Genomic DNA, 72089 nt, shown 5'->3' with positions numbered 1-72089 from the left:
AGCAGAATGCACATCTCAGGAAGCAGAAGGAAGAAATAGCCTTTATTTTTCTAATTCTGAGAAATATGAACTTAGATCCCACATGTTTGTTTAACTTTTTAGAACTGCCAGGTGCAGAGCTACACCAATATGTTAGGCAGTAATGCATTTCATTACTTTTTTCAGTAACAAGTAGTGTAATTCAGAGATTACAATACAGTTACTTATCCAAGTAACACTCCATTACTTTGACAGTGTGGGGGTCCGGTTGTTTACCAGTAGTTTGATGGAGGATTAATATCAATTTGGTCTCTGTGCGTTCAGTGGACAGACTCGACGGTGCGTGCTTGCTTGGTACAAGGGCTGGAGGTGCAGGGACGCTGTTGGCCACCACCAAAAGAGGATATTTTCGGCTGGCTAATGTTAGCCACTGGTAAGGCTACATTCATGAATCAGATGGGCGGGATTTCATGCAGTCACTGTTGCTAACATTAAGCTAGCTGTTGATGGTCAGTAAATACCTCCAAACTGTCAGCTGACTGCTTGTTAAACTACGTCTCCTTTTTCCTCTTCTACACGTGTTAAACACAGAAGATGGAACATGTGGGTGTGGAAGCTTTGAAGTTTTTTAAAGGCACTTATGACAGCTGAGTAACAAAAGTGAAGTAAGGAGTAATGTCAGTCCCGCGTTATGGGCCCAATGAAGTGAAAGGGCCAATGGCTCAGGGGAAAAATTTATTTTTTTTAATTTTTTTTTTCTTAAATGCCTGTCCAGTTACTTTCCTCTGGCACTGGGACAGAGTAATGTAAATAATTACTTTTGCTGTCGAGTAAGTGTAAGTAATTACATTTTTCAAGTAACTTACTTAACTAATTAACACTTCTTACTTTGCACTACATTATTTTATTTACATGTACACATTCCTACAACCCACAGTAAAATTTAGATACTGTACAATATTGACAGCTGCCAAGTTTCTGTCAACAGTGCAAGTGAGTCAACACCTGACTTTCATTAAAATCTTATCGGAATTAACCTCCTAAAAGCAGGATTCTGTATTTAAATCTTTTATTCAAATACATACAGTGCCGACTATTGTTTGTGCCTCTATTTTTTGGCTGTCCTGTTCTAAAAATCTTAACTCCATTGCCAGACAAGAACATCGATAATGGACAATTCTGCAAAAGGATCAAATCAATAACCTTTTTTTAACATCCGTTGCCAACTTTTTAAAGGCGTACTATGCAAGATTTTCCTAAAAAAAAAACAATGTATAGACTCATACAAAAATAATCCCTCTCAATCATCACTTATGACCCACTAGAAGTGTGTGGCGAGGTATTTATCTACAGAGACTCTGCCCTCTGTCTGTATTTTCTTATTACAGTGAAAACCGCTTACAGTGATCAACTGTTTATATAAATCAAAAAACTTGGGACAGAATCATTCCTATACAAATGCTGTTTAAATAATTTGCTTATAGTAATCAAGTAGTCCGCTTACAGTGTTCATTTTGGGTCTTTTCATACATGACAACATATAGAAAAACATTTTAAAACTACAGTAATTCTATTTTTTTTTTTATCTTACTCCCATGATACACGTATGATATGTACTTAGCAGCTGCAGCACCATTATCAGGCATTGCAGCACACCTCCACAGGTTTGTGTGGAGGTGCGGGGTGTGGTTGTGGACATGTTTATTTGTAACTGCTGTGAAGCAATCACAAAATAACGTTGTATTCCTCTCATTCACCAGCTTTCTCACTACCACTGCTCGCTCTTCTCATCCACTCTCTAGCCCTCTCGACCACTGCTTCTCTCTCTCTCTTGCTCACCTATTTTAAAACGAGTCAGGAAGCCGACATCAAAGCCTAACTTTACTTTTAACATAATCAAACGGAGACAATAGTCCTCCCCTCTTTCTAGTAATGTTTTTGTCCTCCCTGATGGCAGGGTTACAGCTCTAATCAGTCTGATTGCCAGCAGTAATATACAAATGTCAATCAGATATTAATCTGCATGAGAAATAAAGAAAAAGAAAACAATTGGTTATAATAATCATCTGCTTCTAGTGACCAATTTGACCCGGACAGACATTATCACTATAAGCAGTTTCCACTGTATTGTGCTGTGTTCAGGATGCTTCTGGGCTGCAACCTTTGGGCTGTGGGTGTGTAGCTCCCAGCCAATAACAACACGCAGGGTGTGAGTGTATAAAAAGGCAGTGACCAGGTACCAGATCGCATACAAGAGTAAGCTACGAAAATGGCAGACACAGCGCTGATGTTCTGCTTGTTCAACAGTTGTTTAATAAAGTGCTTGTACTGTCTCCCTTACTGTCGTAGTTGACTTGAGTAAAGTCTGTTTCATTCTGTCCGCTGTGGACTCTGTGCTCTGCAGCAGACTGTTGTCCGCTGTGTGTATGTATGTGTATGTGTGTGTGTGTGTGTGTGTGTGTGTGTGTGTGTGTGTGCTCAGCCTCGCCCTCGTGCATAAAGGCACAGAGAGCAGAGGACAGACGTTGAGCTAGGGAGGAGGGGCCAACTTTGAATGTTGTGTTTACAAACAGTGACCAACAAATCCTGCATAGTATGCCTTTAATTAATTCTATGCATAGAAACTACGTTATGGTTGAGATTAGGGAAAGATCATGGTTGTGACAAACTATGGTTAGGTTTTGGCTACAAAAACACTTATCAATTGCAGGTCTGTGACAGGATACAAACTCCACTCACCTGTATGAAAGTCAGGCACACTATACACCCATCCACTACCCCCTCCACACTTATTTTCCCACTCACTACATAAAGGACACACGATGGCCTGCGCTGCTAAACATTGACTGTATATAAATATGGATGTCATGACAGCCCCCCAAAAGTGAAGCCAAAACATCCCCCCAGTGGCTGGCTGCAGTATAGGTCATAAGTCCCGCCCTCACCATGTTGATGGGACATGAGCCAAACTAAAATATCAAAGTGCACATCAAATACATTTTTACTAAAGACGGTTTCTGTCATTTTAAGTTGTTCTTATCACGCTGACATTTGCTCAAGTGCTCATTTTTGTGATATGTTTGTTTTTAATTAGTTATTTGACAATATCATGTTTGACAGCTGTGACAGCCGCTCTCAAACCTCCGTCAGGTGGCGGGACGGCTGAGGGGGCGTGTCCCACAGGCTGTCACAGGCTGCCCGACTCTGCTCCAAATAACATCACACAAGCAAAATGGTAGCTCCCGGAAGGAGATATTTTGGCTTCACTTTTGCATAGCATTAGGAGGTGGAGACATGTCGTCCATATTTATACACAGTCTGTAGTTGTAAACTGTGAGGTACAGAATTGTCGGACAAGGACATCATTCCCAGGGATACTGGGCTGAAAAATCCAGTTGGTGGGTTAAATAGTAAAAGCTTCCTGCTCCCCTTAAAAGATTTATGTAATTGCTCTTTAAACAATTACAAACAGTACACCCACCATACCTGTCAACATTGGGCTTTGAAAAGAAGGCAGATTTCCCAGGTCCCCATCTGACCATAGTTTTTACATTATAAAGGGTTTCCTCTCTCAGCTCCAGAGATCTAATCACCAGGTGCCTTTACTGCCTGCCCTGCTGTAATCGGATGGACGGTTGATGTGTTCTTTGTGGCTTCTTGGGCACACTTATGTTTAACAGTCCTAGCGTGCCGGCTAACATTGTTTTTCCCACCATGACAAACACTAAAGTCCACCTACACACCTTGCAAAACGCGTGGTTGATTCCTAACATGCATTTGTCAGGAATGAGAAAATAGTCTCCCAGGTATGTAAATATTTACACAGAAATTTTATTATTGTTATTTTTTGTTGGCTAGAGTTGTTGTGTAGTGTTAGTACTTGTATTAAAAGCTCTGCAAATCCTTTTATAGCAGGTTTCAATCTTGTGCTTTGGCTTTTGTTAGTGGGGATGCCCTTTAGTTTACATTTGGATAAGAGATTGTGCTTTCAAAAATATTTACCAGAACAGTAATTTATCTAGATACAGGTGTAAGTTCCTTACAGTTTTCCTGCTTTGAATGTGTTCATGTCTCTCCATCACCTGATACCTGGGCTGCTTCTATACATTTCTTTTTCCTCCTTAAACTTTTTCTTTCAATCAATCTTTTCAATCAAAAACAAAAAGAGTGCTCCTAGAAAAGAGGGAAGCCGGTCTGAGTCACTAATAGCTGTAGAGTGCTGCAAGTTTGCATAAGTGCTGTTTCAGAATTTGAGAGGTGGTTAAGTGGTGTTTACATGCGTTTAGTCTCCACTATGGCCCTGTGTATAACTGTAAAAATAAAAAAGGGAAATACAGGATATTTACAGGAAAATTACGAAACAGGAGCACAGTGGGAGAGGGGGAAAATACGGGAGAAACCCGGGAAAAACAGAAGAGTTGACAGGTCTGCATCCCACCAGCACTAGTTGCAGGTTTCAAGGACAGAGGCCCACAAGGGAATCTCTTTCAGCCTGAAAAAAGTTGCAGAGTATAATTGCATTACAGATCTTCAGAGGGTTTTGATGTCTGTCTCCCTTTTTACCGCTGCCAGACTTTGTCTGAACATCAGAGGCTGCAGAAAGATGAAAGGTCACCAAACCCACAGGTACAGTAGTGTTGTCGCTATTGTCTTCCCTACAGTATCATTACCCTGACAGCTGACATGCAATCTGGCTTTTAATATGTCACACGGACCAACACAAGAACTGCACAATGTTCACAGACAACTAGTAGTCAGGGCTGCCTCGACTTTCAAAGCATGACATTTGGCACAGAAGTGAGCTGATGTCTTTTTTTCCTTTTAGAATCCATGTCTTGTCGCTTGTTGAAACTTGTCGTTTTAAAGCAACACAACAGAGAGCTCCAAGTTCACTGATCAAATCCTGGGCTAATGTTGCCAGCGCGAATGACTAAGCCTTGCAGTCATCATTATTGTGCTAATCTCCTAGTTTCTAAAGTTTATAAGGCTGTGCCATTGTAGTGACCTTATGGTGAACCTCAAAACTGACAAATCAAAAGACTTTTTATGCAGAGCAGGTTCTGAATGTGAAAAAAAGATTGCTTCAGCATTCAATATCAGGGCAGAAAAAAACTTCCTTCCACAGTGATTAAGAGCTCTATCACAGAGGCTGTTGAAGCATGCAGTTTTGGTGCAAACTCCAGAGTCATGCACATTTACAATATGAGCGTGCCTTATCTCAGTAATTCCTCATGAAGCTCATAAAGATATGTGCTTGATGAATGTGAGCAGAATAGTTTCCTAACTGAAGCAATGCATACGTGAAAACAGACAGGTGATTGGACGTAAAGATAACATGCGGCGAGGTCCTGCGCAGGTAGTGTAAGCACACCCAGAACTCAGAGAGGAAAACAAAGCTCAGGTTTCCTGTCTGCTGCTGATTCTCAGGAGTGTGTAGCAGACGTAACAGAGGTGACAAAAAGTCCACTGAGGCCTTGCAGGTTTTTCAAAACGTGATCTGCCATACAGTATGTGACTGAGTCTGGTCTGGTGTCTGTGGCTGTGAAAGGAAAGCCTTGCTTCTGGGGTGAACCACCACTGTCAAAATTGATCACCAGTAACATTGGGAATCTGCAAGATTTTTAAAACAAAATTGGCAGCATATTTTAAGCAAAGTCAAATCAAATGTACTTATTTTGCCCAAAATCAGTGGATCATTTCACAATCTGAACAAGATATGAAACCTTTGACCCTTAAACAGAAACTCCCTCACACACACCAAAGAAACTTAAACTGCAGTGACCTAATAAAGAATTATGTGGTTTGGTTTGGCCACTCGGGGGCAGCGCAACAATGTGTAAACACAACTCTGACATATTTTCACCTTATAAAGTGAATATGTCAGCAACTGTTGCGTATTTACACATTCAGCAAACACAGAGCAACATTTGCATTCATTTTCATTTGTGTTTTTGTTAATCCAAAAAATATAAATCCAATATTCCCTCTCCTTTTATCTCTGTTTTGGTCTCCACCAGCTCCAGAGGGAAAGAAGCTCTTACGCTTCTAAGTGCTCCAATGTGTTCATCAGCTAGTTGCTTAGTCTGCCATCTCATACTGTGCAGGTAGTGTACAGTGAGTTTATCAGAGCTTTTCCAGTGAATACAGCCCCCCGCTGCTGCTGGGAACAAGGTTGATTAGAGCGGTGAGAGTGAACTAAACAGTAAAGTTTTAAAACCAAAACAATGAGCTAAAAGACACTAAAATGCTCCTCACCACCCAATTTCAGAGTTGGGTGGTGAGTCTGTTATTACAAGTGCCATCTTTTAGATGACATGTTGTCATTTTTTCCATTGTTAATGTAAAAACAGTAAAATATTGTATAGTGCAGCTTTAAGTAAATATAGCAAGTATAATTTAAAACACATTCATTTTACAAATAGAGCAGAGCAACATGGAGATGGATTGACAGAAGATATAATCAATTATCGCTTTAATGTAAGCTCTGTGATTGTGTATTAGAAGTTGCTTCTCATTCATCATGCTAAGCATTTGAAGAGGGCACAATTGTTTTGGATATATTGATATAGTATTTGTCTGTCACCATGCTGTTCATTACTCAAACTTATTTTAGCTTGACTGTCACAACTGTTTTCAGGTTCCTCCAGCTGCCCCCTCTGCTGCGGGATGATCCACCACATTCCTCGGCCTAAATCAAGTGTGAATGGTGCAAGGTGATGAAACCGTTGAGAACCAGTAACTTCTACATAGGAATTTATGTGTCACTTAAAGCGTACTTGCTATCTCTATAAATAATGATCTCTGCTATGATTAGTCAGAGTTGTTTAGGCAGTAAACTGAAACAGGATACAGGATTTGTATTAGTTGTTGATTCAACCTCTCCACCCACGCTCTGCTTCAGGCCCTAGACATCAGAGTTTTCTCATCATTTAATGGCCCAATATGCTTCAAGAACTTTTTACATCCCTTTATTTAGGGAAAAATTATAGCTTGCTGGGCGTGAAGCAGGAAGTCGTTTGTGTAGCTGATGCTTGCTTATTTGGTTTTCATGTCAGCATGGCCACAGGGACATACCTCCCATGTGCTGTCAGTACAGTGGTTCATACGGTGCACACCATGTGTCATTATTGCATTCTTCACACATTTTTACAGTCAAAGGAGCATAGGGTGTAGCGTCTGATGTAAACCTTTGTAGGGACAACTCATAATTTAGTTCCCCCCGTGCTGTAAGCTCTAATAACAGCATGATACTCTTCTATATACTCCACAAATTGGTATGAACTGCAAGCTAACACAAGCATGAGAATCATTTCTAATCCTTTTCATACGTGGAATGTAATTTCAGATACACGCCACACATGTGGTAGAAAGGCCTGCAGGAGAAAAAAAGTGTAATTAAGTGCATCTTGATGTTATTTCCTTTGGCTTCACTGGGATTAAGCCGACTGTCAATCACTGCAGGAAACAAAGGGGGCCAGGGACCTCCTGCATGGCTTCATGTCTCAGTACGTAACCACAGCACAACTACATGACGCCTCAGTGCCGATGGCAGGAGATCTCTACCTGCTCCACACATTGATCTCTGTTTGGACTGAGATGGAAAAAGCAGGTTGTTGGCATGACTGCAACATTGGAAACCTGTATAATCCTTTAAATATAGAGTTGCGTGTACTATTTACAAAAAGTGTTTTTGTCACGAATATCATGAGAACATTGTGTCCACATTGTGACACCTTCACTCAGGTAAGATTAACTGTAAAATAAAAAAAAGTGAATGACAGCAGAGTTAGAGGATAGGTTCAGATCTTTTCCAGTCTGTCTTTAACACAATACTTATAACACAAAGAGTTATTGGTGACTGTAATAATTCCTCCTGTCCATGCTTGTTGAATCAAAGCTGATATGAGGCTTCACCAGTATTAGTCAGCCAAATCAAGTGGGTATCTTTCAAGGTTACAGTTTACACCAAAATTCCCTGTTTGTGTTTCGCCAGTGTTTCCTTGCTGGAGCGCAGCAGAGGGACACTGTCGAGCTGTAGTGAAACATAGATGTGTTGCTGGAATTACCCTATTCTGTGTGCTCTAACTGAACTTTTCCCTGGCTCTATTCTAGGGATGCGTATGAGTAGTAGATTAATCGATTACAACACATACCTGAGCAATGTTTTTTCCCCCAGTTTGATCTTTTTTTTCTTTCATATCCATGGATTGTGAGCATGTGTGCATGTATGAAAAAAACGTGGTGCTGCATGACCTCATTCTAAAAATACCATATTGACCTGAATATAATAATATGTAATGATAATAATAATTTGGGGGGATATTACATTTGACAAAGAGGCCATTTACAGTTTTCAATACACAGTTAAATGTGCCAAAATTTGAGTGAGTATTCCAAAGGAAGCCTGGCATTCTTGTTAAATTAGGTTTGACCTATCACTATTACCATTGTAATGGTGGGTGTCAGGCTGTGCCGTCATAAATCTCATGACAGGCAACACCATTCTCTATCCCTGACCTAACTTATCTTTAAGCTGCCTATACATCTCACTCTCATCCAAGCAAGGAGCAGATACTCAGAGGCTTGACCCAGCCTTATATCTATTAAACTACTGTGGCTGGCCCTACTGGCTTGACAGGCAATATCATCATAATGCCACGGCCTGCTCAGTAGTTTACTATATATATACTGCATTGCAATGTCAAGCATGTGTATAGTTCATAGTAGGGACAGTGGAGATATGTCCCTACCACTTTTCTGATTACCTAAAATTGTCCCCACCACTAATATGATATTAATTGCATATGCATTTAAATCAAGTATAATTTCCATCGGCTCTATAAAGGGTTAACTCCCTCATGTTCCCCCTGGATGAGAAATAGTTTCTATTGGTGTTTGTTCACTTTGTTCCCGCCTCCCTTACACGCAGCGATGTGATTGCTGGAGTGCCTTTTGGATGAATCAGAAACAGCACTGCGCTTAGTCAGAGGGGAGAGCTTGAGGGTAGAACACAAAATAATCTAGGCTGTCTTTGCTTTCTGTGATCATAATGTTATGGTACTGGTATCAAATTAAACATGCTGATTGTTCAGTGATATGAAAGACACAGCTGTCCTGGGCTGGCTAACTCACTACAGACCAGGAATTGTAATAGTCTTGCTAGGGTTAGCACTGTACAAACAAAAATAGTTAGACATATTAACGTAGTACTAGTAGCTGGTATACTTAGCTAACATTAACAGATAACGTAGTTAGCTAGCAAACTAAATGTTGTTACTATTACTTTTGACTTGGCTAACATTAACTGTTCTTGTTCTTCTCATGTTCTCATGTTGTTGGCCAAACAAGAGGAGCATTAGTAATTTTTCCAGGACTACTACTTTGCTATTCTGTCTTCCCCAGAGTGCCCTTTTTTCAGTTAAGGTGTATCACTTAGTGGTTGTCAATACAGATAAGAGAGAGAGACCGACCTGTGTGCTGTAATGTTATCTCAATGAGCACATCCTTCTGATGTAATTGTTAAAAAAACAATTTATCCCATGTGCAAGACCAAAACTAGACAAATATAGCTGTCAGTGACAGTGTATTACATAGTGGTTGTCCATACATGCATCAGAGAGCGATAGAGACAGACAGAGAGAGAGGAGAAAGAGGTGACCAGATAAGCATTTCAACTGTGATCTTTAGTGTTGTCTGAGAGTGTATTTCTCCCTCTGATATTTATAAAACATTAAAAACATGATTAATAAATCATAATAGGTTCTTGTAGTTAATGTCATGACATATTTAAATGTTTATAGAGCACATTTATGATTTACTATATATATGTGCATCATAAAAAGTATTGTGATTTTTTTGTTGATGTATTTTAGGATCATTGGCTGATATTGTATGATATACCAAGGAAACGGGCATTGGCTTTTCATATGGTACACATCAGATGGTTGTTTTGTCAGGTTGATGTGGGAACACCACCAAGTACAAGCACCTCAGACACAATAAAGGCAGACCAACGCACAGGGTTGAAGGTTAGGACTTAAAAGGGCTTAGTAAGACATACTCAGAGTCTCCGTATTGTGGTCAAATTCCTGCTTGGTTAGTACAACTAAACATGCTGCATTACATCTTTGTTTGTAGGAGATTGGCCCACATAGAGAAGATGTTGTTAGCGACGGGACCAGAGACAGTGAGAGCAATGGTGTCAGGGAGCATGAGGGCAAAGAAAGTGTTATGGTAACAAACCAAACCAACCAGACCCAAAACACATAGGGCCTCAGGTACTGTCAAATAGAGTGCGACATTTTCAAGCAAAGTGGTACCAGCTCTATCCCTTTCTTCACTACTGCTCATCTTTGCTTTGCTTTGATTGTGTTAAAGCATATGTGGTCAAAAACAGCAAATTGGCAAAGAGTGTAGACCCAGCATTTTCCACAAGTTCACAACTTCAATAAAATCTCAATCAGTTCTGCAGTACAGCATAATCACTGACAGCATCCAAGACATAACTGGGAAAGAACAGGTGTCCGTATGCGTTAGATATGTAGACCATGATTTGGTTCCCCATGAAGTTCTTGTGGTAGTATATGAGGTCTCAGGAACCACAGGGGAAGACATAATTATTGCATGGTCAGACTTATGATGGTGTAGTGAATATGGCTGCTAAGTTTCCTGGAGCACAGGCCGGGTGAAGAGATGCCAACCATTGGCGCTCTATGTGCACTGTGGGGCACACTGTTCACATCTCATTGCACAGTCTGCTTGTAATGCTTCACCCATAATCCATGAGTCTTTGTTTTGGATCAATGAGCTAGGATGTCTAAGCATCAGTCTGGAAAGTTCAAGGCAATGTCAAAGGCAAATGCAGGACCACAACCTAACACAGCCCTAAAACCACTGTGTCCTACCCGATGGACAGTTTGTGACAAGGCAATCTGTGCTGTACTCAGGCAGTATGAAAATGTGTTGACAACTTTAGAAGAAGTAGCATCTTCTAATAGATCGGATAGTGGCACAAGGGCTTATGGTCTGCTAGAGAGATTTAACAAAGGGAAGACTATCATTTGGTTTACATTAGCTTCTGAGGTAATAGGTGAACCGGTTTGTCTAAATAAGTCACTTCAAAAACAGACAGAAACTGTTTCTGGAATACGAGAAGCTATTGAGTATGTCAGAGCTTCTCTCCAATCCAAAAGGAACGAGGAAAGCTTCTGCAGACTATTTGACGGCACTGAGGCAATGGTCAACTCATTTGGCATTGAGACAATCCAAATGCCACATCAAAGAAAGCCACTAAAGAGATACTTCAGTGGAGCAGAGTATTACAGACCTTGCACCAAAGTGCTAGACACTGAATCAGCAGTTTAAAGAGCATTTTAGCCTGGTGGGAACTCTCCACAAACAAGAGACTGTCCTCCTCACAGGCAATGTGACAGAAGTCATGGAGCCATACCCTGAGCTGGATGGGGATGGTTTAAGGGTCCAACTCCAAATTTTACTCTCGAAACATATGGTCCAATCCAGTAGCGATGCAGCTGTTATTCTAAGAGGGATGTCGGTAGAGGTGAGGGGGTTATTTGACCAGGTAGAGGCCTTGGTCAGGCTGCTGCTAGTAGTACCAGTGTCATCCACAGAAGCAGAAAGGAGCTTTAATGCTTTGAGAAGGCTAAAAACATGGTTGAGATCGACTGTGTCACAAGAGTGTCTAAACCATGCTGCAGTGTGCCATGTACATAGGAACATGATAGACAAACTAGATCTCAAGGCAATATGTAGACAATGTGTGTCTATCACTGAAAGGCGAAGACATGTATTTGAGTCATACACATGAACTTGTGGGTGCATGTAATAATATAGGAGGGGAAAGAAGACAGAGACATGGGGCCTTGTTAAGGTAGACAAAGAAATGTGTGTTGATTTAAAGCTGCTGTATAGAGTAAAACTTCATGGTGCTGTTGCTTTTCCATCTGGTAGAAAAAATAAAATGGTCATGACACAAATTTATCAAAGCTATGTGATGTGCATGTTTGCATCAACGGCAGTTATATTATGAATTTAACTGTTTAAAAGTTAAAATGCTGTGATTATAGTGATAATTTCTCACCTTTTATTGTGTTCAAGAAAGTACTATATACTCATAGTATATTGTGTAAAATTGCAGGAAATGCAATGAAAAAATGTTTCCTTTCCCTAAGTTTTCCATTGTTAAATTTATGTCCCCACCACTTTCCAAAACAAACCTACACCCTTGATGACAAGACAATTACGCACATTTACAACATCAAATATTCTTTTTGAATGGAAAGAGTGTTTCCTACAAAGAGTGTTGCATTATGGGTTGTTTATCCTTAGTGCTGCTTGGCTTATGGATCGTTATGGATTGCAGGCTTCCATGGACCATGGCTGCGGGAATCCCTACGGCCCTGCTAGCAAGTTACATCAAGTCCGTTCATAGTGTGTCAGGAAGCCCAGTTCAACCTACGGGAGTTTCTGAAAGCTCATGTTTTATCATTAAGGAAGAAATAAAATAAAACAACTTAAGCTTTTTTTAGTCCATGTTTATTCGATAAAACTTGGCCATAGCAGCTAACAGTAGAGTCACCAGGTCTATCTAGCCAACAACAAATGCCAGTTCTTTGTGTGTGTGCCAGGAACCCAGCTGTTTCTCCTAAGGCAGAGGAATACTCCAAAACAACCACTTCATCATGTGATATGTTGTCCAACCACATGAGATGTCAAAAGTGGTTATAGCTGTTAAAAGCCTGCCATAGAGAGGGGAGAGACATGAGCATCATTTAAATATGGTGATAACATGGCACACTTTCATACAGTCTCTCCTGGAAAACATTCATTGTTGTATGTACACACGAAAGTGACTGAAATAGCATGAAAGATAAGTTCAAATCCTACTTACTTTCTCACCTGCTGCAAATTCTCACCTGCAAATTGTCAGACCCCCCCCCCCCCCCCCCCCCCCATACATTCTACACAACAAATTCTGAAAAGAGTTTTTTGGGGTTTTTTTATGTTGTTTTCAAAAGTTGTGAGAACCACAAGCAAAATTACATTCATCTCTGTTGTTTTGGGGTGGAGACAGGAATCTCAGAGATAGATATCTCAAAACCTGATCAAATTAAAAACTAAATTATCTGCACTATTCAATAACCACTAGAGATAATTTTGTAATTTGATGAGCATACCCTTGAAATCAAAGGATCAAGATGAATGCAATAAACTCTAAAATTCCATAATCTGTGGGAGAATTTGATAGACTATTGATGCAAAGCACTGATACAGTTTAACAGTTTAATTGCCTGTGCTTTAACAGTGAGTCCATTTCAACACTGAAAACATTTTACAACCAGCCACCAGAAGTGTAGCTTAGGGCTATAGATTTATCATTATCTGGCATGCTCCAACCTCAACCTGTTTTAACCAACAAATAACACATCATCCATTATTCAGTCACTTGTATGCCAAATTATGATTTATTGTAGATGCAGTGTTTAAAGAATGTGATATGAAATGTTTGATTTATGCATCCTTCAATTAAAATCTTCATAACACCCTTTGGTGTTCCAAAGTATGTGTACCTTGTTTTTGGCTCATTCTTCAGCTACGACGTCATTGTTGGCAGAGGAGATTTCTGTTTGGACCCTGATTGGCCCTCGCTCTGAAGGTACTGCCATAATGATAGTTATTAAACAGCCCCTGTCTTAAATAATCAGCGTTCTGAGAATCTCTCCTGCACAAAAGAATCTCTCCTGCACAAAAGAATCTCTCCTGCACAAGCTAGTGCCATTTGCAGTGCAGCACCAACCTGTCAGTTTTTCATGATCTGAAAAAAACAAAGGTCAATATTAAAGAATTAAGCTCTGCACAAATGAAATATCCACTTTGGATGACAACATGGAGTATCTGGAAGGCAACTCGCATGAGCAGCTCCAGGAACAGATGCGGAGATGAAGTAGTCGCAGCAATAACAGCCAGCTCAGGCAGCAGACTGGCAGTCATAAATCTTGGACTAGCACCTCAATGCAGGTGTTCACAGGTGCAATGCATGCAGAAAGACACACAGAGGCTGGCCTGGCACCAGCAGTTCCAGACCCCTTGAACAAGCAGAGGCATTGAACACCTTGGCCTTGGCAGTGACGCACTAGTGTTTATATAACTCAGTCTAACAATCTGCGTACAAATAACATGACTTTACACTTTCAAACTGCATGCAGTGCATACGCCAAAGTCCAATTTTGTGTGCAGGTGATACGTCAATCTTACGCTGCATTTGTAACTTTTTCGCATCTCATTTAATGCCATTGGTTAGATTTAGGCACAAAAACACTTGGTTAGGGAAAGATCATAGTTTGGGTTAAAACAGTAAAATGCGGTAAAAATGTCCTGACATGACACTAAGAATCTCTGGTTAAAATGACCAAGGTGATGCTAAAAATCTCGAGCTAAAATGCTTGACATGACGTTTAAAATCTCTGGTTAAATCGCTCGACATGACGTTGAAGATGTCTGGTTGGTGGTCTTGAACAATGCTTTCCTGCTGCTTCATCCCCCTGCCTCCTTCTAATAATCCAAAAATCACCTTATAAAATAAAAGAAAGTCACATTATATTGATATCACTTCCCTTGGAAGGATTGGCCTATCATCTGCACGCATTGTGCACAGATTGAAGATCGGGTTGGTTTATAGGGAAAATATCATGAAGTAGTTCATTAGTGCTTCAATGATGCCCACCTGGCATGTGGTTTTTGACAGAGGGAGCCCTGGGGAGGATGAGTCAGTCTGTTGCTTTGACTTATAACTGCAGTGCTCCTTTTCAGTCAGTTACAGCCAATTTTACAAAGTGCATGGTTTAATTCAATATACAAATCAGGTGCATGAACAACCATTTATTCCCACTGTCCAATCAGAACAAGTGGAGCTAACAATCATGGAGGACAAACTAGTAGTGGCTGTTGCTGGATACCTGCAGATATATGACTTTACCAAAGTAAAAGGTACATATCTGTGAGATTACTCCACAACAAAATAATGGTTAGGCTAAGGACACTCAATTCGGTTGCCTAGCACTGCCAGTTATACATGAGTATTCATGGGCCATCAGCAAAGGTAAGTAAGTAAGCGAACTACACTTATAACAACTTGGGGTTTTTGGGTTCTTACCAGATTTAGTGAATAATGTATTCTCAAATTCATCTGTAGGTATCTCACTGAATAGATTATCAGCCACGAAGAAGAAGATAAGTAACACTGTTTAAGAACACTTATTTTTAGTCATATATCATCATGTTCCCAGATCTCAGCCATTACTTCAATGGGTACATATCATAACTATCGTAACCCATAGAACTGATGGCCAGAGCTACAAAATAAAATCCAAGTTGTAATTAACTGTAGCTTAATGAGTTATTAATGAAGGTTCTTCACAACAATCCATCACGTCTGCAATTGTAAATGTTAATAAGTTGTTAATGAATGAATTGTTGTCCAGATGCTCTGTAGGTCTTTTCCTGGAGGTAAGTGATGCTGTTGATGGCAAATAATCAATTGAAGTGGTCTTCCTGATAAGTTAAGTGACTGACGAAAATTGAGAACAAGTTTCATGCTGTCCCAGATAGCAAAATTGCTGTGGCCCAGATCCGGCCCACACCCAACACTTTTGGCACTTTTACCCACATATCGCATGGAAAGATGGCACCTGGGCAGTCCGCTCCTGTTTCCCAGATCTGGGCCACAAGCAAGCTGTATGTCACCAAAGAACAAACCAGATAAACTAGAACTGGCCCACATCCAGAATACACATAACTGAGAGCATCACATCTTTACCAAAATAGACCCACATTTGATTTGGGATATTTGGGCCATATTTGCTATTTTACATGTGGGCCATTTCAGGCTCACATCCATTTTATCTGGGCCAGAAGAAGGCCAGCTGTGCCGCATCATTGCAGTGATTTTTAAAACCCAGCAACCAAAAAATGAAATGAAATTAATTAAGTTTTTATGAAGTGTGCCTTATTAGAAAGTGGAACTACAGTTGGATGCATAAAGCGTATATTTAAAGAGGTTTATAAGTGAGTGAGCAGAAGGAAAGATAAGATTGATAATGATAGATTGATAGAATGAAGGATAAGATAATAGGTAATAAGTATGTTTAGATATCATTTCTCTGTCTGTGACTGTGTCTTATTTCATGTTGACAGAGTAAGTTGGAAGCCACATCATTGGAGATGTGAATAGGGAAGTGCACTCTGTGAGACTCAGATAATGTTGTTGAGTTCTCAGTGACAGAGCCTTGGTGTTACTCTAACCGAGGCTGTTTGGCCAGCTGCCTTTTGAAAGCGTCACTCTATTGAGGCAAAGTTTAGCCGAGGAATGTTTTGTGCCGATTATTCCGGGAGTTAAGACCTTTTCTATTGCTCAGATTGAAATCCTTCTTGACATCCTCCCCTTCCAATTGTAAAGGCCCCTCCCCGCTTTCTTCCCATTTGCCATTTCCACAAAATAAATAGCATCCAAATTTTATCTGGGTTTTGCATGGTTACCATTTTGTTAATGGGCAGTCTGGCCTCTCGATGAGACGAGGAGAATTTTTGGGGGGCACAGTGTGGTTGTTGTAGCAACGTTAGTGAGGAGTGAATGAAGCAGATGTCAGAGTAATCCATCAGCCGGCAGCTCCAGACTCCCACTGTTCACTGAGGAACACACACTGCTGTGACACACTCTGCACCACGACCCTCAATCACGCCTATTTGACTGTGATGTGTCCTCATATTACAACCAAACTACAAAAATGTGTATTAAACAAAAAACAATCTGTCAATTCAGAGGCAACATTTATTAACCAAAAAAGAATGAAAAGACAATGTGGTTTTACATGAAACAAGTCAACAATGACCTCTGATTTAAGAGCACTACAGCAGTTGGGTGATATAAGTTCAGTCACATACAAGAACAACCTTTAATGAGGACTGAGTAAGTACTGACTGGCACTTCACTAGAAACTCTTTATAATAACAAAACTGTGAAAAAACGCATGGCCTCTGCAACAATAGCCATGTAATTCACCCTCCTTCTATCTATTATCAACCTTTCATGATACTGTACTATCAAGACTGGTCTCTAGTGTCCCTTTTAAGGTACCTCTGATTGTTTTACATTTAAGCATTAGGGCTGGGTATCAAACCTTAGTACTTATTGAGTACCGAAAGAAATGTTTTTTAAAAACAAAGTGTAGAAACTTGTCAAATACTGAAATTTGGGATTGAATGCTTAGTCAGATTCTTAATCTTTTCTACTTATGCTTAGATCAGATATCTTCAAAACTTTAATTTAATTCATTATTTATTTTTGTTTTTGTATTAGTAACAAAACTCAGGTATGATATTTTCAGCATATCAGAAAACGTGAAATATGATACCCAGCTTGGTGTTCTGGTGACTTAGGAGTTAAGGTGCCGACCATAAACTGTCCCTGGTTTGTGTCCACTCAGGACCTGTTGCATGTCATTCCCTGGGATGTATTGTAGGAACTGGATACCAGACTCAAAGAAGGCATCTATTCAATCGAATGAAAATTGCTCACCTGGCACATAAGACTAAAATATTTCTAGCTTCAGGGTTTGTTTCCGTATTGTGCAGCCCACTGAATGTGCGCAGTAGTGTTTCTCCAACTGGCCCCACCTACACGTTCCTGTCCGGCCCATAGACTTTACATTAAGATGACGTCACAAAAGGCTTGAAAAGAGTTTTACAATTATAAAACCTTCATGGATTAAAAATTCATAATACAAGGCATCATAATTGACCTTATTTGCAGTTTGAGGTGTCCTACCAACAGTTTTATAGACGTCTATAGGTGGTATATGGGGAAAATGCTTTTCAGGCCGCGGAGGATATTTTTGCTGCAATACTGTGAGTGACCACTTGGAAAATTTGGCAGCAAGGCTGAGTGGCGGCAACATATCCAGTTCTCTTTATACATCCAGGTTCATTCCTCATCTATCTTGCCCCTCATTTCCTGTCATCTTTGGACTGTCTATTAGGCATAAAATATTTATATCTTATGATACCCAGCCCTTTGTGTTAGTGATAGACTTGCACAAACTGTATATCTGTGAATCACTAGTTAATCTTATAGAGAGCCAAAGTGAAACTATAACTTTAGGTTCTTCTTGAAGTAATAATACCTCATTTGCATCACATTTGAAGTAATGCAAATTTCTAAAAATGTAGCCATAGTCAACAGTATGTCATGCTGTTCAATCCATATGCGTAAATGGATGGAAATTGTAATCTGATAATTGTATATATTTATTTATTATTTCTGTTCTCAGCAGCCTTTAACAAACACCATTTCCCATAAGACTTTTCTGGCTTAAACATCTCAAACTCAACAGGAGAGAACAGTCGAGTGGCTTCGCTAGTCATGGCTAACACATTAGTGGATGGGGAGGACCAAACAGCATTTTTTGGACAACCACAGCTAAAAAGAGGGAAAGATGGCCAAGAGAGATGACTTTGGATGGATATTGTAAATAAGGGAGAAACCAACAGTTACAATGACATATTACTGGTTAAAAAAAAAAAAAAAAAAAGTACCACAGGTGTAAAGTTCTGTTAAAAATGTAGTTAGAAAATAGTTTCTGTCTGCTAACAAATGAAACCCTGTTTAACTTGGTTAAAATTAATAAAGGTTCAAATTCTAATGCCAATAAACCCCAAAAACACAGTTTGCTTTTTGAGAAACAGATGAAAGCAACCCTCTACCAGAGATAGCATTGAGTTACAGAACATTAATGGTACAGCAGCTAGCCTGCAGGTGATGCCAGGACTTTAATTCTCTAAGGTGGGATCATGTTTCCTGAAAGTAATAAATCACAATACTGCACATTTCAGTATAACATTATTATATTCTGCTACTGAGGAACAAGGCACATTTTCCAAACAGTGTTTCAGTGGGTCATTTCCTTTTGCTAAGTTCAGTGACTGAACATTTAGAAATGCTAAAGAGGGAGAATATCTTACATAATGAGATAGAAAATAAATAAAAAATATTTATATAAAAATAATCTCTTACAAAATATATTCTATCAACCAACATTAAGGGGAATTTATGTCTGGAAGCTTGCGTTTGCTCCTGCTGGTGTTGAATTAGCTTGAAGAGTCAATATGGCTGCTCGGTCACAAACTCCATGACTTTCCAGACAACTAGCAGCAAACTGGAGGGCAAGTGGGACAGGAACAAGAAGGAAACAATACTATCATACCGAGCCCAGTATCAGTAGTTTAATGTTCTTCTGCTAGGCTTAGGAACAGAAGCTGCAGGGTCCCAAATACAGTATGTCATTCAGTCGAGTTCAGTTTTGACCTGCTGTAATTTCAGACTGTTGGGACTGGGTTTACTGTGTTCAGACAGACTCAAATCAGTGTCAGTTTTCAGCTCCAGTGTTAAAGTCTTGTCAAAAAAAAAAAGGATAGTCACAAGAAAATGCTTTTTGCTTTTAAGTGCACTTGAAGATTTTTTTAACTAAAATGCCAGGCATCTTACACCAACCTTACTGGATTTAGTTAACAGTGAATTCTCAAAATCATCAGTAGTTTTCTCATAGAATAAATTATTAATGTAGAAAAAGAAAAAAATCAACCACTGTTTGAGGTGAGTCATGCCAATAAACTAGACCTGCAGAGAAAGCCCGGGGCATGAAATGGCGTTCAACTTAAAAGATAAAAATAAAATTTATGAGCCCATAGGTTGTCCAGTGTCATGGCAGATGTCCATTGGCATCAGTATAAACAACACAAGGTGGAGAAACCAGTTGTTGTGATTGTGAATGCAGCAAGGCAGTCACTCCACATGTTTGTATCAGCCACAGAGAATCCTTATTCTGAAACACATTAACACCAACACACACTCGCAAACAGTCCAGTCTAGCTGTGTGTCTAAAAACATGTCCAATAAATATATCTATTTACAGGTATACACCTCTGTCCTCTCACTGCAGGTGTTGCATTTGACGTAGCAGCACCACAGGAACTTGCAGTTGCACTGCCAAACGCGCGAGTACTGGTGTGTGTTATATCCTCGACCGCAGCACATCAGATCACAGCTGTTGGGTTGCTGAGCTGTTTTGTTGCACAAGCGGCCCTGCGTTCCCATGCTTCCGGTCAGAGCGTCGGCCTCGCAGTAGTTAGGCGATCTCTCGATGTAGACCAGCTCTGTGTCCATGGGCTTGCGGTAGGAGTGGGGTTTCTTGATCTTCAGGAAGGTTGGGCGCTTGTTGCGGCTGGCTCGCACCGGCTCCACGTGCACGGCATGGTTGTACTTGTCCTTGAGGATGTATCCCAGCTGGCGAAACTTGGGCAGCGTTGTCCAGCAGGTCTTAGTGGTGCAGGATCCCGACACGCCATGACACTTGCACTCCAGGTGCATGCCTTTTTCCAGGACCTGCAACATGGAGGAAAAGTTAAGATAGAACAAGGTTTCAAAGTTTTAAACTGAAAGGTGTATAGAGCTACAACTGCTCACCTGAAATCCAATCAGATTCATTCATTTAATTTCTTTTAGATCAAATGTCTATCACACCTTCATTCACTGTTAACACCTTCATAACTTCATTCATTCACTTAATTTCACTGTTAAAAACTAAAAGCTAAGAAGTTCTAACATTGCACACAATTCCCAACAGTTTGTTTGTTGCTGTCTTCTTATAATGAGCAGCTAAAAAAAGATGAGTTCACAGAAATACTCAGTCTAACATATTGCATGAATAGTTCAACAGGTTGAGACAAACGTTTTCTAGCATTCCAAATGAATGTAAGCATTCCAGAGATCTCAGAGCTGCTACAGTATGTCACCCTGTGGCTAGTAGCTCTGTATGTGCCATTCTTTTACAAGACAGCATGAGCCTCAAAACACACTCCCACAAAAATGTGGACCATCTCTAACTTCATACACTCGTTTCACACAAGTTTTGGGAGGTGCCTTACATTTGTGTTTCATAAATTAAATGAAATACCTTTTAATTCCTGCACTACAAATGTTAGTAGCAACAAGGAGCGCAAGACTCACTGCAACAGCATCCATAGAAGACGTAACAAATATTCTGAATAGGCAGATCATGAAGTTTGTTTAGAAAAAGGGCAGATTGTTCATATAAATAGATTACATTTTTCACAGGGTGCAGTGAAACCACAATAAATATTATAAATATTCCTGCTGCAAAAAGACTGATCGCTGTAGTTTACAGTGAACAAGGTCATGTTGTAATTAGCATCACTCAGAAAACGCTTATACTGTAGTAACTGAAAGGTGTGATTTCATGAGCAGACCCTTTATTAACAATTTATTTAAAAAGCATTTTTAAAAAAGATTTTTTTTAAATCCTATTTATAAAAGTGGGTTTGGATGCATACCACGTGGACAACATGTCCCTACTATTAAATTAAAGGCAACATGCCCCAAAAAATAGATTAAAAAAACTGATAGTGATGCCTAAATATTGCCTCTACAGAATGATGTTTTTTTGTTTCATGGATCATCTTGACAAACTGGATTAACAACAAAAATAGAGACCAAGCACTGTGAACTCGAAACCACCCTACATCTGTGGTTAGAATAAAATCAATCTGTTACGTTGATGAATTCAGATAGAAGCTGGATTAATTTAAGCGCATGCAGTGACTAAAGAGTCACCAGATCCAGGCATTTATAGTGAACTGACTGGCAGCAGTGAAAGGCCTTTTCAGGGTTAGAGTGGAACTTTTCGGTGAGTTTGGCAAAGCAGCCTGGGTATTCTCTCCATGCCTTGGGCTGAATGACATCAGCTAACCCTCCTTCTTCCTCACTGAGTGGGAACCCTTGCTGGCATTAGAGAAGCCTCACCCAGCTTTTTAATTATTCCACTCTGATATGGCCTCAGACTTTCTGGAGTCTCGTGGGGTAATTGTCAGAAGCCTTGGATGCATACAGCTTAGTGTGGTCATGCCCCCAAGACCTGACAAACATTTAATTCATGGAGTTCAGTCAAGTGAAATGCCAACGACGCTGCCATTGTTTGTCTAACAGAACCCCCTCTAAGCCTCCCGTGGCACCTTTTATACTATTGTTTATTCTTCTCAAGAAATTTGAAGGTTGGCACTCAAAACACACACTGACATCATCTCCAATTAAACATGAAAGCCTTACTACAATAATTACAGAGGTATTGCTTTAGTAAGTGCATATTAAGAGATTCACACACTGTATCACATTGTGACTGATGCCAGACCTCAAATATGAAGCCTCCTCCCCCCAAAGCCTAGTCCAGAGAGATGAAAGAACCACACACGACCTGACGCTATGACACTTACATGACATCTGTCTGAGCAGAGTAACTTCCCAGCTTCTCAATTTTTACACATATATTCATCTAATAAAAAGAAGTGCACATTGAGAAATTACAGAAGATATTTTTCAGGCTGTCAAACCTGAGACATCTAACATATCTAGCATAATGATAGGTACTGCAAGAACTGGTAGTTCTATAATTACTACAAGGAAACGAGGGTTTCCACATCATTATGTACATGTACATCTGTTAAAGGTTACGATTGATTGTTTAGTCTATAAAATGTCAGAAAATACTGAAAATGCACATCACAATTTCCCAGAAGCCAAGACAACATCTTAAGTTTGCTTGCTTTATCTGGCCAACAGTCCAAAACAAAAAAAAACACACACACTGTGTGAAAATTAAACTTGGAAAGTTGGTATGCATACTAAAAAGCTCTTGGTTTTTGGGTGTGCTGTTGATGGACACTGCTCTCCCACAATGCCATGCACGAAGGAAACTGTCAATCTAAAAGTGAAAAGTAAGTGGTTGTGGATGATGATGAAACAGCTCCAGGAACATCTTCAGAAAACCAACGATAATTAATTTGTTTTAGGTTTAGTTGGTGGTGGCATTTTGAAGCCACAGTTTGACTGCCTTTACACAGTGTATGGATTTCATAATTTTTGCTATTACACAACAATGTAATATATGTTGATTTATCTACTGCAAAAAATGCATACTATGAAGTAGATAGTAAAAAACTGTATACAAGTAGTATTTAGTTTGGAATTGGAACACTGCACAAGAGTCTACAGCCATGCTAGCAACTCTGTGACACAGTACAACAGCACAACAGTGTTTTTAGCTAAATGCTACCATCAGTATGCTGACATATTCACATTGATAATGCAACATGCTGATGTTTAGCAAGTGGTGTAATAGACTGTTCTATGTTTTACTATGTGCTTCTGTATGCGAGGTACTGTGTCCCTCTGAGTTGCCGTAAGGCAGGATATGGTTGGTTTGATAACGGCAAACGTCCTGTTTATTGTTTTCTCATTAAGTTTACACAGTTAGACGAACCCAGTATGCTCGGTTACATTGGTGGCATCGATGTTCTTCCACGGGCCTCTGTCAGTTCTTTTCTTTGTAGGTGTCGAGCTATTATCCGCGCTGTTGGTTTAGCTTTCCCACTATAGCTAGCTAGCTAAACCTGTGCGGAGCTTCAAAGACTGTGCACAACTACGTTACATGTGTTGTGGAGACGAGAACCCTTTCAAACCTGACACAGGGAGGTTCGACAAATGTCGCCCGGCAGGGACATCAAGGTTGACTTGCCTGCCTCCTTCACTGGTGATGGGAGCAAGAGTTTCCTCAGCTGGGTGAGGCAGTTGGAGGAGGCATTTAGAGGTGGTCATCAGTGCAATTATGGGAGGTGGCAGCGACTGTAGTAGTGAGCTGGTGAAGATTCTTCCTACTCGCCTCAGCAATTCTGCTTATCTGCTATGGGACAGCCGTCCTGTTGCAGTCAAATCAGATTATGCTGCTGTTAAAGAGAGAGTTGGAGTGGTGTTTAGACAGAGACAGTTTATGGACCACTTCAGGGCCAGCCTTCCTCACATGTGCGCTCCTGGTGAGAGCTTGGAGGTGTATGCCACTGACGTGAGCCGGCTGGTTGTGGAGGCACACCCAGACTACGGGGACATTGCGCAGAAGGAGGAGAAGTTTCAGCACTTTCTTGTCGGCCTGGACCTGACATTAAAGGCCAAGTGTCTGGAGCAAGGTGCCACACAGGGTGTGACCTGGAGGAGGCTTTGACCGTGGTGGAGTGATGTGAGAATGCCAGGGTAGCTTTGCAGAGAGGCTGTGTGAGTACATGTGCAGGCGCCTAACTGGGTGAGAATCCATCTCTGCAAAAAGATGTATGGTGAAAACCAGAGACTGAGGACCTGGAACACTGATGGGGGGAGCGAGGATTCCACTTGCCCTCTGGAGGGTGCTGTAGCTACAACTGTCGTAAGATGGGATGCCAGTGAAGGGGTTCCTGTGATGTACACCATGGTTGCTCTCCTGATCATGGGCAGTTTCCACCTCGGTGGGGCCACCTGTTACAAGGCCATCGCCCAGACCCAGGGATATCCCCCACCTCTAAGCTGCCAGGAGGTAGGACCCCATTCCAGGCTGGCATGCCCAATGTGAGGAGCCAAGGAAGCACAGTGTGCATTTCCTATCACCGCAGCAGGACAATGTCAGTCCCCACCCTGCTGAACTGGCCCCTGAGAAAGAACTTTATTGAGTTCCGTGCAGTAAATGGAAAAATGTTGGATACGTTGGGCACCGGTTACCCTGGCGTAGGCCCCACCTGCTGGCAGCACACTTTCCATGTGCTGAGGGAATCCACCCAGAGTGTTCTGCTCGGCCATGCACTGCTGGACTTAGGGCTAGACGTGTTACAGTTATCAGACATTACTTTGCTCCTGCTTCGGGGTGGTGAGTTGGTTCCTGAATGCTGTAATGTGTCCCTTGCTGATGTCATGACCATTCCCCCTCTGAGTGAGGCCCTTGTGCCAGTGAATGTTTTTTCGCCTGGTGGTGCTGGCTTGCCTGCCACAGACTCTGAGGCCTATCTGGAACCTACCATTCTGGAGACAAGGGAACTGGTGGTTGCTCATACATTAATAGTGTGAAAAACGGTGTCACATTAGATCGCATCCTCAATCCCACAGGGGAGGTAGTTGAGCTCAAAAGGGGGTTGCTCCTGGGTGAATTTTACCCAGTTGGAGGAACTGACATTATAGCACCCCCCTGTCCCACTGGTGTGGATGTAACCACACCGCCAGCTGCTGCAGTTCCTGTCATTATGGACGGCTTACCTATCATAGTTCAGCAGAAGGCAGAGTTGTCAGAACTGCTGCAGAGGTTTACTAGTGTTTTCAACCTGTCGGACAGAAATACAGGCAGGCACAAACTAGTTAAGCACCAGATTAGGACTGGTGACCATCCCCCTACCAGGCCATGGGCAAACCATGCATCTCCTGAGAAACAAGCTGAGATTGAACATCAGGTGGCTGGTCTGCTGACTGATGGGATTGTGGAGAAGAGGTATGGGCCCTGGGCATCCCTGGTGGTGTCAGTTAGAAAGAAAGGGGGAAGTGGAGATTCTGCATTGACTGTCTTGGTCTCGACCCCGTGACAATCAAGGATTTACACCACCAATAAGTGGATGACTCATGGGAGGGGGTGATACCCTGGCTGGGGCCTTGATGCCCTGGCTGGCTCATCCTGGTTCAGCACACTTGACTTTTCAAATGGCTACTGGCAGGTGGAAGTGGCCAAGGAGGACCGAGAGAAAACGGCCTTTACGACAGGAAGGAGCTTGTACCAGTGGCGAGCCATGCCTATGGGTCTAACAAATTCTCTGGCCGCTGAATAATTTGGTATGGAAAAAGGTGCCCTCTGAGTGGACGGCTGAGTGTGAGGCAGCTTTCACTTACCTCAAGGTGCTCATCTCCTCTCCGGTGGTTATGTTGCCAAACTTTACACTCCCTTTCATGATCTACACTTGCTTCTAAGGACTCGGTTGAGGTGGTGTTGGCACAGGATGGGGAGGGACTAGAAGAGGTCATAGCCTCTGTCGTAGAATGAGAGCTATGGGCTGTAATGTGGGCTGTGCGCAAATTCAAACACTATGTTGGACTATCTACATTCTCCATCATAACAGACCATCGCCCTTTGCTGGACTTCAGGCACATGTCTATTCATAATGACCCCACTGGACAGAGCAGTAGGTGGATTTTGGAGCTGGACCCATTTGAATGGGTCATGGTTCATAAGTATGGCTTCCACCATAAAAACGCTGACGCTCTAAACCAGCACCCACTCTGCCACTGCCTGCACAGACTGTTCTTGCCATTCCTCCTTCCTTCACATCCTCCTGCCTTAGAGGCTTCACCAGGGATCAGCCTCAGGCTGGGGGGTTGGACAATTAAATGATTGGTGGACTTCCGCTTTTGAGCATTTGTTGTTGAATGCAAACAAAAAGGAAGGAAGTGTTTGCTGCTGGACGTGCTATAACATCTTATTAAGTTTACACAGTTAGGTGAACCCAGGGCGCTCGGTTACAGCACGTATAATATTTCTAATCTTAATTGAGCCAGTAAGCATGCTAACATGTACTAATTAGTACTAACTGATGGGAATGCCATTAGTTTTGCAGATATAAACCAAGGTATTTGACAAGTTACAATTTCGACTTGATGGCGCTAGATTAAAAGTCATCACCATATACATGACAATTCATGGAATGATATAAGAAGCTGTGCTATTTAACAACGTCTACATAATTTAATATTCAGGACACATGAACTGCAGATATGTGTACATTAACATTTAAAATCTGACTCTTTTACTTTCAGCCAGCAAATCATTACACTTAGTGTTATCAAGGATTAGTGTAGTAAGATTACCTCGGACTTTCACTGATCTATCAGTTGCTTTTCCAACAGAATGCTTTCTTGTGGGGCCATTTTGTGACTAGTCCTGTACTTTCTATTGATCTGTCATTTGGTTCCCTACATCTTGCCATGGGTAAACAACATCAGAGTCTGGCTAATGCACTCCCAGATGGTCATGGTTCACCTCACTGTGCATCTTGTCAGACACTGTTAGCTCTCGACTCTACATTGTTTGTGTTCTCTAAATGACTGTAGGATCTTGCCTTGACCACACTTTGTCCTCACTGGCTCCTGATGTCACTGTACTTCAACTCATGCTTTAATTAACTCTCACTTGCCCAGGTGATGTACAGTACTCTCTCACTGTGTCATTGTCAGTGTATTTAAAGCTGTCTCATATGCAAAAACGATAAATGCCCCAGAGTTAAAAAAGAATATATATAGCATTACCTCAATTTAACTAGAATTATTCAGTTGAGCTTGACAGGTCATTTAGAACATTTAGTTTTTTAGCTTTAGTCCTAGAGGTAGCCAGAATCATGGAAAGTTTGAACATCTACAGTTCTATGAGCAAACTCAATCAGCTGATGAGGACTGTGTGTATGGTCAAAAGCTCCAGAACAAGCATGCAAGTGGACAATGAGTTGAGATTGTTTTGTCAACTAAAATTAAATAGCCTAAAATCAATATCAAGATGAAGAATCAGATTTACCTTGATACACCTCTTAATTACAATATGTCCAGTTAAATATACTGGGCTGTTGATGATTGCTTGGTTGAACTTCTGAAATTGTGAGTTGATAGATGTTCATTAAAAATGAAGATATAAGTCAATTTAGGTTGGTAAGGGATGCATAATGTTAGTAGTTGAGATGAGGTACAGTACAGTGGGGTCCATACTAAACATAGTGCAAAAGTAGCACAAGCAGAGAAGAGTCATAAAGTTAGCAAACTGACCCAGTAACGTCTGTTATACAGCATCATCTATCTAAAGATTGCTAACAGTAGCTAACATTAACCATCATAAGCTATTGGTCATACCAGACCAAGTAAGGCTGTATAAAGTGAATTGGAAAGAGGTTTGATTGCTTATAAATTTAACTTTTCATTTTTAAAAGGAGAACACAACATTATTTCTACTTTCAAAATTTAAATAATGTTGCTTTAGACCTCAATTTAGCAAAATAACTTTTGCTCTGTACTGGTGCTTAATTAAACAGTCGCAGTGAAACCATATTTCTGCAACAGCATCCTCCAAAGCAAATGAATATGCCCAAATTATTGCAACTTAAAATGATCTGACTTGTCCTTGTGTATGCTGGAACAGCCCTGCAACCCTTCATCATAAGATTAATAGATAGATTTATAGATTTATGCATGCATGGATTTCTGGATACTACCTGATTTGTCTAGATTTTTTTACCACTCATTCTTGCATATCTCCATACACAGTTAACCTGAATGTTTATTATTAAAATGCTTTCAAGCACTTCTTCAACAGCTACGCTTTCTATGTTTCTCTGTTCATTTGTTTCTTTATGTATACTGGATTTTAAACTGCTAACAGTCTCACATAAGGAGAAATATAGTGTGCAGTGCACTCTTACAGCAGGTGGTTTGATAGAAGTCAAACTGGTTAGAGACAACGAGTTGGTGAGTGGTTCTAAATGTAGAGTATAAATCATTATGTATGAATTCATTAGATTCTGTCACCGAGTGCTCCATTTTTTCTGACCCTGAGCACCTACTGTAAATGACTTATTTTCAGGTGATTATGACATAATAGTGCAATGGGCTGGAGTTTAACAATAGACTTTAAAATTACATAAACATACCTTGCGTCCCACTTCATTGTTGTGTAGATTCATGAGAGTCCTGGCATTCTGCTTAATCTCCCGTGCATCCACAAACACTTTGGAGAAGCCCAGGCCGTAGTGTATGTCTGCAGAGCAGCCACCCCACTTCCAGCCCTCCTCCTGGTTGTAGAAACCCTGTTTCTCCTTGTCACAGCTGCAGCCGCTCAGGCTTCCCTGGGTGCAGGCCGCAGTGACTGCATGGGCAACGCCGGCAGCAATGATAGCATAGGTGAACGCAGCCTCCTTACTGCCTGCGATAGAGAAAAGACATTTTTAATCACAATTACCGACAACAGGATTCAGTGTTTCAGGCACTGTCAAGCCTCCTTACATACCTGGCATAGCTGCCTCAAACCAAATCATAAAATACATGGGTCAAGCCAAGTAGAATACATTAATCAAGCTCTCTTAAAACTGATAAACTTCAGGAAAAAGCTCTGAATCTTGCAGAAAATATGATGGAGCAGTTTGGAACAGGAGAAAGCTCTACTGCAGGAAACTAAGTCTAGAAAAGCAGTTTCATTGTCTTTATGATGATTTATGATCAAAGAACCTACAGGTGGCTGACTAGTCTTCAAATCTCACAACAGTTAATATACTGAATAGATGTGATTGGTAACAATGTATGTTTGAGATGATCCAGTGGGAGACGTTGCGGCATCATTCTGGCCCTTGTCCCAGCTGCCGTCATCCTGGGATCCACCCTGTGGAGGTGAATCTGAGAGGCATGCAGAGCCTCCCTACATGGACGGATTTCCACCCCATAAATCTGAGTGCTTCAGGTCAACTGCGTTTTTTAATTAAAATGGAGATAATGCCAGTCGGAGCGCAAGTGGAAACCATCCAAAATTGACCATAAGTTACAAAAAGGCTCCAATAAAGTCATCATCTTCAACAATTAAACCCACAGAAACATTTTAGACATTTAAGGTCAATGTTCTCCTTCATCCACTGAAATTTATGGGCGAATGTAGAGCCTCGCTGGAACACGTGGACCTGGAGGACAATTTAAAGCAGCATTCTGGCACCCCATTTGTAAACTGAACATATTAACTATTACATAATTTGCTACTTCAAACACTCTGATTTGCCTTTACAGCCAGTACAGAAGACACCAGTACCTGCAGTGAGTTACTTCAAGTAGCCAACTTGGTGGGTGGGGAGGATACTTGATCCTAATGCCAAAATACTGTACATTGCTGCATCCCTGCCAACAATAATCCCAAATTTATGTATTCTGTCAGTTATCAGTGTTCCAGTCTGCTGAAACAAAACAATGGGTTCAGACAGACTCTGTGCAGGGCAGCTGGACCACTCCAGCCAACCTGCTGTCTCCTGGAATTCAGCCTTCTGGTCGACATTTGGTTAAAATTTGGATTCTAAAATTCTGAAATGTCTTATGTTAATGAAAGGCATATAAACACCTCTGTCTGAGTCTTGTTTAAATCTGATGATATGCAATAAAAAGTGTAGTTGCTTCACTGAAGCAGCGTTTTAAAATCATTCTACATAAATCATCTTCTGCTAAAGCTGCAAAACCTGGAGGTAAATTTATAAACCTAGAAGAAAGTAGTTGTCTGAACTTGAAGCTTCTGGGGGGAAAATATTTTATGAACATACATGATGGTTTGGCTGAAAGTAGATGGAGATCTGGATGTTACAAGCATACTTGACTAGAGATTTTTATGTCTCGTCTCAATCATCACAATCAGAGCTCATTTAATAAATTGTGAAGATGGGGAGTGATATCAGTGTTCATACTGACCTATCAGGCACTGGCCCACTCATTCATACATCAAACTATTCATATTGCAGCTGTTAACAACTATGTGCATCACATTTAATCAGACTGACAAAGCAAACATGTCAGTCTGATTAGCCTGTGCTCATTTTCATTGCAGCTTACACCACAAACATTTCTGGCAATATCATATAATATAAAGCCTTCATGTACAATGCAGCAATCAAAGTAAATTAAAGGCTTCAACAAGATGTGAGCTGTAATCCTTCATGACACCTGAAGTGAAAACTGACACCCAAGCTGTGCATTTCTGCATGTCTCTGAGATGACAGGGTGAACTTCACGGACAAGACATTGGAAAACTGGCGTTTTAAATATGATTCTCCCTTTATTTCCGCAGTCCTGTCTCTAGAGCAAGCATCGCCTCCAGCCTTATTCCACATACAGGATAAAATCTGCGGCTTATTTTCCCACCAAGAGCAGATACACAGAGTCTGAGCTTCAGATTCGCAGACATTTGTCAAAGTGTCAGAGGTCGAGTACCTCAGAGGAATATCTTTTTTTAAAACTATTTTTGGACACATTGTAGCTTGCTGTCCAGTTTTTTCATTCACTTGCTTAGATACTGTAAACAGTGAAGTTAACATACAACTCTTAAATACATCTTAAAGCATGCTGTGTGCACCATTATCAAGTTGCTGGTGTAATGTAGTGCAGCAATCAAAAAAATAAAACGCTTCATTTTTAATATAAGGTTTTTTAACTTTAAGTTAAAATCTTGTGAGGACTGTAACTATGACGATAAGGCATGCTGAAATGTTTCAACAATTTCTAAGATGAAGTAAAGCTCTCACTTTAGGAAGCTTTCAGTATATTATTAACCTTTGAAAACAACATTTACATATATTACAAGTGTCAGTAGAAAGGTATGAACTACTATAGAAATATGAATCTACATACAATGCTGAGAGTAATGCAATAAGATCACTTTAAACTCAGTAACAGGCCCATCACAGAACCCCATAGAATACTGAAGGAATACAACAAAAATGCCTGTACTAAACACACCAGTGATTCAATACAGTATGTAGATTTTTTCAGACTTATTACCGATCTAATCTTATTACAGGTGTACAACATGTTAAAATTAAAATCTAAGTACAACTTACCCACTCTGAGCTCTTTCCCGAACACGGTCCTCTCTCCCAGGGCCGAGCAGTTCCATCGTCCGTGTCTGAACTGGAACTGGCACTCATTGATCCCCATCTGAACTCCCTCTCCGATCACTATGATCGCGTCGGGTCGGCTCTGACAGATAGTCCTCTGACGGGGGGCCAAGCCGGGGATTTTATTGCATATGATGCTCGCTCCCAGCGCAACCACTGACGACAAACCCCTGCGGTGGAAGCGAGAGATTAAAATATGGCATTTTTCTATGGAAGTTCTGCAGGTGTTTCTACATACACCCTCCATTGGAGGAGATAATCTGACTTTAGACATATCTAAATATCTGCAGGTGTGCTGAGGGGCTTTATAGTTAGACTTACTTATACTGAATGCATTTTTTTAAAGGGCAATTGATGTATACCCCACTTGCAGTGGAACACAGACTTCACTTTGGGGGCCCCTCATTTGTCTACAGGTCTGAAGAATCTTTATTAAAAGCCCCAATTTCTCAATTTCAGCAACATTTTTCCTGCATTGACCTCAAAATCTTAAACACCTCTGTGTGATAAAGTGCAGATAACCAGCAGGCCATCCTAATAACTCACCCGATTTTCAAATAGACTATTCCAAGGCACAGGAAAAAATGTAAAATCCACCGCCGTGTCTTCCTACTCATGGTGCTAAACCCAGCCGCTGGATGAATGCTCTGCTGTTGCAACAAGCAGCTTTATTTCTCTATCGAGTCCCGCGGGATCTCCAGGTGTTCCGGGCTGCAGGGGTGGATAAAGCTCCTCGGGAAGAACCAGAGTTTGTGGAAATGCCTTCGTCCTGATTTCATTTGGTAGGTGTCCGATGGTGTGAGCCTGTGGTGGAGCATTGGGGCTGTTGTTTCCAGGTAAGCAGCTCGGCTCCTCACTGATCACGCTGAGTGAGTATATGAGTGTGTGTGTATGTGTGTGTATGTGTATGTGTGTGAGTGTGTGTGTCTACCTTTTCTATCAGGGCGTGTTCTGCGGAGGATCTGCCTCTGAGCTGCTCACACACTCTCTCAGCCTGCAGGTACACGCTCAGCTCATCTGTCCGTGTATCTGACGCACACACGCTCACAGCTCAAGTAACAATCCAGTCAGATCTTCATACTTGTTACATGTTACTGAGAGAGCAAGTCACCTCCCGGACACTTCCCTGCATCATTCAGCGCTCACTTGCATGTCCTCCCGGCCACTGAACGGTAGCCTGTCTGACAGACAACCACCCACCGGCACTTTTTATTTATTTTCCAACAATAAACGCTCCTCCCACCGATCCATGTTTATCTTGGCACTTCTAGAGCCCCATCTCCGTCAGATCACGTTTCATTTGCTGAGATTTGCGCCTCAAATCTCAAACTATTAACACAACAAGAAGCTAAGTACATTTACCCAAGTACTGAGCTGAAGGACAAGTTTGAGGTACTTTTACTTTACTAGAGTATTTCTATTTTATGGTACTTTTACATCCCAGTGAAAATATTGTTCTTATTACTTAATATTCATCTAGTATAGTTACTTTACAGAAAGAGTCATACTATACATGTCATCATCTTATGAAATACGATTTAATACTATTATAGCAACATAATCCAACATTATAATCAAATAATAGGGGCCATTCTACATAATGAGTCATTTTACTTTTAATGTTTTAAGCTCATTTTGTTGATAGTATTTTTACTTACTCACTACAGTCTATAAAGGTTCTGAGTACTTCTTCTCTCACTGCATAACAGATCCGCATCTTAATTCACATTTTCCATCCATGTGTGTTTTCGACAAGCTGGTGCACATGTTGTCTGCCAAATGTCATTAACTCAAGAGACTTTAAATCAATAAATGCTAATTAGAATGGAAAATACAAACTCACAAACGAAAAGAATGTAGAAAAAAAATCAAGCGGACTATTGAATACAATCTGGTTTAATCATATTTCACCAGAGCAGCACATCACAAAGGGAAAAAATGAGTCTAGCTTTATTTGTTTAATTACTGTAAATCCAGCCCAACAATAACAGGTATAATAAGCAGCTTACAGCACGAAACAGCTGCACAGCTATTAGTCTGGATCAGATTTTCTCATCATTTATGACTAATAATTCTTCGGTGATTTACAGACTCCATGGTGGTCTTCTGTTGGGAAGATGATTAGACTTGTCAAAGGACTATAACACCATCTGCTGGCACAGCTGTGTAGCTGCTATCATCTGTCTGAACTGCATGGCTGCATTCACCTGTCTACAGGGCCCCTGCTGTCTCCATACTGCCATCAGTACAAATACTGTAGATATCAGCTTTAATATATTTTACACAGACGGTCAGAAACCAACAAGTTGTGCTGGAATAATACAACCAGGCTCCAGCTTTTCTTTCTGACAATTGGTTTGTGGTAATTTGATGAAACACAACATTGTTGAGGAAAACGCTCCATGTGAGCACAATATAAACCAAGTACATGTTGTGTGGTCCTTCTACTAGACACCAGTACAAGATTATGTAATAATGCAGGACCTAGTTGATATTATACTTTAATGCACATAACCAAGCAAATCAATCATCTTATCAAAAAGCAACTGACAAAGTGAATCTGGGACTACTGGGATCTCAGAGCAGTTGTTTTTTCCAGTTGGTGATCCATCCTGTGTGTAGGGTAAGATATACACTAAAAGTCATATTCAGTAAGGAATTTTCACACTTTCAGGACATTCACTAACCAATGATAGCCTACATACTCTACTTCATAATATGCTGAATACATCATAAGAGAAAATCAGATCCATCAATGACAGATTATGAAACCAGGTGTATTTTTTTCTTATGATTTTACTGCTGTGACATTGTGGATTTTGACTGAGCTACAACTGAACAGTTATAAAATGATCCTGATCATAACTTGAACAGGACATGCTATTATTTTACATTTCAAGTTTGGCCAGAAGTGTGATATTCACAGTGATGGAAAGTAACCACTCACATTTATTCATCCAGGGTCTGAGCAGACTGAGTGTGACATCTTTGTTGTTTTCCAGTCAGGTGATGTTGCTTCTGATGGGGCGGGACTAATTACAGCTTTATTAGTACAGCTGAACAGAACAGAGCTCAGACCATGTGGTTTGAGTATTTCCATTTCATACTACTTTATATTTCTACTCCACTACATTTCAGATGGAAATATACTTGTTGCTCTGCTAAATATATCTGTAATGCTTTACTTTTTGAGTCAGTCATTTCCGGGGATGTTTCCTGGAAAGAATGATGTAATCTGGTTGTAATCATGTGGGAAATGGAACTCTACTTGAAAGAAAAGCTCAGTTTAAACCTACGCATGTATTCACTTATTGTTGGAAACTTTGTTATAGATTTGTTTGCTTGCACATGTAGACATGTTTCAGATTTTTGTGTTCAGCTGACCTACTCATCACTAAGACTCAAGGTTAAGCAAGCAACAAATTCATTTGCTTATATTTTCTGTATAGTTAGTTTTAAAATAAATATAACCCCTATCTGGAAAATTACAGAGCCAAGACATAAAGTGTCACTGATTTGTTTGTTTACATGTCAGAAACCTGAAAGAGGTTTACTTGAGGGTTTAGTCAAGTTTCATATTGTTGTTGTTTATAATACCATGGATTGCTTTACAGAGGACTATCCAACAAAAAACTTACGATTAGCTGCAGTTTGATCAGGTAGTGTTAAAATGTTGCTTACACATTGATGCATCAGGTATAAAAATCTATTATAATATATAAGTAGAGGATCTGAATGTTAGTAATTCAGTATAAAGCTAATCAACTATCAGTTTTCCATATTATATCAGATTTTATTATACAGCTCAAGAGAGTGCAAAAAGAGGCAAGTAAGTTTAAGTTTACACTGACAAAATGTAAAAAAGAAAAACAACATTTATATCACAGCAGATTCCATTTATGAACCACAATATGTACTATATAATAAGAACTTCCATAAAACTAATACACAACATGTTTAGTGATCACAGAGGAAACATGCAGTTGTCAGTTACATCTTGGACATCTTTAAAAGAGATCTGAACATCTGGTCTGTATGAATAACATTTATTAGAAAGAAAGAGAAGAGATGCTGCTCCTCAGGGAAGGCAATAGATTGTATAGTTATCACCGAAACAGGGCAAAATCACTACCCTACAACTATACAATCTACTACCTCACACTGCATGAACAGCTAGATTTAACTGCTGAATACAGACACTTCTGGATCCGGAAAACACTGATGTGAGAAAACTGGAATTAAGGAAGCATGGAGGGGCGACAGAGACGCGTCTTTGTCACTTTGAGAAAGACAGTAGGCTGAATAGTTATCTCCCAGTGCGGGTGTGACCCTAAAACTATACAACCTACTACCTCATCCCACAGTGCAAACTGAGCTGTTGAGCTGCAGTGAAAGAGCAGGCCCATTTAATGATGAAGAGCCTCCTCAACACCACAGAAAAGCACCAGCTGAATCCAGATCTCCTGACAGGACCAAATGCTGAGGCCTCACACTGTGGAGAGAGATGGATGGAAGAAATTTAACACATGAGGAAAATTCACAACAGGTATAAAAGCAGCAATTTCCAACTCTTAGGTGTTAAGTGGGAAAAATACAACTGAATAGATGCCTCAAAGAAACACTCTGATAGAGATGGACTGATGTGCACTTGTGTGATCAGATTATTCATTTTGCATGAGATGAAATTGAGCAGTGAAGTAGCATTTGAAAAAAGTCATGATTCAGTGCCAAAACTGGAACTAGTATCAAAAAATGTGGATGATATCCAGCACTGCTCTGAGTCCTCTTCCAAGACAACTGTGGTCCTGTTTGTTGTGAGTAAGAAGTTACTGTGATCTGAGCCAACAAGAATTTAGTTTTATGTGAATAAAGATACAGATGGTGACAAAAACTGTAAGACTGAATAAACTGTAGTCTGTTCCAAGCCAGTTTAAGTTCATACAGACTGTAAGAGCAGCAGGATGGAGAGCAGGCGGTTAAATGTTGGGCAGTTCAGTACCACGGACAGCAGCTGGCAGCGGAGCGTTATTATGCTGCGAAAACACTTTAAAGACATCCGGACAAAACGCTGTGTTTACCTCAGCTGTCCACACTTAGGCTGCATCTAACAATTATTTTCATTATCATTATTCTACCACTTAACATTTTTCTAGTTTAAGTGATAATTTGTGTCCGTAAAGAATGTCCATCCAAAGTTTTCAGAGATATTCTCCAAAATGTCTTGTTTTGTCTCAAAACCCAAAGATATTCTGTTTATTATTATAGAGGAAAACAACAACAAGGAAATATTTACATTATGAAGGCTGGAACCAGTGATTTATTTATTCATTTTTTTGCCATTTTTGCTCAATAAATTGCGAAATGACAACAATTAGCAAAATCCTTTCCAATTACTTACTTTTCTGTCCATTGACTAATTGATTCTTCGTTGCTGCTCTTGTCAACACCTTTTCTTGTCAAAGATTACTGAACATATATTAAAATGTGCACCCAGAGTTAATGGTGTATGGTTGGAGACAACTGGTTCAAACATTTGATGAATTTCAAATGTTCTTAATACCTTGATCATGTTAGACAATGTCCTTTCTGGTAACTACAAAGATGAACAAATGATATTGAAAAGAAGAAGTGACTGTTCCATTCAGTGACTGGACCTAAACTCATTCATATCTGGGAACAGTCTTCACTTTATTGACTTGTTTCAACTGTAAAGATTTAGCTGGAACTGTAATTATTACATTTGATGATATATGATATTAGGCTTATTATGTTTCAGGGAAAAGAAGCAGTGGCGCTACATCACACAGCAAAGACCACAGATTTCATTAGTGAGATTATGATTAAATTGTCATTTAATAACTACATTGATAAGGATCTCTCTGATTCAGCTCAGCTGGTGATGGGGACTAAAATTGAGAGTAATTTTTTTCATATATCAATGAAGGCAATCTGTCAATCATTTCCACTATGAAATGTCAAATTTCCCAAAGCCAACGATGACTTTTCAAACAGGTTATTTGTCTGTCCAACAATCTAAAACCAAAATATATTCAATATGTAATGATATAAAAACACTCCTAACGTTTGAGAGCCTGGAACTAGATCATGTTTAGCCTTTTAACAATTCATTGATTTAACTGAATCAAAATGATTGTGTATAGTAATGTGTAGATTGATGTTTAGTGGATTTTCTAATCTGACTGATTGATTCAGTACTAAAAGCAAATATTTGCTTGAGCAAAGAGAAACTTCTTATTTTGGACCGAGTTCTAATACAACATCAGCCACAAGCTTTAAACTAAAGGAACAAGTCTGTTCCTGCGTTCCCTGTTATTACTAAACCCACTCTGACAGTAAAGACTGCTTTTACAGCTGGCAGCAGGTAGGCCAGCTTCCCACATTCTCTCTGCCTCCAACCACCTCCACCCACCCTCCTGTACCCTCCACACACTCTCCTGTAACCTCCACCCAACCTCCTGTACCCTCCACACACTCTCCTGTAACCTCCACTCAGCCTCCTGTAACCTCCACCCAACATTCTGCAACCTACACACACACACACACCTGTAAGCTCCACCCAACATCCTGTAACCTCCACACACTCTCCTGTAACCTCCACCCAACCTCCTGTAACCTCCACTCAGCCTCCTGTAACCTCCATACACTCAACTGTAACCTCCACACACTCTCTTGTAACCTCCATCCAACCTCCTGTAACCTCCACATACTCTCCTGTAAACTCCATCCAACACCCTGTAACCTCCACATACTCTCCTGTAACCTCCACATACTCTCCTGTAACCTCCATCCAACCTCCTGTTACCTCCACACTCTCTCCTGTAACCTCCATCCAACCTCCTGTTACCTCCACATACTCTCCTATAACCTCCATCCAACCTCCTGTAACCTCCACCCAGCCCTTCACCAACCTCCTGTAGCCTCCGCCCAGCCTCCTGTATCCTCCACCCAGACTCCTGTAACGTCCAAGCAAACCCAGATGTTCCTCAAATGTCCGTTTGAGAGGAAGCAACCCTCAAACCCAGAAAGCTGTCTGTCCATTGTTGTCCTAGAACACTAGAAAATACTCTTTTATATGTGAGGCTGTTCTGTTACCAAGATAGTTTGACGAGCTCTTTACTTAGGGTGGGTCTACAGTAAAATATGACATCAGCAACTCTTAAATTCAGATAGAAAGTCAACAGTTCTTCACACTCGGAGCTGGACGAGTCACAACGACACTCCTTCTACAGGGAATGGGCGCTAGCTTGCTAGCTAGTAACTTACTTATAATCAACCAACATGACTGGGCATAAATAACTAGCTAACTAGCTAACTGGATGTTCATACCCGTGTGAAGGTTTCATTAAATGTAGTAATTATAAGCATGTAAGTGCCCTCACCGTCGCACCGCACTGTGCCAGCTACGTCAGTTAACCACTCCTTACAACTTGCTAGCCAACGCAATCGAGCTAACAGCTAGCTAGCAGCACGTTCCAGCATGGTTGTCCAGAGAAGCAAGCGTCGGATAAAAGTGCAGCAGTCGGCTCCCCCGCTACAGAATAACACCAGGTGTCATTGTGGAGTGTTTTAAACGTTACATGTACCGGCATTAAAGTCAATTCAATAAAAAAATGTGTCATTAATACAGTGTACCCACCTGTCTGCCATGTCGAAATTCTCCTCCACCCTCTGACTGCGTCTTCGTCCTGGGTTGATGCCGCAGCTTACAAGGAGCTTAAAGGCGCATCACCGCCCCCTGCTGTCCGGGGTGTAAACTACAGCAATAACGCCTCCAGACTTGTATTAAGATATATATATTAAAAAAAAACTCTGCTTGGAACAATAAAATGTGTCTGATAAGTTTTTCCACAAAACAGGTACCAACAAAAACCAGGTAAATACCACTTAAAAATCCTAAAAATGGCAGCTAGTTCTTCTCCCTCATTTAAAATTCCAGAATCTATAAATATGGAACTATATTTCATTTCAAAAGTTTAACTTCTAGATACCATTTGTCTCCTACTTCACTGTAAAGTTCATTCTCAGTGTTTGTGCACTGGAGGCTTCAAGTTTATACACCACACTTGTGAAAGTTGAATACTGGACCAGGATTGGCTCCAAACCAGTTCTGATGTCACAAATCATGCTTATAGGCCCGCCCCTTAAAATCATATTTTCAATGAGCGCAGAGAAGCTTTTCACTTTCAGCAGATGAATGTTAAAACAACCTTCTTGTGTCAAACTCTGCACATACATCATTCTGCACACTGAAGCTCAAACATCCAACTGTAGGAACAAGAAGAAAAAGATATATTTGAGAAACAGGGGACTTAACTAATTATTTCATAATAAATACAGACCATATCCACATGCACTTCATCCAGATTAATTTTAAATTCACTTGCTTGATTTTGTGATGTTTTCTTTCACATGATGAAGCTCATCTCATTACACCCCCCTTTTATTTGATAATTCCTGCAGTGAATGTATTGTCCTCTTGACAGTGTTTATATAGGGATGTTGGATTTTCCCCCATAATCTGTTTCATGTTAATAACTTAAATCCCATAACAATTAGTTAACAGATTCAATTTTAATTCTAATTCTAAATCTAATTTCAGTGATTTAATCTTCTCATAGGGGTAGGGGACTGGATGAAACAAAGAAATGCTTGTGATGCAAAAGCACCTTGCAGTAGAGCGAGACTAATAAATCTGCCAAACAATACAATATCAGCCAATATTAGCTTCTCACAGACATAAGAGTATTAGTATATACTGTATATCAGCTTATAAGTGACAAGACACCGCAGTACTGAAATGCCAGATATTTTTGACTAGTTAAGAAACAGTGGTTGTTGATTTTCAACAAGCGTGCACTAACAACTGTAAAATGTCCTGATATGAGGAAAATGTTACTGAAAAACACAAGTTGGCCATGCTATGATTCTAATGGATGTCAATCATGAATTTATCTAATGAGCTGAGATGTTATAACCAAGAAATGACAATAACATAGGTGAAATGAAACCAACAATCTTGGAGTTATAGAGGATTAGGTGGTGATGATCATTATACATTACAACTGATGTTTTCTACTTACTTAATGGACGACATCATAAACACACAATCACACACAAGTGTCTCATTTCTAAAAGCCAATTCATTCCAAAGTTACATCTTCAAGTGAGGTCTTCATGTCAAAATGATGTCTCTGTTAATGACTCAATGTATTGCCTTTTACTTTCATCAATTACAATAATGCACAAACTCTATTTTGTGAGTAAAGGTCTGAAGAAGACATCCTTTGATCCCAAAAAAGCTATTTTGCACATTTGAGATTTAGCTGTCAAATCCTCTTGTTGGAGTGAAACATATTTAGATGTTAGACTACTGAAACATCACCAGGAGGCGCTCTATGCTGAGATGACGTTTATATACATATATCCCTCCAGAAGAGTTCTAGACACTTGTAGAATCAATGCCGAGGCTGAGGAACACCTTTCTTCAAAACGATATCCCCTCATTGGGTGTTTTGATGATGGTGGTGGAGAGCGCTGTCTAACATGTCAGTCCAAAATCTCCCATATGTGTTCAACTGGGTTGAGATCTGGAGACTGCGAAGTCCATAGCATATGATTCAAATAATTTTCACACTTGTCAAACCATTCAGTGACCCCTCGTGCCCTGTGAATTGGGGCATTGTCATCCTGGAAGAGACCACTCCCATCAGGATAGAAATGTTTCATCATATCATCATGACTCAGAACAACTTTGTATTGATTTGTAGTCACCCTTCCCTCTAAGGGGACCACCAGATCCCCTCATAACTTTAATTTGTCACCCGTCTGTGCATATATAAATATTTACTGGAATGGTTGTTATTACAGGGACAGTGGCGAGATGACAGGAATTGAAGGGAGAGAAAGATGGGGGGGGTGACATGCAACAATAGGCCTGGAGCTGGATTCAAACCGCAGATGTTGTGGTTCTATGGCATGCATCTTAACCAGTAGGCTACCGGGGTGCACCAGAAATGAAATACTCATTGTGTAACTTCTGTCCAGAGAAGAACTCAGTTCACACAGTTTGCAGTAAGTGTGTTTAATTCTGTAAGAAGTAGCCCATTGTAACAATGAAAAAATAGTGCTTGTTGAAAATTCCCCACAGTACGTCTCATGTCCTTCGTATTATTATTATCATCAGTGTACCACATTCACCATGTGTCAGCAGATCTACATTACATTGTGTCCTTATATGAGACATATGAGGTGAGAGGCGGGCACTGACTCGTCTCAACAGCTACACAGGCAGGGCGACGTTACACACAGCGGCGTGATACACACACAGGCCATTTCAGTTGAGGCAAACAGCATTTTGCTAAATGCAACAGTGGAGGCAGATTGATGTTTTACATATGCATGTACAACAGAATAGTACAGTGAAAGGTTTTTGGTGCACACAGTATTAAGGACATAAATTGATTGGAAAAGCAAATGCACTGTGGCCTGCTGAATTTGCATTGCCGTAATAATAGCCACAGTTTGCATTTCACTCTAAGAAAACATTGTACATTCTACAGGAACAAAGCCACCTTGCAACTTCTCATCAGAGTTAAGAGTTAACATATGAATTGCTGCATTTCAAATAAAAAAAATTGGAATAAATAAGACACATTGTAGCACCTGCACAGTGTAAAAACATCTTTTGGTTTAAATAAGACCCCCCCTCCCAACAGCTTAAACAGCTGACTTACACATTTAAATAACATTTACATCATGAGAAAGTTTCTCAGTCATTTTCCTACTAACAGTTAGCTAATAAAAGCGACATCTAGTCCTTCACAAATATTACAGTGGAACAGACAAACTGAGCACAGTGGCACATAAACAGAGAATGGCAGTGCTTAGAGGCTATTAAGAGCTTGAAAGAAAAATGAAATGCTAAACCTTCATATTACGTAGTCTTCAAATATCTTGAAAGACTAAAGATTGGCAGATCTCAGCAATATCTGATGTTAGAAACTGGCTTAAAACACAGTAATGCCCAAAAATGAATGTGGATCCCTGTTTGTGACTCTTCTTCTTGTCAGACTGGATCAGGAGTCTTCATTCTCCTCCACAGCTTTGTCATGCAGCTCATGAAGAATTAGAGTCAGGATTGCTTTCAGTGTCGTGTACAAAGACTTCTCTGAGGCAGGGTCGATCTTGAGAGGAAAGAAAAAAAAGCAATCATGGGTTAAAAATGCACATCTTAATATATTCAATATACATCTTCTGGGAATACTCACCTTAGTAAACACTTTTATTGTTTGGTTCAAGAAACTAGTCTCCACATCTTCAGGCATTGGCAGGAGATGAGCAGCACAGTCGAGGATACACAACAAAGTGAGCCGATGACCCTGTCGGGAAGTATGATGCTATCAGATTACATCACATTTTAGCTTCACTTTTAACAGTATTTGGATGTTTCCTTTGGTAACAATAACAGTATCACATGAGTCATTTGAATAGGAAGACAGTTCATTAACTGGATAACTGATTGCTTGTAATGATGTATTTGGATAGCAGACTGAATATTTTCCTACTGTCTCTTCTGGCAGAATGAAGTCATTTAAAACTTTTCCAGTTTTTTTCAAAACTTAATTGTAAATTGTCAGTTGTGCTCTTATGATTTGTGCCACAATCACGCAGCCCTTTTACAACTAGCAGTGTTACTGTACACCAAACTAAACAGCTGGCTGAAACAAAGCTGTGACTGACCATGTAGATGATGTTTTGGCTGATATGACGACTGAACACAGCTACCTTTTCCAATGAGTCGAGGGCGTTCTGTGGGTTAACGTTCCTCTCACTGAGGGCTTTCACATCCTCGCTGCTGATGACGGGATCCTTCAGCTGCTCCAGCCACGACCACATCAGACTGGATAGAACCAGCGGATCTCTCTCCATATACAGCCTCTCCCACGCACCCTCTCTGGAGTTGAGCTCTGTCTGTGGTTCATAACAAAGAGCACTCTGACAATGAACTGATTGAAATGAAGTAGCAATAAGCAAAAAAAATACAGGTTTCCATCAGGACTAAACAATGGACTGAAAATGTCCTGCAATCATGGTTCTTTCTGTTACACAGTCCATTGATAAAAACGAACACAATGGTCTGTTCATGTTTGTTTTTGTAAATTGGAGCTCTAAATTAATGTTGTATGGTGTAAACTTGAACATACTCATACTCACATTGAACTGTGGATAAAAAAATGAAAACTCTGAATATGAGCTAAGCAAGATAAAATAAGACATCAAATCTTAACACTGCAGGTAGGTGTAGTACTAGTCCACACAAGAGTAGAGTGGATCAGATATATTTTAGATATATAACTTTGTGTATTATCTGAGCAGCCTACCTGCCACATTGAGACTTTGGAGGGGAGGTCCTTGTCTGCCAGGTCCATGACCAGAGCTTTGGCCACCAGCAGGCGTCTGCACTCTGGGGAGAGCTCAGACTGAAGGGTAAAGAAGGGAACCTCTGTGATCTGCCCTCCGCCTGCTCCTCCACCTGCTGACACATCCGCGTCCGGCTGCTCCTCTCTGGCTACCAGTTTGCTCTTGGTTGACAAAGCTGGCAGTGTGGCATTACAATGAGCTTTTCTCCCCTGCTCAGACAGATCAAGAGACAAACTCTGATACCCCTTATGAAGCTGCTTTATTAAAATTGAGGATCTGGTGTCTTGTTTTGCTTCTGAAATCGGGTCCTGAATGCTGCTGAAAATATCCTGAGGAAAGAGGTCACAAAACCTGGGTGCGTTACGAGCTGTAAGGCTGCTATGAGACAAGGAACGTTTAATCAGGCAGTTGATTGGCAGTTTGTTGCTCATCAGACTTGCCAAATGGTGCTGCCGTGCTCCGAGTTTGTGAAGGACAGAGTCGCTGTAACTGAGGCGCTTGTTGTTGGACAGAGAAGATCTCAGATGGCTTTCTGCATCCTGCTGCCTCCAGAGCGGGTCGAGGTCATTGTCACTGGCAAGAGGTTGATCGTGAGGAGGTCTGGACTGTAGAGCTGGTGGGCTGAGAGGATTAGATGAACAAGGTGGCACAGGGATCCCCTTCCCTCTCATCTCCTTCCCAAGCTGCTGAAGGGCCTGCTGAGACACAGTCTTCTCCACCTCGGCTGTGAGGTCGGGGATCTCCAGCCATTCGTCCTCGATCACCATCTGTCGGTTCGCTGCGATGTCGACGAGGAGCCTGCACACCAGCTGGACAATCTTTGGCACATTCTTCATCTGCCGTGCCTCGTAGCCGTGCAGCAGGTGGCGCTGCCGGGTAAGGTACTGGGACAAGGTGACGGCGCTCGCTTTGGGTTCTGCGCAGGAGAAAACGCTTCTGAGAGGAACCAGGAACTGAGCGAACTCCCTGACACACAGCAGCTGGCCTCTAGTCTGGATGGAGTTGGGCCTCTTGGCTCGCACAAACAGGATGGCTTGGTCAGCGCTCATCCGGGACGTGAAGACCAAGTAACACGCCAACAACACGCCTGCATGAGGAAAAACACAAAATAGAAAACTGATATTTTTACAAGCATGAATGAGGATCTGAGCCTGTCAAGTGTTCTGTTCAGGCTTATACAGTATTAAACCTCTAAACGAGTCAGTTAGAGACTGTGTCCAACTCTGTTTAACACCACTGTGGGTCTTAACTATGCAATTTGGATAGGATGGATATGATACTAAAAGACTGAGGCTAAAGCTGCTTGTTCAAGGCAAAAAGTCAGCATCATCACCAGCAGATGATCCAGGTAGACGTGGAAATTAGCAACAGCATTGTTCTTGTATTTCAGAGTAGAGCTAGTTAGACTTAGTATTGTGATACCTGAAGGCTGTTTCATTGTAACATAACCCTGTTCGGGTGCTTCACCCGTGTACACATCAACATGTAAAGCTTGACAGATCTGTTGTACCTTGTTACAGTTGATAAGCTATGATTGGACAAATGCTGTTGGGGGATGGTGTTTAGTAACTGATTCATTGCTGGAGTTACAAACCTGTTCTTCCAAGACCGGCATGGCAGTGGACAGCCATTTTCCCTTCTTGGACAGCGAATGACATGACTTTCACCATGTCAAGGATTGTAGTCAGAGATGCCACACCATAGTCCTTCCAACCAAAGTTGTAGTAATAGACTGAAATACACAAATTCAGAAAAATACTATTTAACACTGAATTACGAAGTTGTTTGTTTAAAATGACCTAAGCTGGACATGAATTGAGCAACACCTACAGCGAGATAAGCAGCCTGTGTTCATACTGGAGGTTCAACAGTGTTCAAAATGCAGCTGATGCTTTGATGAGGTGACTTGGGTAAAGATCTCAGGAGAGCTTGTTAGGAGGAGGAATCAAGCCTGATCCTCCGAAGACATATATGGAATCCCTCAGTAATTACTTGGTTACTAGGGACCACATCACATTCCGGATGTAGGCAAAAATACAACACTGATGGTGCTGAGGAAAATGTTCAACCTACCTTAGTCTCATCTAACACCTGCTACCACTCTCATTCAGAATGCTGAGATACTGGGGGGCAACATGTGCAACAGATGAAATGTGTTATATAGAGATTCATTTTCTACCACTGTTCTCTAGTCATGCTGTCTCCTCTACACCTTGTACAAATGTGTGTAGCTCTGAGATCTCCCTAATACAGATCAGAGTTGCACCACATATCTATAAATAAATCCATAATTTAGTTTAAATATTAAAGGTAGAGTCAGCAATTCTAATCCAATACACTTTTTGTCAAATTCAGTGAATATCTCCTGACGGTGCGCTAGCTGTCTATTCTGTGTCTGCGCTGAAAAAAAATCCGGTGTTCATACACAGCACTGGCTCTGTAAATGGGCATGTAAACACTGCTCTGAGCGAGCCACACGACACTATTCCAGCCAATCAGCAGCAAGTGTTCATGCTCGTGCACAGGACAGGGGGAATTCATTGGAGCAGCTGTCTGTGTGAGGACATGAGAGGACATTGAATGGTGGGGGAGGGCTGGTGAACTAGAGAGAGAGAGGCCGTGGCCAATTTACATAGAAAGTCTCAAACCGTGTGTTTCTTTTATACTCCGAGTCTGTTTCTGTTGTGTTTAGTGAAGTGTAATATGAGCAAACAGCTGTTTAAATCACACAAATATCTTCCTCCAGAATGACTGACTCTACCTTTATGTCCTCACTACTTTTTCAGTGCTTCCTACTGCAAAGGAAGGTTTCAGCTCATGACTGCTTTACTAATATGTAACTCTGTTTCTAAAAATATCTGTGGTAACACAAAGTCACCACAATATTGCAACATGTAACAAAACATCCAAAATAATGGTTTTAATGGAACCAGAGACATTAATGGACAAGTTCATCTGCTATCTCCTTAGTGCTAGCTGTTCAGTTGAGCCAAATTATTGTGTTACTTTCTTTAATGGTACATAACAAATATTTCTCCCCGGGTTAAGAAGTATTATCTTAGGTCTGTTTAGTCAGAGAGGTGGTGAAAAACTGTTATTAACATCTTGTTAAGTTATTAAAATGAATGCATTTGCAACAATTAACATATCCAGCAGACATGGAGCAACATTATCATTCATTTGGAGTTGTGTTTTGGTCCATGGTGAATGTAAGTCCAATATTCACTCTCTTTAGCTTTGCTTTGGTCTCCACCAATATCCTGAGGGAAATATCTGCTAAATGCTCCACTATGTTCACCAGTTAGTCGCTAACTCTGTCTGTCTGCCATTTGTTGTTGGGGATGTAGTGTACAATATGCAGTCTGAGCTTTTTTTTTGCTGAAAAGCGCTGCCTGCTGCTGCTGGAAATGAGGTCGATGAAAGCGAAGTTACAGGTCCAGAAACACTAAAACAATGATCCAAAATAGGCTCTGTAAACCTGAGGAGGACTGTAGAGTGACCTTTTTCACATTATCCTCAGTCATTTGATCCATTGTTAATAAAAAAGAAACATTGATTAGAGCAGATTTAAGGCTATAATGATATAAGTTTTATAAGCAGTGGGACCAACTTACAAAATGAATTCAATTTTTACACCATTGTTTTTTCATGCTGCATTTTGGTCAGGTAAAAATGTCTCTCCATTATCTGTCACTCCATTATCTAATCTTCTACTCACTTACTGAGCCAGGTTTTTTGTAGTAAGCTAATTTTGTTTACTGGGTACCAGTCACCTAAGCAACACTTACATCTAGCAGTAGGTAAACATTAGGTAACAACTAAGCTCTAAGAACTAGTATGAGTGATACAACTAGCACTAGTGTTTTGAAAAATGGAAATGTGACACTATACATAATTGCATTAAAATTCATTTTCACAATTTATATCTCCATTGCTTCATGTTTACATCACCAAAGACACCCAGGATTTTGTTTTTTTTTCTGAACTTTGATGTAACCTTGTCTGTAAATCAAATTACCACTACATACAGTGTATCCACACTGGTGTGTTTCACTGTTTGATGACACTCACTGCCTGCTTCCATGAAAGTTTCAGGTCGATAAGTGAAACCGCTCTCCTGCTCCAGTGGGTTGCCACAGCTGGCGTGTTCTCCTGGCCGCTGCAGGTTAATGACCGTCTTCAAACCACACCTGAGCACAGCAACATGCCCCAGTCAGTGTTAACGCAACAGACCATAATATCCACTGCACTATTCACACACTGACATCTGACAGCTGGAGCAAACCATTCACCCAATCTCCATTTCACTCATTTCAATCTAAATGTTAATAAAGAATCACATGACAATACATCTGAATTCAAACACACATGAAAGAAGGAGACTACTGTACCTTTGAAATTGTTCAATTATATTATATTTCTCTATGATTTCAGTGGAAGGCCTTGCCATAGCTAGCAAGTTGTCAGTAATCCTGTAAGTGGAGGATATTAAAAATTAGACAGTTGAGCAAAATCATAAACATAGGTAAGTGTTTGATTAGGGCTGTTTAGCAAGAGAAGGCAATTTCTGTGCTTTTACTTTATCACAAAGTAAAAACATGACTTTCAAGAGCTGAAGATACCAGGAGAGACATCCAAACACCCTGCAAACATACTGATGCTCTTAAACTACAAATCTCACTTATTTTCCATTTTCCATCAATTATTCCATTTTAAAATCAGTGACATGATCATAGTGCAAAGCAAAAACCAGGACTATTGACTTGTCATGGAACTATTGATGTGGACGTCTGTGACCTGCATTGATACAGCACAGCGCTGAGGGGAAAAGAACATGAGCACTCAGGGCTGTATGAAAGGCAGTGGAGCCCAACGTACCAGGACGAGTACAGTCCTTTGATGGCTTGCTCCTCATCACTCCAGCGAGAGGGGTTCTCATATTTACATGCTTTCCCTCCACAGGCCATGGAGCACTGCATGTGACCCGGGATGACATGCCTCAAGGTCTCCCCCATCTTGGTGTACTTTGCTGTAGGGATCCTCGTGTTAGCTGTGGAAAAATAAAACAAGCTAATGAAAAAACAAGCAGACATCAATGCTTGATCCAAACATTAGCAGCTAAAAATTCTCTATGCTAAAACACTAGTTATTTCCTCAGTGTTGTTACATCTCCTGGTCTTGCGTTCAGTGAGAGGCTGAGTCTGGTTCACGCTGACAGCCACCATCACTCTCTGGGAGGAGGAGGAGAGGATCTCCAGGGCAGAACTCCGTCTGCGCTGCAGGACCTTCAACAGGATGTCCGAGGCAGAGTGCCTGCGGTCGTGCCTCCTCGCGCTGCTTGTCATCTCCCCAGCTAAGGAGTGCCGGCCTCGCTGCTGCTGCTGCTGCTGCATCTTACAGTCCGTGCTGTGCTGCTGCTGCTGCTGCATGCAGTGCGAGCATCTCTGTCCTAACAAAGACTCCACAGCTCTGTGCCCATAGTGAATCATCACAACAATCACCCCTTGGCAAACAGGGGCAAATACAACCTATCAGTTCATCAGCAGCATTTGAAGTGTCACCATGACAACCATCTCCAAAGTCGTCAGTGGGAGGTAGATGGGGGCGAATGTTGCGCACACACACACACACACACACACACACACATCGCACAGATCTGAGGCAGGTGGCTTGTAACTGAAAGAGGAAAATGTCGTGGCTGCTTGCTTAAAAGGATGTACATCTGGTGGTGAACAGCCTCCAACACACAATCAAACACAGAGTAGACAGTAGACACAGTAGACAGATAGTTTATGTAACACAAAATGCACATAGATGTGAATAATACTATTATCTATGTTTATGTAAAACACCATTTTGAAAACTGCTTGTAATTTTCTAGGCCTGCAATTATCTTTTTATTATAAGATATTGATATTATGTTTGATTCATTCTTTTCTTTTTGTAACAACAGTGATTTAAAGTGATTTATTATAAAAATGATTGTTTTGTCGGCCCAATAGTCAATTAAATGATGAGCTAATAAAATAAAATTAAGAAAAGTAAGAAAACAGACATATTTTGAAAAGGCAGAACAAGTAAATATTTGTTATTTTACTTGATAACTGACTTTAACAGTAAATCAATTCTTATAGTCATTCTTCTACTGATCCACTAAACTAATTTATATGCTTGTTGTTTCAACACCAACATTAAAATACTACTATTTTTAGTTGCAACTACTTCAACTGTAACAATAAACAGTAATAATTACAGTCATTATCTTATTACATACATGCATAGATTCATTTCTGTACTTGAATGTCAACGACAGAGGAGCTGTAACAACAGGAGGACTTGTACCCGCCGGGTTAACACATGTAATTGTAACGCTGATATTGTGTTCGAAGCTAGCTCAACAACTCAGCAGCCAGTCCATCAAACTGAAGCCAAAAGGTGAAACGATACTCTTGACTCACTGCGGCTCTCAGTGTGTGGGAGCAGCAGGCAGACTGACTAAAAGCAAAGACGAGAGACGAGACAGAAAGGAGATGACTGGCTGCACAAGCTATGATCATAGAATACATAGAAGATCAGCAACAATACAATATTCAGTTTGCATCTTTTCAATCTGTTAGTGGGTTATCTGAACTGTCTTATAAAAAATGAATATTAGAATATTTTAGAAAGGACGTCGACGTCAAGTATATAGTACGATATTTAAGAAATCATGATTGGGTTTTCTTTTGTTTATTAGTCAAATGTGTCAATTAAAATACAACATATAACAAGAGATATTTTGTGTTTTATCGTTACCCTCCACTAAGCACCAGTTTTAAAGATGGTCAACCAGTCAATTGGTTCCAGTGGAGACTAACCACACTGAAAAGATTTTAAATCTATCAATTATACAAATTTTTCCCAGAATGCATTATTAATATATTCAATCTCAATTAGGATAGCCAATGATGGCATGCAATAATACATGACTGTGTCTGTTTTATTCATCACATACATAACAGATGTTTCATTCACTGAGCACTGGTAACCACTATCAATACTGCTGGTTATATTATTTGATGTAATATAAGTGAAAAGGTTTTCTTAACCTGTAAACTGCTTTAGTTATTATTACATATCTTAGCAACCATTCTAATGAGATAATAGACCTGCGGACCACTTTTAAGTTATTAGTATACAATATCAATTTTGTGGACCTTACATACCATAATAAATCAGTTATGTGCATAAAATCTGAGATAACATGTATGGTTTGTTTCACCTGCAAGTTTTGTCTCGATGACAAAGCTGCCCTGCAAATTGCCAGCTCATGATTCCAAATAAAATAAAATCTTGTCTGACTCCTGTTTAATTTCAACATCATCATCATCATATGAACAGGTGACAAAACTTCACTGAATTAAACCATTTCAAGTCTATAATCCTGTGCTTTGCAAATAAAAACTGCAGCTTTGTGTTGTGTGTATGTGTTGCAGAGCTCTCCTACCTGTCTCCATCTCTCCACTGTGGGCTCCACTCATGGAGTAAGGCAGGTCACTCAGTATGCTGACACCAGCTGCCATGGTAGGGGCTGAGAGGTGTGGATAAACATTGTGTCAAAGGCAGATTGAAAAAAAAAAAAAAAAAAAAAAAATCAGCTTACAAGCACAAGCTAGGGTTGTGCTGATAGCACAAACAGTCACAAGGTGCACAACACAAATGAGATATGAGGAGCGTGAGTGGTGTTGCCTGGCAGGATAACCCAGGAGAGAAAGGGAAATGTGCAAACTGAGCCACCATGTCAGCAGCTCATGTGTCAGTCTGACCGCCGCACCTCTGGGAGCAGCTGGGCGTGGCCTGGGGACAACAGTGGGAGCGAGGAGCACATTCGAGATCCAAGGTGCTGAGTTACAAACAGCACTGACTTCAGCATCACCCACACGAGGCAAGTGGAGAGGCTTCAAGATGAGCATGCACAGCCTCATTAGCTCCCCTCACACTGAGCCTGGAGGTCTACCTGCATATTTCATCAGTTGTTGTCTATAGTAATATCTTAAACTGCTATAGGCAGTTTTTTATTAGGCTAATTCCTGCATTTTTAAGAGACTGATGCCACATGTATCAATTATTCAGATGAACACATCCACCTGCTATTGTGTAACTGCAGAGCAATACTTCTTGACTTGCGCATCTGATTTATGTAGCCTGATATCAGAGTTGTGTCACAGATCACCCAGAGTGTCAATTTAACTCTGGGGACGTGTTTCTCACGTTTCACCCACAGCCCTAATGGGCTTCATCACCTGTGCTAACTGGTGTTGCAGGAGTGAAACTCTGCACCTTTACAGCTCTCTGCCTCACTGTGACCCATTAACAATTGAGCAGGATCTTCACATGCTAACTTTTTGATGGGCAAATGATTCCTTGACCTTTGCCTTTTCCTTCCTCTTTGATAAAACTGTTTATGGTGTCAACAAAGAGAAAGGAGTCTGCATGATCACTTGTACTTGATTGCATTCAGACAGTTTCACAAACTGATAGCATTAGCACTTTTCCTAACTTATCAAAAATCTCAATGATTATTTACATTTAAGTATTTTTTACCCTCATTTTCCTCTCTACTCTTATGTATACCTGTATGTAGCAATTTCATGTCACAAATCACAGTTTCACCTTGACTCACAAGGTGAGACTCTAAACCTTCTGCACTGTGAATGTGCAAACCGACAAAACTATGCTAATGCTTGGTTCATGTTCTTGTGTGCCTGCTAGGAAAATACTGTATATTCAGTAGAGGCATCTGTTGCATTAAACTAGTGTTGAAACTACTGCCTGATTAAATGATAAGTCAACAGACAGAAAATATGATTTTGATAATCATTTTCTTGTTGAAGTCATTTATAAAACAAGTCTTGGAGTCTACAGCTATGCTAGCAGCTCTCTGAGGCTGTACATAGGCACAGCAGTGCTTTGAGCTAAATGCTTCTCTCAGCATGCTAACATGCTCACAATGCTAACATGCTAATGTTTTTGCAGGTATTTGCTCATAAATCAAAGTTAAGGCTGCAGTAATTAGTCGATTAATCAATTAGTCGATCAACAGAAAATTAATCTGCAACTATTTTGATAAACAATTAATCATTTAAGTCATTTTTCAAGCAAAAGTGCCAAACATTTGATGCTTCCAGCATCTTAAATGGGAGAAATGGCTGATTTTCCTTGTCTAGCATTAAAGTACATTCAGTATTTGGGGGATTTGGTCTGTTGCTTGGACAAAAGTTCTACAAAATTGTCATTTAACAGCATTTTCTGCAATTTCAGAGACAGGTCACGTTTAGGTCACAATGTACTACAGAGTCAGGCTCCTGTAGTCTATGAATAATTGATGGTGTAAAGTAAGAACCTGTGTTTTCCATCCACAACTGTTTTTAGACTTCTTTTACATTGTAATCCACACTTCTTGTTACAAACTGATATGGCACCAAAACATAGTATAACAGCAGCTGAAGTGCTTCCAATATTGTGGCCGGAAAGACACCTATCCAATCAGTTCAGCTGGAGCCTGACACCACTTGGCAGTGTTTATAGGAAGCTCTTGGTAACAAGGTGGTGAAAGAGAAGGTGTTCTTCATCACCAATGTGACGTATGCACATCAAATATTAACAATTACATGAAAGCGAGCTAATTGCAGTGACCAAAAATAAATCCCTTCAGTCGCATACTAAGACCAAATTAAATTAACTTAAATGCTTTACATATTTGTGGTAGATCCATAAGCTTGTGTTGTTTCCACTGGGAAGCCAGAGTGTTGGTGGATATGAGAAAATGGTGTGAAGGCTGAGATATCTTTCAGAGATGTAACTAATGAGTGTGGGATGTGAGAGGCATTTCCACTGAGTGTGCTAATAAAGAAATATGGCCAACGAGATGGTGCTTTTCACACTATGTTTAAGCTGTGACAATGTGTTTGAAAGAATTCTAGTGAGACAGAAAGCATACCAGCCAAATAAATGGTCTTCATGACACTACAGCAAGGCTATGAGTCACAGTGGCATGAGTAGAATCCCACTCTTAACACAGTAAATGGGGAGTGGGATGCTGAGTAGTGCTGGTATTTATTCTGTGGCTAATGAGCTTGTTAATTGTTCTCCCAGGTGTTCATTCAGCTAGAATGCTAAAACTAGCCTAAATCCAGCAGAGGTCTAGTGGTGTGTTTTGATAATCATTTGACAATCAATTCCCCTCACCACCTGGTAGCATCGAACATCACACAAGTGATGAGATCAAATATATCGCCTTTAAAACCAGGTGCATAAGTCCGTTTGTTTTTAAATGTTTGTGCTGAGTTGAAATATCTAGAAAGCATGATTTAGAAATTACAGGACATTTGTGCAGATAGTGCAGAAAGGGTTGATTGCAAATGTTTCACTCGTGGATTTTGTTCAGTGTAAAGTAAGCAAATGTTTTACGAGGGATACTAGTTACAGGTAAGGAACAGATGTTCTCAATAGCTAATCAAGTGAACAGAGCAAATAATAGCTCTGTCCCAATTCAGGGGCCGCATGCTTTGAAGGACGCGGTCTACAAAGGCGTGTCCTTCGTAGACCGCAGAGGCCAAACCGAACATTGGTAAATGAGACAGTCTGGTCTACAGAGGATTTCTTATTTGCGTCACCAGCTGTTTCCACCCTTACCCTTGCGTCACAAAGCGCCACTCTTGTCTCCTAGCAACCTTAACGGCTGCAGTTGAAAATCAGGACACACGATTGAGCAGATTGACAAACAGGTGTTATTTGGATAAACTGACCACATATCTGGATTTTAATTGCTTACTTTCTCGCTTGAAAAAATATTCAAACTTAATAAAGTGACGTAATAATGGTCCTAGAATGAAAATGACAACAGCTTAGCCTGGCTAAAAATCTCCACCATCGCTGCTGGTTGGTGTGATGACCGACAAGAGGTTAGAATACACCCTCAGGGCTGCATTACTTCATACTCTCATGTTAGACTGAGGGCAGACTGGACGCTACAGTGAATAACTATCGCCTCTTGAAGTACACAGTGGTATTAAGAGACAGGATGGGCCGTGGCTAGCTGATTAGCATGCTAACTTATATAACAGTATATCTCTGCAACACAATACACAGATGTCTTCGACATAGTGTCAAAACTGTTATTTCTTCACATTCTGTTGATAATTTTAGTTAATTTTGGAGTGTTTTGAACTAAAATTCGTACATATAGCACCTTTAAGTTCTAATCAATTGTAATTGTAATTGCAATAACTCTGACATGACATACACTAAATGCGGAATGAAGAAAATAAAAGCTCACCAGACAAAACATTAGAATTAACAGCCAGTCAAACTAGAGGAATCTTAAACAGCAGATATGTGACTATAATCCTTTGATCACTCACTATTCCCCATATAATAGACTCCGTTCTATAGTGACCACTTTGGACTTTTAACAGTCACCATCATTTTGCGTCATCATCAAAGACTAATGTTGGAAGATATCTACTTGATTTGATTTGGACAAGTCATGGAAGTTTCATATTAGCTTCAGATAAACTTTTCAATACATTTTTGCACAGAAGGACAGCGAATTTTGGTCCCCATCACTTACATTATAAGTGCATTATGAAGGGATCTTATAATAGTCTGTATGTACAGGAGGAATGATTATGGCAAGAAAAACATATTTCAATGTTCATTTGGGCTCCTGGCTATTGTTTTAAGACAGACTTGAAAAGTTGTGGACCTGTCCTGTAAGGGCACAATAAACAATAAGCAAATAAAGTGCACTATATAGTAAACAGGGAGTGATTTTGGACAGAGCCTAGGATTTGTCATAGCAGATCATAGCTACATTTAGGTGCGCCAGTTCAAAGACTAGGTACTGTTCATGTTGACTTATTGACATGCCTGACTGGAACACTTAAATGGGTAATAGCCCTCACTAAAGTTATCAGGTACATCTGTGCTTTCGATATGACAGAGGTCTAAATAGGAGCAAAAGTATTAACAAATCTTAGATACCAAACTTCATATTTTAATGCAAGTAATCCAGATGATGGTGACGGAGAACTGGTGCATGCATCAACAGAGGTAAAAGTCCATTCTTTTAAATCCCAGTATTTATGTCACATTTTGCCGATACTGAAGAATAATATTACAGTCACTGCTCGGCATGAATAGCCCTCTTTATAATGACACTCCACATACTCTATCACCTCCTCTGACTGCAAGTAAAAACGTGATAATATCATCATAACGCTGCTCCTAATAACCTGACAGTGTCTGCTGTATAGCAGAGAGATTGATGCTGTCATAGATTGCTTGATACTGGTTCCTCTCTTCTTATTTTCCACATCAACGTTTGTCCAGTTCACTCAGCTAATAAGCAGGTTTTTCTCTTAGTGGCTTCATGTCAGTTCTTTGCGTAACGTTATTTATGTCATATCTTAGTTCACATCTCGTTGGTTTTAAAGTCGCAACATTTGTTTATGCAGGGAGAGAATAACGTTAGGTTGTGTAACATTAACGTTAGCCCTGCAGCAGGGTGTCTGGTGCTGATGCTGCAAGCTGCAGACTTAAGGCTAATTAGCTTACAGTACTGTGTTAAGTAAAGCTAGCATAGTAGCTTTAAAAAAGGCCTAACTTACCGTTTTCCTGTCCTCTGAGTCCAGGGCTTTGTCTAGAATTTCTGACATAGTCAATTCATCTCTCTGAAGCCATGCTTGTTTTATCGTTGGCACGTAGCAAAGCGGTTTTTTCCTCTAGCCACATCATTTGGTCAGCTAAGTGAAGCTAGCTCACTAGCTAACTTAGCAACCTGACATGTTGTCATGTAGAACGGTGCCGTTGCGTCACGTGACCAAACACACCGCTCCGTATGCACATTTTTACTATCGTCTGCTGATAGTTTGGATTTATTCATCAAAAAATACTGAACCTTTGTGCATGATTAAAATTACATTGATATAGTTTTAACAGGACAGTGAAAACAAAACTTTTTGGGTCTCTGTGCAACAACTCTATCTGTATTTTTATTTTAAAAAGTGATTCATGATTAGTCTTTAGTTATTAATTCATCTCTAAATTTTAATTCTTATACTTTGTTTTCAATTATTTTGTTTGTTTGTGTTCTGTATACTGTACTTCTTCTGTGTACTGTAGTTACATAGTCTTGCAGAGACTGAGTCTCTTGACTTTATAATGACCTAATAATAATCATCTAATAATGATCATCGTCTTTTTGTGCTTAATGGCATTTTATTTTATGCACTTTGTTTTTGTCTTTGTGTTGACTTGTCCAATTATCATCCTAACACATTATGAAATATATAAAGTTTGCTTTTCACTGTTGTTTGTGTGTATGATTGAATTCTCTGCTGAGGTAATATGTCTGAAAGAAAAGGCTCTCCTCCAAACCCATGTAGTAAACAGTGCTCAGCCTGTAACTAAAACACTGCTTCTGCTGCAACTGGCTGACAGGTCCCAGAAAAAAGAGGACTGTTGCGTGAGGGTATTTCTTTATTATGAGGTCCTCTGGTGCAGCCTAGTGGCTGCTGATTCAAATACTGCCGTTGAGTTGAATTATAAATGACTATCTGGAGGCTATGGAACAGAAAACTGAAAAACAACAATGGCTGACAGACAAGTGTGGACCACATTGATCATTCAAACATCTGAAAATGTTTGCTTACAAAATGCAATTTGAAGAACTGTAATAAGCTTGTAATCAGTATCAGCAGGCTGTAAATTTTCTTCTGTATCAAAATAAGCTGTAACATTGATTCTGTTACACTGAGTGAAATACAGGCTGCATTCATGAACAATCAGTGTTGCAAATCAGATAATTTACCAGTGTGGATCTGGTGACAAGATGGATACATTTACAGAATTCCTCTTGGACATCAAGCGGAAATTTAAGCATGCTGTAGTGACCTCTTTATTTACATGTTTTACACATTTGCTGTCTTTAACATTGACATAGCCTTTCAAAAACAGTCAATATATCCTTTTAAAAAGCTTTATCTGTAATGAAATTAGTGTTTATTTTGATTAGACTTTTTGCTCATCATGACACAGCTGTAAAATAACAATAAGTTAGTTACTATCTAAAGGCCCTGCACACCTACACAGGTGTTTTCACTTGATGTTGATTAGACCTTTGCACAGGTTAACATCGTGCAGCGCTATGCTGGAATATACATGATGTTACAGAACCCTATACACTTATAAGAATGATAAAGGTGTCATTTGTTCTACCGTGATGCGTTCAACAAAACTAACAAGAAAATGAGAGATTTCGACACAGTCTGTCCTGAGAAGAGGTGTCACCCGGCAAAATAAATGGAAACACCTGTGTGAGTGACCATAGTTGTGTAAGGGCTGTAATACTTCTCCGTATTGTAATATAGTACTTTAAGTCATCAATGGCATTGACTGGATTCCATATGAAACATGCTGAAATGTAAATGGCATCCACATGAACAAAGGTGTGCACAGTCACTACTGTATGAGAGGCAAAAGACAAATAATGAAAGTGTTTTCCTTCATTCGGGCAGACTGTGGTGTAGGAAGAGTGGCGCACAGACAGCAGTCATTCTTGCCAAGTGATAAATACAGACAAGATGTGATTTTTTTTTTCTTTCTTCTTCTTCTTCTTTTTTATTTATTTATTTATTTTTTTTTTTTTACAAATTACACTTTTGCATTAAAGTCACATGCAGGACAGGTTTTCCTCAAGCAATGACTAATCACTAAAGACTGTGAATTAAGGGTGCTGATGATTGGATAAGACAGCTAACAGACCCAGGAGCCCAGAGGTCACGCAGGGGGCCCTTAGTCTCTGTGTGAAGTGACAGCAACGTTTCTTGTTTATTCGTCAAAATGACAAAATTCACAAAATGACGAAATGAAGGAATAGTCTATACACTGCCTTTGAGGATGTCACAGAATCAGGCAAACTTAATACATTTAAAATGTTTGTCAAAGTTTTGTTCAAGTGATTTTCCCCTTGTGTTCTCTGTCGGAGGTTCAGACCTACGGAACGGCTCCGTACTGACATGAGAGTTCTCTGACTCTACCGCAAGAAATCAAACAAGCCCACAACTGTGTGGTCACTTGTCCAAACAGCTGATTCTCATTTTTGCAGGCCTGTTGTCATCATTTTTATTTCTTGTGTGCATTTGTTTTACTGTTTATATTTGTACTGACTTATTATCAGCTTGACAGTCATCTGTAAGGCATTTTGGATTGCAGTAACCTGTACAAATCTGTTTGTTTGGTTGAATTATGCATGCTAGATAACATGCATTGCGTTATGATCTGCGTTAAACTGTATGCTTTGGTGCTGAGCCTGAATCAGAACACATGCAAACTAGTGATGTGCAGAGAGCCCAGTATTTGTATTTGTATCTGTATTTGTTGAGGCAGCAAAATTATTTGTATTTGTATTCGAATAAAAGTGGACAGAGGCTTAAAAATCCTGTTTTTGTTTTTATTACGCTTTTAATTTTAGAAAATTAAAGTGTTACAAAAAGTGTTCATGAAGCTTGTTCATGAAGCTTGTTCATGAAGCTTGTTCATGAAGCGTGTGTCAGTAGTTCAGCTTTATCTCTGGGCAACACTCCCAACTCTGGGACTGATGTCCAAATTAGGAAATATGCGTCATGTAGCAGGTGGATGTGACTCCCCTCACTGAGACCTACTTATACGTCACAGCGGAGCAGAGGAGAGACACTGAGATAGCGATGCAACCGACCTGCATGCTGGTCTTTGACATGTTTTATTTTTCTTCCTGAAATCAAATAATTTTTGAAATATTTGTATGAAACAAATATTCGTAAAAAAACAAAAACAAAACACTATTTGTGCTTTGCCGAATAACGTATTTGTATTCAGGCACACCCCTAATGCAAACATCGAAATATAATAATAATATCCATCTCCATTTTTGTGATACATATTGATGCCAGTCAAAAATCATGCATACAGTATACTTGTACTGTCTTGGGATTATTCTATATTCAGAAGAATATGGAAGATTAGGCTAATATGCACAAAACATTATTCATCAAGTACATGCACACAAGAAATTTGTTTTGTTCCATGTCAGAACAATAAGACAAACAAAAAAGATACATCAGGTAACAAGGTAAAAAAAATGAAAAGTGTAATAACAAAAAATGATAAATATGTAACATTAAAAAAACAAAACAAATAGACTACGTACAAAAGGAAAAGTAAGATTATGTTAAATGTGTTAAATGTACAGTACATAGTGTGCAAATATATCATGAATTTTAAAAGACTGGAGCAGTGAAATCGGTGCTTGCCGTAAAATATCCACAATGTGCAAATTACATACGTAGTGTTTGCAAGTGGCAGATCAGGAGGGTAAAGGAAATAAATTGTGGAAGTGGCAGGTGATCCCAGTCTTTATTCCCAATCTATGGTAAGTGGGAAAGCACTGAAAGAATGGCCAATAAAAAATGATAATACATATTCTGTCAAATGTAGCATGTATTACCACTTGAGTATTGTGTATTTCATCTTCTGGTGGGGAAGCTTCACTCTCCTTGCATTCTCAGAAGTAACCACCAGAGGAAGATATGTTCCAACAATGCCTGCTAATTCAACTGGAGCTGAAAACACACTTCTGGCAACATGTACATCATGTTTGAACAACTTGAGCAAATCCATTACTTTAACTCAGCAGTTGATCCTAAAGACAAGATTAGTTTTTCACATTTTTAGGGCAGAATATGTGATTGACTTGTCAGACTGTGAGGTGGCCTGTGGGATGGAGAGAGTCTCTTAAATACCTTTTTAAAAAGCTGTGACGAGCGACTTTATGCAAATTCACATGACCTAGTTCATTTATCATTTTTATATATGACTAAAGATGCTTTGTTTGAATATTGCAAGAGCTCAATTTGCTTTAAACTTTATTTTGGTTTGTCGTGTTTGTCTCAGAAACTTCACTTTGTGTGAAACATTATTACACAATATTAATTCTTTTGGAGGACTCATGGTTTTACATACCATTCAAACATACCTAAACATGCCTCCACAGATTCAAAACTGCATTTAGCATTATGGGATTATATTAAAAGCTAAGCTAAGAAAACAGTTTGAAATATTGGAAACTATGACTCTAATCCCATAATTCTCCTATTCTATTGGTACTTAGTGGTTGTTATGTTAGTGTAAAAAGTCAGTCATATTTGTGCTTTCCATGGGAAAATACTCCTTCTGATGAAGTTGTGTTCTCCAGATTTCACTCCTGTGAAACCCTCTACTATGTCACAATTATATTTTATCATTCAGCATTTAGCTCACACCTTCCTACACATTTAAAACTGCAATATTCCTCTTGTAATTTGCCCCCTTACATCACGGCATTTTATGCTGCTTTTATTGGGTACCATTTTTGAGATGTATAGGTATATTTTTCACTGGTGTGTTACAATAAAGATTGAGTAAGGTATTACTGCACCCAGTATCCTGTTCTGAATTGTGTTCTTATCGTGTTGTGAGTTGGAATATGTGTCATGTCATATATATTTTAAAGAAAAAGGTCAAAACAAAATAAGATTTAATCAGATAAAATCTGAACAGACAACAAGCTTTAAACCTTTCAAGGGTTCTTTCAGGTTTTCAGCCACAGGCTTGACTTTTTTTTAAAGGCCAGAGCTTTTCTCAAAGCAGCCCTGAGAAATACTAAAAATACGCTATGGGGGATATTTCACAATTTTTGGGCCAAATAACCGCAAAGAAAAAAAAAATCCCAGGGGTGTTCAGGAGTAGGTCTTGTGACCTCTACAATGATATATTTCCTCTCACTGCCTCAGTGGCTTCATTGGGCCTGACAGCACGGAGTGAAACACTGAAACCATCAGCTGAGGTTTAATTAGTCCCTAATATCATCATACACCATTACATGTCCAGGCATAATTACATCATGTTACATTACGTGTTGGGTTATCAAACAGACACAAAATATAGGAAAAAAGATGATTTCTTGAATAATTTCTTTGCAAAAACAGACGCACATTGTACCTGTAAATTCATATATATATATAAGCCATGTACGGCAAGCCTTAATATTATTAAACATATGTTCTATTCTGAGCTTCCTCAGCATCATCATCATCATCATCATCATCATCATCATCATCAACATCAGACTAATGCCCTATAACTTGTAAAGTCACCTGCATATATGTCCGTCCTTTCAGATCCTTATTTTCTCCCCTTTCGCATATAAATCCATGCAGGACTGGTGCGGCTCTGCATGTAACTTTGGCTCGGTGCAGGCAACGAGCAGACAGACCCTGAGAAGAGGTGGAGCTATGACGAGACTCATAAAACCCAAAGCTTATTCCTCAACTCACTGCCAAGGTGACGCGCTCGGCGGCTGACAAATAGCTCCGACCTCCGCGGCTCACACACAGCGAGTGGGCATGAGCACGACCGGGTTCGGGAGTTTCTGGTCAAATGTTCGCTCTTGGTTCCTGATTTTCTTTACAAACAGAATCAAATCGGGCCTTAAGTAACGCGTAAAACCCGAAGAGGACGCACAGACGCGCAGAGAAGTCGGCTACCTGCGTTTGACATTTTTGTTCGATTCAGACTCTGAGGATAACTTTGATCCACAGTGTTGATCTCCGGACTAAAGAGGCACCGCAGGGGGAATATGAGAGCTGGTTTGGGCCACTGAGGGACTGATCATCGGTGTGCGCGCTTGGTGTCTTTAAAGGTGACCGCAAAGCCAGATTATGCAGCATCCTTTGGACATGGGGGCGCATTACTATCCTCCGGAAGTTCACCCGGATCACAGAACTCATCGCTACAGGAGTTTCATGATAGAGGAGATCCTGACCGACCACCCGGAGCACAAAGCGTCGGCTCCGGCAGGGGAGCTCCTCAAATTCGGGGTGCATGCTCTCCTGTCCGCCCGGCCTTTCCATAACCAGCTGGGTAAGAGGCGGCTGTGTCACAGTGCTTTCATACTGCAAAACGGCAGGGACCGAAGATAATAGATAATAATACAAAAACTATTATTACTAGGTACTACTACTAATTATAATATTATTTATTTAAAATTTTCATTCATAATTAATTGCAAATATTACAGGGAGCGTGTTGCACCATATAGAATTTCAAAATAAAAGTTTTTTAGGCATGATAATTAACTTGCAGTGTTAAATAATTAACTAATTAACACCGCAATATTTGTTTTTGAGACTCTAGTAACACAGCTAATAATTTGCAGTAACACAGCAAAAATCAGATGTGCAACAGAGTGAAATATAAAGGAAATAATTAGAATACATAAATTTGTTTTGTAGTATAAAGTGTATGTTCTTATTTTAGGATGAAAAATACTGCAAAACTGTTCAAAACAAGTTGAGTGACGCGTCTTTAATATTTGAAAGTGTGTGCGTAAAATCACGACTGTCTTTGGGGTTTTACAGTGTTGCCAAAACGCTCCTTGGATGAAATGAAAATAAATCCTGAGTGGAAGATGTCAAATTATTTAATTGTCTCTCAGTGTTTTAAAAACAAAAATCTAATAGTTTATGTGTCTAAATCTTCAAAATGCACCTTCAAAAATGCAGTTGTGCAAAAGCTGTGAGTCGTTTCAAAAAAAAAAAAAAAAAAAAAAAAAAAAAAAGACCTTATTCACACAGAACCAGAACGGGATAGCTTGGATTTATTTATTTGAGTCTCGCTTTAAAATATAATTAGACTTAATGAAGGTGTTTATGTTAGAGATAGATTATCTTTAACATCTATTTGAGTGTCTGTGAGAAGGCGTACTGTAATAGGCTACAGAACATGCTTTGATTTCTTTCATGATGAAATCAGGCGACATGAGTGCGACTGGGCCATTTGAAGTCATGATATCATCATAAATGAGAATCTAGTTCTAATATTTGAATAGAACATGTTCATAAATGTAGATAAAATAGCGTTACTAATCACATGATTATGCAGATTGTCTTTGAACGTTTCAGCTCCGTGATGTTGACACGGCCTCGGTGTTATTGTTTAATATGTGTTGTTTATTAGTCAGAATATTCATATTTATTAAAAAGGCCTTATGATGCTTCCTTGTTCTTTATGTTTACAGCTACAGTTCAGAGTTTATGAACCTCCGTCTTGTTAGTGAAATAGTTATTTTTCATATGCTGGGAGCCTCTTCATTGACCCCTGCAGCGCCCCAGGGCCCATTAATCTGTCTGCTTCTTGTAGGCTACAGTACATCTAAACCAGCCTTAACTAGCTTCGACCAACAAAAACAATATGTAACCTAAAAGTATTTTCTAAACCAAATCCCTCCGTGTGTGTCTTTGTTCCCTCTCGGTCCCCCCACAGTACTGAAGGCCGACCAGACGAGCCTCCTCAAGTTCCCCTTATCCCCGCTGTCCTGCTCGCTGGGATCCCCGCTCGGCTCCCCGCTCTTGTCCGCGGCTCCGGGCCTGCAGGTCGGCGCGGCGTCTCACCACCTGCCGCTGGACCTCCACCTCCGCGGAAAGCTGGAGCACGGAGGGGACGGAAGCAGCAAGACCAAGAAGGGCCGCCGGAGCCGCACGGTGTTCACTGAGCTGCAGCTGATGGGCCTGGAGAAGCGCTTCGAGAAGCAGAAGTATCTGTCCACGCCTGATAGGTAAGTGTGGAGATCATTCAGTCACAGTGAGAGCTGATATAAACTGATGAGTTTTAGCTGTTCATTGATATAATTGATAAATGACATAAGTCTCTATTTTATAAGCTTTGATGACTTTAATTCTTGGAGCAGCTGATATCAGAAGCATATTATATGCCTCTAAACAGAAAAATTGTCAAAATTAAGGTTTTAGTGGCAAATTCTTGAATTGATTGAAACAAACTAAAGTCTGAAAAATGTACTGATTTATTGTTGTGTTCATTCCTCACAGGATAGATCTTGCTGAGTCTCTGGGTCTCAGTCAACTGCAGGTGAAAACATGGTACCAGAACAGAAGGATGAAATGGAAGAAAATAGTAAGTTTTACTTCCACATGATGATGATGATGATGATATATTTTTTAAATATATATATATGTATATATATGAATAGGATAATGAATAGGATCTTTTTTCTTTGTATTATTTTGACAGATGTTGGTGGGATGGGATGGAATAGCACTGACTAATAGTGAAATCTATACTTCACCCTGCATGCATAAGGGCCAAATTAGATGAACAGTTGCCTGTGTTATTGAGTTATCCTTGTTATTAGCAGGGAACTGAGTCTACCACCTTTTTATGAATGTGTTTATTATATGGAATGTAAATTGTGGAGTATTTAGATGAAAAAACAACAGCACAATAAAATAATTCTGCTACTATAATGATTTGTGGTCATAGAGGTCAGCTTTTTTTTTTTTTGTAATTCACCACAGTTGAACCTAAACCAGAGCTCATGTTTGACCTGCAGGTGTTGCAGGGAGGAGGCCTGGAGTCACCGACTAAACCAAAAGGTCGTCCGAAGAAGAACTCCATACCCAGCAGCGAGCAGCTCTCTGAACAAGAAAGATCTACTTCTGACGCTGACCGCCAGTCTGAAGGCTCTAGCTCCCACTCAGAGAACACTCAGGAGGAATGACCCGGGCCGCAGTCTGCACATACTCTGACTCTAAACGCAGAACCTCTGGGACGCTCTATGTGCATCTTTCTGGACAGGGCCAGAATCCAAAAAATGGCAGGGAGAAGATGTGTGTGCTGCTCCCCTCCGGAAGCTGGACCGTCTGGTGCAGTCTCCTCATGCAAAACCAAAGACTTGCAGGTCCTGCAGGGAGCCTTAACTGTACGAGTCCACATCCTCCAACAGCCATGTGTTTTTGTCAGTAGCCCTACCATGCATTCCCTCATGATGAACTTGCCGCTGTTGAGGAGGGAACTCAAACCTTTGCAGTAGGTCTACCCTTTATATTCTACGGATCCACTCTCACTCATCTGTTTTGCATTCCTTTTGTGTAACTATGCTATGTTTAATTATTAAATATATTTTCACTAATACTGTTCTCCATTTATTATTAAGGATGCAGGCGTATGATAAGCTTTTAATCCAGTGTGTGTAGAGCATAAGTGATGATGATAGTCTGTTCACATGGCTCAGGGCCTAATATGGTTACATACCTTCACAATAAGCAAACGTCTCATTGATTCCTGACATCTTTAGCTGGGCATGAAGTCATATACCACACACTGAAAATAACACAGACAGAGATTATCCATCCAGGTTTATCTTAGCTTGCGTAAAAGCAGGAAAATCAAACAATCCGAGTGAATATTTCAGTATTTATGTTGATATTATCTGATTTAGCAGCAGCCATGCGTTTCTAGTTAAGATTGTGGATTCACACATGCATCGGAACTGCTGCTCATCATGTTCTTGTCTGAGAGGAAGTGATGGCGGCTTGTGTTAAGAGTTAATGAAAAACAGAGCAGATAAACTATTTATCTTATTTTCTTTCCTCCTAAATTATTCCGAAAATCATTTTCATTCCTGCTTCAGGTGGGGAAAAAAAAACAACAAATGTTGAAGATTTACATGAGGTGTGGCAACATTTGGTTCATTTGCTTAACGATTTTTAGGAAGGCCAGATGTTATCAAGTAGTTCATATTTATGGAAGTGAGAACAATGTTATTGTGGAAACAGACTATAATGTCACAGCTTAGCTCTAATTTCACTTAAACACTTTTTCTTTACTAATTCATATCAACAGCTCATTAAATGTTATATTCACATTATTATAGTCATAGAAGTTTATTAGTGGCTGGTTGACTGGAGAACAGAAATAATCAGTGTTGGCAGGCTGCGTGTTGTGTATCAGTGAGCCAGCTGACACTACCTATTATTATCATTTTATCTATTTATTTTATAACCAGTCATTTTAAAGCATTGATGTGATATTGGCAGCCTTATCCAAGCCTATATTTGAGGTTGTTGCTTCGGTGTTTAAACAGTGTGAGATGGTCGCAGGGTTTGCACTGGAAAAATATTTTTTACTTTAAAGATTTTTTAAAAAGTTATTATTATTATTACCATTTATAATTTTTTTTATTAACTGTCGATCTTAGCTGCAGAAAGAGGTTGAACGGTACTGATGCGTCCAGGCTGTGTAAACAAGGCTGAATGTAAAGTCATTAATAACAAACCGTCTATTGTTGCTGAATCTAATTATTCTCAATATTCAGGTTGGGTATGATTCTGTGTGCGCGGTATTTACTGTCACTGCAATGTGTCCAGAGCTAAGGGAAAAAAAATATTTGAAAGGTGTGCTTTGTTATTAGATGCATTGGTTTTGATCAAAAGCTTTCACATTACTTTATTGTGTCAATTCAATGAGAAGTGCAATAGAGGTTTAACATTTACGTACGTCGCCAAACCGCAGTTTAAACAACATATTTATCCTGTATTGAAGAAAAATATTGACGCACTTTTTTTTTTTTTTACAGGAGCCAGGGAGATTTATGAGTTGTTTTTCTTGTGTATACCACTCAGTGTCTTTTCCCAGAAATATGATAAAACATCTTCTCACGCACAGTATGAAATAAACACACATGGACTGATGGTTCTCAGTCAACACATCTTGTTGACTGAAAATGCCTTCTCAACATCCAAACGGCTCAATTGTGAAACACAAAGCTTTGAAACTGGAGTCTGCAGGCTGAAGGTTTAATGAGCTGTTAATTGAAGCTGATCAAAGTCAGAGCATTGAGGTCGAACATCATAAAATGGAAAGAAAGCGGAACCATGCGATGCTTTGATTTAATAACATTTGTTATAGACATCGGGAGATTTTGGTTTCTGACTCAGTGTTTGTAGTTAAGAACGGCCCGCAAATGCGATTGTGATATGGAAAGATTATTATTTAAAAAAATACCTTTTCATGCTTTATAGCATTTTAAAATTATTTTGTATTTTGTAAAATAATATTTTCTCTGGAATATTTAAACATCAGCTCACTAAAATTGCTCCATCTAAGAATGATGGTGCATGCAGGCCTTATCCTCCTAAAAGTAGCTATTGTCTAAAAGGATACAGTCTGCTAAATATCATGGCAACAAAGGCGGGATAATTCTATTATAATGAGGTCACTAGAAACCCACTGTAGTGCAGGTCTACGTATTTAAACAATATCATTAAATATGATAAAGTCTTGAATGCGTGGGACCATGAGAGAGCACAACTTTCCCTTTCATGGAAAAATAATGCAGAGTAGCCTTAAAGTCCGACACTCATCACTAGATTCACAGCAGTTTGTGAAATAGTCACGAAATTGAATCTATAGATTCGTGTAAATGGACACGAATTTTCCGTTTTTTTCGTTAAAAATAACGCAGTGTCATGGTGTGAGCGCTGAAGGTAAGGTCTGGTCAGGGTTAGGGAAAGATCATGGTTTAGGTTCAAATGATCACTTGAAGCCTGGTTGGAAGCGAGCAGCTGTCTCCTGCAGCAAAGTCCACTTGAGTCCACTTTTTGTGGACATGTGTCACCTTATATAGACGTCATCTCAACTGCGCCACTTCACAGGCTCTTTGAAAGTCGTGCTGAGTGTCACGAAAAAAAAAAAGGAAAATTCTTGTCCATGTACACGAATCTATAGATTCAATTTCACGACTAAACTGAGCTGGCTGGTTAGATACTCAGCTCTCTAATAAAACGTCATATTATCAAGCTTCTATTTCCGGACCCTCAACGTCACTGTGTGACTCTTCTGCAACCAAACATGGCATTTCTGCATGTGTTAAAAAGAATCCTATAAGAAACCCCAATGAAAGAAGTCACACAGTTCAGCGGCACACACTCGAGTTTAATTTTAGGTTTAGTCATGCTTTTCATGAAGATAGAAAACCCCAATTGATTGTGCGAATGAATAAAACTGACACAGCTGTTAGCAAACGCTAACGAAAAACCACACTGCAAAAATATTTCATATTGATTTAAAGTGAGTTTGGTGCCGAAAACCAAACACTGTGTTTGAATTGATTGCCTTTTTGCAGACAGTTAACATCTCATATTATATATTTCACACACAATAAAATCTGAAATCTATTATTATTGTTATATTTATGTCATACAGATTGAGAGAATTAACGCACACCTGTTTATTCTTCCGTCCTGCAGCTAAAAACAAAAATCATTCAAACAATAAAACTATAAAATCATTTGGCTGTTGTAATAAAACAGAGAGGCAGGCATGGAAATACAACAACGACCACGGCAGTGTTTCTCACACATTTCACCTGCCATGACAGAGTGTTAAAACCTGTAGGCTATTAGACAGTATGGGGTGAAATAATAAAATAAAATAAACATATTTTACAGTGAACAAGTTTAGGCAAATGTTTGACCAAAACCTTTACCAATAATTTAAAAAATGATATCCATAATGACAAATTATGCTAAATCAAGAGACATTGTGGGTTGAAATGATTTGAAAGTGTGTTTTGTAAGCATGAAATTGCATACATTTGCCTTAATCACCAAACAGCTCATGCAATCAGAAATATGACATTTATGTGTTTGGATGAGGAAGCATCCACAAAACTGCAGTTTAAAGCTTGTGCAGTCAAACTGTTTTTACATCTGATTCAGTGGATTTACTGTCAGCCTAAATCTTCTAACACTGGAAATAAAAGGGTTTAAAAGACTTTGCAGTTCAACATCTGTTCTTCTGTATTTGCTCCTGTGTTTAAGTTACGTTTTCCAAAAGCTTTATTTTAGGCCTGATGACCTTGAGGTTAAGGTGTTGTCCTTGAAGCTGCAAGTGTGTGGGATCAATAACCAGTTGGGAACATAATGTGGCAAACATCAGCGTTCACGTCTGTATGTATAAAGTGCTGTAAACAAAAGAACAAAGCCAGATCATTTACTTCAGAGGAAACAGGTCTTAAACACCGTCTTAAATTTGAAAATTAGACGTTTGAATCTCTCAGTTCAGGCTCAAAACACACAATTTGGTCTTTCAAAATTCCCCAAGTTTTAATCTGCATCAACACAGACTATAGTTTTTTTAATTACCGTGTCTTCTTATTTTTTCTCAAATTATTTATAAAGAGGCTGTTTTTTTGTATTCTCCCTTTAATGTGAAATTACCAGCTCTTTATATTTCAAAGACTTGCTTTCATCAGTGAGTTTAAGCACTCACTTTAGTAACCTGAGAGTCATTATTATGTGAAGACAAAACCATTTATTCATGGCTATAATGCATTCAAAGTAGGGAATTTTCACTATGACGAACAAGCTACATATTTTGAATTACTGCATGGATGAAATAACCATATAGTCTAAATTATGAAATGCAGTTCATAATATTTATATTAGTTCCATCCAGATGAAGTGCAATGATCGCTCCGAGGCTTTGTAAACTATATTCATTTTCACTGGCGGCTCTTTACAAATTATGGAATCCAGATTCTTAAAATTCCTGCTAATCATCCAAAATATCATTTCTTTTTAAAGTGCACCTTTCCTTTACTTGGTGGTCTTGTATAATAGTTCTCAGTTTCACCTAAAGATTCACAGCTGACATGGACATCTGTAAGTCCCCACCACACACACATACACACACACACACACACACACACACACACACCACCACCACCACCACCACCATCATCATCATCTAAGCAAATGGCTAATCAGTCCTTGCCCAGACTGTCAAATTTATGTCAAGACTTAATCATATGCAGATTAATGGCAGGTTAACCTAAACAACAGAGCAGAGGTTGGCAAAAGAGTCCCAGCAAGAAAGAAAAACATGATTTTAGGAGTGCATTTATTACTATTGTCAATTTGTAAATGGTACAAGGTGAATATGTGAGGTCAGCTGTACCTCACAATGCAGATTAAAGCTGCAGCAGGGTGGATGATGCAGGCTTTATCCACGTGCACATTTTCTCTCCTGGGCTTTGAAGCGGCCGAGTGTTGGACAGCAATGACTTCCGACATAAATTACAATCAGGAGGAAGAGTCAGCCGCCAGGAATCTGCAGATTCGCAACATCCATACTCAACGCAATTTAATCATTAAGGGGACCCTTTGTGGTGGCATGATAGCGCTCTGGTGCGAGCAATGAGAGGTTGACCCCAATTTTGGAGAGCGGGTGTTTATGGAGTCAAAAGGTCCGTGCTTAGACAGAGCCCAGGCTGGGGGTCTGGGGGCCGAGCGTCCGCCCAGCCACGCACAGGAGAATTTCTCCACGATTAAAGAGCCCCTGATTAATCTAACGTATGTGCCAAAACTGCACATGCAGCGTATGATCCCAATTAGACTGAAACCCAACCCTGCGCAGGCCCAGCTCCACATTAGCTCTGTCATTCTTCTCTTTGTTTTCACTGGACGGTCCCTGACAACATGCCGATTTTTTGTCGGGCTGTTGTAGATTCAATTTGAGGAGATGATTCCAACTGAGTGATGTTGATATTAAGGGGAGGTATCTTATCATTGTTCAACATGCTTCTGATGGAAATGCAAGCAGGGAGCTCGGATGGTAAACAGCTGAGGAGAAACATTTTTAAAGCAGCCAACAAAGGTTCAACCCACATGACTGAGTCCGCTCAAAGACTAAAGAGACAACTTCCTGATAAAAATGAGTGTCAGTATTACAGATGCTATTCATGTGATTGGCTATGATTGCTGTTATCCTGAGGTCACCAGAAGGTTAAAGGGTCAGTTCACCCGAGTTACAAAAAAAACATGTTTTCTCACTTACTAGTGTTGTAGCCAGGCAGATAGTTGTGGTTTAATTTGTTCAGATTCTGAGATATCCATCTGTGGGATTTCTGCCTCTATTCCAATACAATGGAAGTGAATGGAATTCTGTTTGTGGTGCCAAGGCTGGCAATGCAGGCAATTATCCCAGGTCCCTGGAACTCTGGGGGCCCATAAAGCTCCAAGCTTACTGTATGTTAACTGATTTATTGAAAATTTCAGAGAATGCACCACCAAAGCAGAGTATCAGCTGACATAATACTAATCCTGCCATTTCATCAAATGACTGCATGTAATTTGAAAGGAGTCACTCGTTGTAAT

General features: G+C 40.0%; 3 protein-coding genes and 1 long non-coding RNA gene across 5 annotated transcripts; 1 reads left to right on the top strand and 3 right to left on the bottom strand.

Moving 5' to 3' along the window:
• Positions 1-16861: 16861 nt before the first annotated feature.
• Positions 16862-32918, bottom strand: wnt7aa (wingless-type MMTV integration site family, member 7Aa). 2 transcript variants are annotated; one of them, XM_042407351.1, is made up of 4 exons: positions 32125-32918; positions 31522-31748; positions 28591-28862; positions 16862-20434 (listed from the first exon to the last, which is right to left on the bottom strand). In XM_042407351.1, the coding sequence occupies exons 1-4, from the start codon at positions 32193-32195 to the stop codon at positions 19955-19957; spliced, it is 1050 nt and encodes a 349-aa protein (XP_042263285.1). In that variant the 5' UTR covers positions 32196-32918; the 3' UTR covers positions 16862-19954. The 2 variants fall into 2 exon arrangements, with proteins under 2 accessions (XP_042263285.1, XP_042263286.1); XM_042407352.1 differs by lacking the exon at positions 32125-32918 and having other exon boundaries at positions 31526-31670.
• Positions 32919-35350: 2432 nt separating this feature from the next.
• LOC121894634 lies at positions 35351-39303 on the bottom strand. Its single transcript, XR_006095587.1, has 2 exons — positions 39236-39303; positions 35351-36070 (listed from the first exon to the last, which is right to left on the bottom strand). It is a non-coding gene; the product is annotated as an uncharacterized LOC121894634 (long non-coding RNA).
• A 2963-nt stretch (positions 39304-42266) lies between these two features.
• On the bottom strand, positions 42267-57059 carry ptpdc1a (protein tyrosine phosphatase domain containing 1a). The gene is made up of 10 exons (XM_042406915.1): positions 56670-57059; positions 51506-51589; positions 48898-49069; positions 48411-48491; positions 48091-48209; positions 45614-45751; positions 43980-45106; positions 43384-43569; positions 42867-42977; positions 42267-42782 (listed from the first exon to the last, which is right to left on the bottom strand). Exons 2-10 carry the CDS (start codon positions 51579-51581, stop codon positions 42675-42677), a joined length of 2118 nt encoding a protein of 705 aa, XP_042262849.1. The 5' UTR covers positions 51582-51589; positions 56670-57059; the 3' UTR covers positions 42267-42674.
• Positions 57060-62431: 5372 nt separating this feature from the next.
• Positions 62432-66010, top strand: barx1 (BARX homeobox 1). Its single transcript, XM_042406917.1, has 4 exons — positions 62432-62997; positions 64399-64690; positions 64962-65046; positions 65483-66010. Exons 1-4 carry the CDS (start codon positions 62796-62798, stop codon positions 65648-65650), a joined length of 747 nt encoding a protein of 248 aa, XP_042262851.1. The 5' UTR covers positions 62432-62795; the 3' UTR covers positions 65651-66010.
• Positions 66011-72089: the final 6079 nt, after the last annotated feature.

This window comes from Thunnus maccoyii, chromosome 3 (assembly GCF_910596095.1).
Source record: "Thunnus maccoyii chromosome 3, fThuMac1.1, whole genome shotgun sequence".
In the NCBI taxonomy this organism is placed as follows: Eukaryota; Metazoa; Chordata; class Actinopteri; order Scombriformes; family Scombridae; genus Thunnus; species Thunnus maccoyii.
Note: the sequence above shows the minus strand (reverse complement) of the source record. Positions and strands in the feature narration are given on the sequence as shown.

Bases quoted from the DNA above. Each gene is read 5' to 3' on its own strand.
- ptpdc1a (XM_042406915.1), bottom strand. From the start codon at position 51,581: ATGGCAGCTGGTGTCAGCATACTGAGTGACCTGCCTTACTCCATGAGT. The intron at 49,070-51,505 runs GTAGGAGAGCTC...ATTTTTCCACAG, and splicing joins CAGTGGAGAGATGGAGACAG to CTAACACGAGGATCCCTACA. The intron at 43,570-43,979 runs GTAGGCTGCTCA...TATGAACCACAG, and splicing joins CCAAAGTCTCAATGTGGCAG to ACAGAGCTCAACTCCAGAGA.
- wnt7aa (XM_042407351.1), bottom strand. From the start codon at position 32,195: ATGAGTAGGAAGACACGGCGGTGGATTTTACATTTTTTCCTGTGCCTT. The intron at 28,863-31,521 runs GTAAGTTGTACT...TCTCTATCGCAG, and splicing joins CGGGAAAGAGCTCAGAGTGG to GCAGTAAGGAGGCTGCGTTC. The intron at 20,435-28,590 runs GTATGTTTATGT...TCCATGTTGCAG, and splicing joins ACAATGAAGTGGGACGCAAG to GTCCTGGAAAAAGGCATGCA.
- barx1 (XM_042406917.1), top strand. From the start codon at position 62,796: ATGCAGCATCCTTTGGACATGGGGGCGCATTACTATCCTCCGGAAGTT. The intron at 62,998-64,398 runs GTAAGAGGCGGC...GTCCCCCCACAG, and splicing joins GCCTTTCCATAACCAGCTGG to TACTGAAGGCCGACCAGACG. The intron at 64,691-64,961 runs GTAAGTGTGGAG...CATTCCTCACAG, and splicing joins TATCTGTCCACGCCTGATAG to GATAGATCTTGCTGAGTCTC.